Source organism: Misgurnus anguillicaudatus, chromosome 21, assembly GCF_027580225.2.
Source record: "Misgurnus anguillicaudatus chromosome 21, ASM2758022v2, whole genome shotgun sequence".
Taxonomy (NCBI): domain Eukaryota; kingdom Metazoa; phylum Chordata; class Actinopteri; order Cypriniformes; family Cobitidae; genus Misgurnus; species Misgurnus anguillicaudatus.
This window is the reverse complement of record NC_073357.2, coordinates 64,083,654-64,155,742: the sequence shown is the minus strand read 5'-3', so window position 1 is coordinate 64,155,742 and position 72,089 is coordinate 64,083,654. Positions and strand designations below refer to the sequence as shown.

Below are 72,089 nucleotides of genomic sequence, written 5' to 3'. Positions count from 1 at the left end.
AATATGCTATCAATAGTTTAACAAACTACAAATGCAATAAGAATGAGATTTACCGTATATGGATGTATAGTCCACTGTGACTTATATATGTTATTTCGTCTTAATGACACATTTTTGAATGATACGGCTTATACTCGGGTGCCGCTTATAGTTCAGAAAGTACGGTATAATCAACTTTAAGAAAGTACAAAAGTTAGATTCTTTTTTCCTTGGAACTACAACTTGTGTATGTAAAACGTGATTATTTAAGCAAAAGCAAACTAAACAAAAACTTCATCCTACATAATGTTAAGAGCATTATGGGAAAATATAATAATCCTGATATATGTTTAATTAATACTGACCAAGTATGGTCATGTCAAAAAAAATAAATCAATTTTATGTATACATAACTAACTGTACAAAACCTTAAAAAAATGGTACTCACTCAATAAAACCAATGATGTGTCCATACTCACTCTGTACACTGACTAACCTAGGTAAAGGTATGAATAGCGCTACTAGTCTTATGATCCTAGATGTATGAAGGTGTTTGCAAAATAAAAACTTAAGGAACGTTTACATACTATTTCAGTGTTGGTTATTTTATCTTTTGCTGACCTGTTGTAAGTAAATGTGGTAACACTTTACAATAAGGGTGCACTAATAATCATAAATTCATGCTTAAAGGATTAGTCAATTTTCTTAAAAGAAAAATCCAGATAATTTACTCACCACCATGTCATCCAAAATGTTGATGTCTTTCTTTGTTCAGTCGAGAAGAAATTATGTTTTTTGAGGAAAACATTGCAGGATCCCTCCCATTCCAATGGACTTCAACAGAGCCCAACATCCAATACCCAACTCAACACCCAACAGCCCTTCCAACAGAGTCTCAAAGGACTACAAACAATCCCAAACGAGGCACAAGGGTCTTATCTAGCGAAACAATTGTCATTTTTGGCAATAAAAATAAAAAATATCCACTTTTAAAGCACAACTTCTCGTCTAGATCCAGTCGTGATGCGCCAGCTGCCCCCACGCAATACGTCATCACGTCAAGAGGTCACAGAAAACGAACGTGAAACTCCGCTCCAGTGTTTACAAGTGTGGAGAAAGAGGACCGTTCCTACTAGGGCTGTGTATCGCCAACAATTCCCCGATACGATACGTATCCCGATACAAGGGCCCCGATACGATGCGCATCACGATACAAGGCTATTTTGAATTATATTTTTGATCAGAATTTAGTAACATTATTACCATTATTTTTGTTATTATTTGTTTATTGTACATTGAATTAGCAGTGTGGTAACAGTTGTGTTTTTGCCATTCATTTATTAGCTATTAGAAATACTTAAAATCCCAGAGTTAGTACTAACTTATGTTTTTTTTAAAAGCAGTTTTACAAAGATGGTGCCTTGTTAAATTTAAAGTATACCCCGCTACCTTTAACTCTACGTACTCCGCACGTTCTTTCCATATGAATCACGGATCAACAGCAATTCGTCACGTTACTTTTAAAAGTGCATCCGAATCGATACGGAAGGTGCTGTATCGATGCGCGCATCGTCAGGCGTCCATGACGATGTATCGTCGTGTCGATATTTTGAACACAGCACTAGTTCCTACATTGTTGTATGTCAACTGATACTAATTAATGTCTTTGTGGCAGTTTATTGTTTAAAATGGTCCGCAAATGTGCGTTTTATATATGTAACACGTGACCTCCCTACGTCACTACGCATTTGCATTAGGTCGCGCTGGACCGGACCAAGACGAGAAGTTGTGGTTTGAGGGTACATGTTTTTTATTTTTCTTGTCAAGAATGACAGTCGTTTCGCTGGATGGGACCCTTGTGCCTCGTTTGGGATTGTTTGTAGTCCTTTGAAACTTAAGTGTTGAGTTGAGTGTTGAGTGTTGGTGTCCATTAAAGTCCATTAAAATGAGAAAAATCCTGCAATGTTTTCCTCAAAAAACATAATTTCTTCTCGACTGAACATAGAAAGACATCAACATTTTGGATGACATGGTGGTGAGTAAATTATCTGGATTTTTCTTTTTAAAAAATGGACTAATCCTTTAACTAATGCACAGATAATACTGAATTAATGTATTACTAATGATTATCTAAGCTATTCATTAGCTATTCATTAATGATTGCCTCATTAGCAACTAGTGGAGAGTCTGTCTGATTGATGTGTTGGTTTATATATGAATTGTTATTGATTAAATGTGTGATTGTGGATTGATTCCATCATCACTTATTTTATGAAATAATAGTGTTAATTAATTTGTTAATTACCACAATGAGCCAAAGCCTTATAATACAGGTAAACTAATATGCATGAATACATTATTAATTACAGCACTAGTAGTGTGTTAATTAATACTATTACTAAATAATGAGTTAATATTGATGTGCCTCAACAAGTAAAGTCACAACATAATGATATATTTGCAAACCATTAGCTAACAGAGGCGCGGGAAGATATTTTCGGTAGGGGGTGCTGGGGTGCGGATGCGACGGGGGGGGGGGGGGGATTATAGTTATAGAATTCTAAAGTTGTTCACAAGCTTTTTATTCTGCAGACCACTCTACTCACTCGCAACTCCCATCTATGCATACATACAAACTATATAGCCTATTGCAACATAGTAGAGTTTAGATTCTCTGCCAGGGTCGTTATTTTCTGCTACTATCCTCTGGCAGGGCCAGACCGTTGATTAAGCATAATTTTTCATCATTACTTTATTAGCCTCATTGGGTGGGGAGAAAACTATGCCATATTATCAGAAATATTATATATAGACTATATTTAGGCCAAAGTAACAAATGTGTCCAAAAAGTTACACAAACTACTAAATGTAAATGATTTGTAAAATTTACAAAATGCAACGCGACTCATGCAGAGTCTCTTCTGGCACCCATCACGCACGGGTCTGCTTTTCTGTATGGTGTAGCTTAAGTGCAACATGGAGTTTGAAGATGTAAAGAAAAAATGAAAAACAGGAGGATTAACTTTAAAGGGCGTTTTGCAGGTTAAATTTTTCAACGAACTTGTGCAATTTGCTTGTTGATAATAAACATTGTATTTTATGTTGTTGGGTATCACAAAACCCGAAAAAATATGAAAAAGTACAGTGGTTTGCAATGATTCTCCTTTCCCCCACAACGCACTGTATGACGTCACGCTGGGGAGAGAATTTACCAAAGCCGCCTTGAGACCATTGAGAGACGAGTAAAGTACAGTTCTGATAGCGCAGATTATAGATAAATACATGCATAGATAGATAGATAGATAGATAGATAGATAGATAGATAGACAGACAGACAGACAGACAGACAGACAGACAGACAGACAGACAGACAGACAGACAGACAGATAGACAGACAGATAGACAGACAGACAGACAGACAGACAGACAGACAGACAGATAGATAGACAGACAGACAGACAGACAGATGGATAGGCTAGTGATAGGCAGACAGCCAGATAGCATAACGTTAGCATATCTTCGTGTAGAAAATAAACAAACAATTAACATACTCGTGCATGCTGGCTTGAGGGGGTCCATGATCCTGCCTGAAATGGGTGTAACTTTATGCGATCTTCAGCACAAACCGTTTTGGCAGTATGTCTCTAATCCTTGAAGGTGAGTGAAGCACGTCACGTCTGTTCGCGGGGACCAGCGACTCAAACGCACTCACTTCCTTACAGCCAGTAGCGGAATGGCAATCGGGAGAGACGGGACTTTCCCGGTGGGCCGATCAGATAATAGTTAATTTCGAGTTATATTAGCAACACCGTCTGGCGGCGTGATGTGCGGCCGGTTCCTGCAGCCCGCTGGTCAAACTGTGCAGCCTCTCTGATCAAAAGTGCTCAACCTGTTCGGCAGGTCCAAACATGTACAGGATTTATAAAAATACGGTGATCAATGAGCGGTTCCTCCTCAAATGGCTTAGCCTGTCGTGATGTAAAAAGCCGCCGAACGCCTGTTTATTACAGTATGTATGCGGTCGGATCCGAGTATGCTGCCGCTGCTGACTGCTGCTGCGTATAAAATGATCGTGTGATTCGTTATAATCGCATAAACAATATAACAAAGCATCCTTTTATTTCACAAAACAATATATTTGAGATATTATTTGATAGACTAGTAAGTGTGGATTAAGGATGTTTAAAAATCTCTAGCCTGGTGGTCAGGACATGAATGGATCAAATCAGCAGATTTGCGAAGTTTTATTTATCGCCACATATATCATAAATAATAATTAGCAAGGTAACTTTGCAGTATAACACATTATATATTTCCTACGATGTGTATATGATTTCCAAATTATATACGTAAGTATTAAACAGCAATAAATGTCTCATCTATCTCTATGGCTCTGGCTGAGTCTTTCTCCACTTCTCCCCAACGTGACGTCATCGCAGAATTGCGTTAAAAAAACCGTTAATACCAAAAACGTAAAAAAGTGGTCTTTAAGACCATTTTTAAGACATTTAAAAAATTATACACATATCTTGAGTGATTTATGTACCCATTAATCGACAGTGGTGGTTAACCTGCAACACGCCCTTTAAGCAAGTTTGGAGGAAAGTCGGAGGTATGGAACCAGTTATACATTCTCACTCGTGCCACTACGCCTTCTTTGTTTTCCTTTGCTTAAGTTTTTAATATTTATAAATTTTAACATGGAAACTTTATTGACATCACTTGAGTTAAGGCGATTAGTGGACCTTTCAATTCACGGGTTTCATTTAATTCTATTTTTTAAACGTAAATGTAATATTTTTGTCTTAAGTTTTGTTTCAGTTTGCCATGCCTCCTGCACGGCGGTGTAAAAATAAGATATTTTTAGACTTTAAAATTCAAACATCATATCCTAAATTGTTGGAATATATTCCATATGTATTAATTTGGATTTATAGATGTTTAACATTAAAATCGATGCATGGGAATAATTTATATAATTTTTTTAAATACTCACCACTCTTAAATGTGCATGTTCCTTATTGTACATCGAGGCTTTACAATTTAGTTCCTTTCATGTTGTTTTAATAATTTACTTCAATTTTTTTTTCTTTAAATGTTTACTTTAAATGTTCTATTACATTTACATGTGCGTTAAACACCGCGAAACAATTTGGCTATATTTTTAAATAGTTTTTGAAAAGATTACCTTTTTCTGATATGTCATTTGGACAAATAACGCTAGTCCTTGGGACTTTTGGGCTGTGTTATTGAAAAAAATCCAAAATTCTCTTCTGAGACATTGCGAAGCTGATAGATACAGATAGCCTAGTAATTCGTTCTATGTGGCTGTGAGTTTGCGTGCTTGTGTGTTATGCGTATACGCAGCTTATGGGCTGAATCGCATTCACGTTGTCAAAACAAATCTGATTGGCTAATACACACTGAAATAAATTAAATCATTTTAAAATTACTAAATAAATCATTCTCTCTTCATCACACAGCCCAAACATGATGACATACAAAATGTATTGGAACAGTAACAAACAACAATCAGAGACATTTATAAGCTATCATTTTATGGTCATTGCAGTTTTAAATCTTTGCCACCAGGGGGTGCTGCAGCACCCCACTTCCCCTGCCCATGTTAGCTAATAATTAATTAATAATTAATGACCATCACTAGAGTTTATAAAAGCTATTTATTAAACACTGTTTCCAAAAACATTGCCAAAAACACATTTCCATAACACACTACATTTAAACACAACATTAAAACATAAAAAATAATATAAAATGAAATAATACAAAAAGAACACAAAATTAGACAACACTTTCAGATACCTCACAGATATCTGTGCTAATACATAACACAAAGGTTTAAATCCAACCGTTTCAGTCTGTCATTCGTACAAGTGGATGGTAACAGACTCTGTGGTAGACAAAAAACATGCACACATGCACAGACAAATCCAAATTAAACCCTGCGGCTCGTGACGACACATCGATGTCCTAAGAAACGATCGGTTTGTGTGAAAGTTTTTTATAAATTGTTTTTACCTCTAATACAACACTAACCCCAGAGCAACACGTGCCTTCACGTCTCCGTTTTATTTATTTTCCACATCACCGTCTTATTCATCTAATGTTTAATGGCGGGTTGCGAAACAACTGCCACCTACTGTATCGGGAGCCCCGTATAGTTTATAAGCGCCCTCATGCCGTGCACCCAGTACAGTAGGGGGCGGCATGCACGTATGAAGCTGCTTCGCAACCCGCCATGAATAAGACGATGAAGTGAATGCATGTGTTGCTCTGGATAGTGTAAAAAATGGATAGAGGTAAAAAATAAATACTGTGGTTTTTCACACAAACCGATCGTGTCTTAGGACATCGATGTGTCGTCACGAGCCGCAGGATTTAATTTGGATTTGTCTGTGCATGTTTTTTTTTTTTTAGTTTGTTACCATCCACATGTACCACTGACAGACTGAAACGGCTGGACTTAAAAATGTACATTTGTGTTATGTATGAGCACGGGTTCCAGATTAATACAGATAACTGTGTTCTTTTTATATTATTTCATTTTATATTATTTTATTTTTTTAATGTAATGTTGTGTCTTTGGAAACCAGCGTTTAATAAATAGCTTTCATAAACTCTAGTGATGGTCTTTAATTATTCATTAATCATTAGCTAATGGTTTGCAAATATATCATTATGTTGTGACTTTGCTTGTTGAGGCACATTATTAACTCATTATTTAGTAATAGTATTAATTAACACACTACTAATGTAGGGGGCGGCAGTGGCTCAGTGGTTCATGTAGGTTGTCTACAAACCGGAAGGTTGGTGGTTCAATCCCTGGCTCCACCGGACCAAGTGTCGAGGTGTCCTTGAGCAAAACACCTAACACCAGCTGCACCCGACGAGCTGGATGGCGCCTTGCATGGCTGACACTGCCATCGGTGTATGAATGTGGGAGTGAATGGGTGAATGTAAGGCAAAAATTGTAAAGCGCTTTGGATGAAGCACCAATATGTTTTCTTGTAAATCAGCATTGTTACCAATCTGTTATGGTTAGTTTCAGTAATTTCACTTAAATGGCAATAAAAAAGTTATTAGTCAGTAACTGAAACACCTGATTTTATTTATATATTTAGGTTTATTAAGTTGCACTGATTGTAGTATAGTGATATCGCGAGAGCGAGAGGAGAACGAGAGAACGGAACGAGAACAGAAAGCATGAGTGTGTATGTAGTTTATGAGTGCTGAATAAAAACTTAAAAAGAACAACTAAAAGTCTGATTATTGGATTGACAACACAACATAAATGGCGACGAGGATGATCTTTTAAAGAACGAGTTGGATTAATGTTCAACCGTTGAAGGAAACGACTTTTCGATCGGAAAAAAACACAGACGGGTGTGACATGGATGGGCATCCTGAACCGCACACACCGCCGAAGCATGTTGCACAGGCACAGCTATCGCCACCTATTCCATTGAATCTTGGAGTTTCGGATTTGTATGCTAAATACAAAACTTGGAAAGACTCTTACAGTTTCTTCGAGTTGGCCAGCAGAACTATCAACGCTGCAGACGCGCTACTTTCTTACACTGCATTGGTGCTCCGGTACAGAGAATTTTCGCGAACCTCCCAGATCCTAAAGAGTCATACACAGAAATTGTAACCGCATTGGATGCTTACTTTACTCCAAGAAAAAATGTTGTGCTGGAGAGACACAAATTCAGATTGAGATCTCAACTACAAGAGGAAACGATTGATGCATTTGTCAATACGTTAAGGGAACTGGCCAAATCCTGCGAGTTCGGCGCTTTAGAATGTGATATGATACGAGAACAACTTGTAGAGAAATGTGCACACAGACGATTGAGAGACAAACTGCTACAAGAAGAAGCGCTTACATTGGAAAGAGCATGAACTCTTGCTAGAATCTTTGAATCGGCCCAAGCAGAGTCTAAAGTGCTTTCAGAAAATAATGTCAAAGAGAAAGACAGTAATGTTTATTACACAAAAGGTGTAAAAGCGCCCAACACTAAACTGAAACTGCAAAATACCGGCAGAGGACAACATGAAAAGAGTAACAGCGACATCAAGTGTTACAGATGTGGACTAACAACACACAAAGCAGATGACTGTGGGGCAATATCAACAACTTGCCTGTATTGTAAAAAGACTGGTCATTATGCACGTGTTTGTAGAAAGAAAAACAACTCACAGGAGCATAAAAGTGACAAATATAAGGGGAAAGACAAGTCACATCGCAAAGATAAACCAGTGAGAGCAGTAGAGGACAATTCTGATTCTGATGATTTTGGGTATTCAATAGATCCAGAAGGAAAAGAGACCATAAGGGTTAATGGACAGCAACTAAAGATGGTCATAGATACTGGCAGTGGCAGAAATTTCATTGGAGAAGAACTGTATCACAAATTGTTTGCACAAAGAGTTGAACTGAAACAAACAAAGAGAAAATTCTATGCTTATGCACAGACAAACCCCCTTCATTGTATGGGATTTTTTGAAGCTCAGTTCTAATGGAAGGATAGTTACACAAAAGATGACATCTTTGTAATTAAAGGAAATGTAGAGCCACTGTTCTTTTCTGGAAGGCATTAAACTTTTGTGAAAATCATGAAAAATGCTGGCGGTGAAAGAGTTAAAAGGATAGGTATAACATTTGTTTAAATTAACTTTTGTGAACTGACTGACCAAAATACGAGACTATTCACTGTATAATCACACACAGATTCTGGTTTCCATGTTTTGTGGGGACATTCCATAGACATAATGGTTTTTATTCTGTACAAACTGTATTTTCTATTCCCTTCCCCAAACCCCTACCATCACAGAAAACTTTATTGTACCTTAGATTTTCAATAAACATCATTCTGTTTGATTTATAAGCTTGTTTCCTCATGGGGACCTCAAGATGTCCCCACAAGGTCACAAATTTACTGGTATTCCTATCTTTATGGGGACAATTGGTCCCCACAACGTGATAATTACCAGGTACACACACACACACACAATCCCTGTACCTTTTACTGTTTACATTTCTGTGTTCAGGTACAATCCTCAGTCACAAAAATGTAACCAGACAACAACATAACCATACTACTAGAAATCTTGTACAATTGATAGAACTATGTGGGGTATGTGGATGGGAAAGCGTCTTGTTTTGCTCCAGCATCACATTACCTTCAGCCTGCATCACATTACATGAGCCTTTACATTATGACCACCCACATCCTAGAGCAATGAGCTCACCTGGCAACCAAACGATGGCATGGGTACAGTTCTTAGAGCTGTATAATATACCACCCAAGCACCAGCTGTCGGTCAGCAGACTGTTTGGTGTAAAAATATATATAGAGGATTTCAATAGAGGACAAATTGTGATGGCACTTCAATCTCAGACATGATGCGCACTTTAGTTGTGACAAATAACCAGCAGATCCAACGTTAATCCAGCCAGGTTTCCATTCTAACTGCATGTCATCACCAACAGTGCATGAAACGTGTTTAAGATCATTGGGCCTTGGATGAAAGGAAGAAAATGGCCTCGTCGGATGACTTAAGATTCCTGGTGCATCACGTTGATGATCGAGCGTAGACGCACCAATTACCAACACAAGCTATGTGGCACCTTGTTAAACTGTTGGATAGACAGGCTGGGCAATGTTTTCTTGGGCCACTTTAGGCCCCATTATCACAACTGTACCATCCATGAGAGTGGTCAGGTATCTGAACATCTTCATGGACCAAGTGAACCCACAACAATGGCAACCAAACAGTGGCAACTGTTTTTACTGCTGGTGATGGCCATTACCAATAAGACAAGCCATGTCACACAGCCCAAATCATCAAGTAGTCATACGAGAAACATGATGGTGAATTTCTGTTAATCCCCTGGCCTTTAAATTCATCTGACATGAACCAAATTGAACATTTGTGGACGGGTTTGCATTACATCACCACCATCCCAAACTACATGGAGGACCTGCTGTTGACATTATGGTACCAGATACCCCAGAAGACCTATTGCCACCTTGTCAAATCAATGGTTTGCCTCTAGCTGCTGTTTTACAGGCCTACGTACAGGATATTGGGCAGATAGGATATAAAAGGTTGACACATCCCTGTTAAAATTACAGGTTTTGTGATGTAAATAATGATGATGAATCATGTCAGAACCTGTTTCAACTTTAGTGTGAAATTGCAACCTCTTTATTAAGTGTGCTTGCAAAAGCACACTTATTGTTCTTCTTAAGTTTTATTATTATTTTTCCCGGGTAGATTTTTTTGGCCAGCTCTAGCGATTAGACCGTTTGACACAGAGACACCGTTCAAACTTTAAAATGTTCGGGCAGTACCGGTGTAAGTTGCTTGAGAAGATAAGGTCACAGATCAATGTCGTTCTTCCACCATATTGGATAGAACACAAAACCTTAAAAAAGTTTCACAGGTCACAAATTTTGTCCAAACTTCACGAAAATCCACGTACACGATCCTTGGACCAAGCCTCACAAAAGTTACTAGAAGGATTTTTGATTTTCGGAAGCGTTTGCCCGTCACAGCTCAAACTAAATGTGCGTCGACGCCGCCAAAACAGGAAGTAGTTTATATCTTAGGAACGCTTTCACGTATTGAAACTAAACTTTGTACATGAATTTGGGTCTCAAATGTGAGGATGCACAACATCAAAATAAAAAATAAAAATTCTAAAATTTTACGCCGCCAAACAGGAAGTAGTTTATATCTCAGGAACGCTTTCATGTATTGAAACCAAACTTTGTACATGAATTTGGGTCTCCAATGAGAGGATGCACAACATGAAAATACAATTTTTTTTTCTAAAATTTTACGCCGCCAAACAGGAAGTAGTTTATATCTCAGGAACGCTTTCATGTATTGAAACCAAACTTTGTACATGAATTTGGGTCTCCAATGTGAGGATGCACAACATCAAAAGAACAATTTTTTTTCTAAAATTTTACGCCACCAAACAGGAAGTAGTTTATATCTCAGGAACGCTTTCACATATTGAAACCAAACTTTGTGCATGAATTTGGGTCTCCAATGTGAGGATGCACAACATCAAAAGAACAATTTTTTTCTAAAATTTTACGCCGCCAAACAGGAAGTAGTTTATATCTCAGGAACGCTTTCACGTATTGAAACCAAACTTTGTGCATGAATTTGGGTCTCCAATGTGAGGATGCACAACATCAAAAGAACATTTTGTTTTCTAAAAATTTTACGCCGCCAAACAGGAAGTAGTTTATATCTCAGGAACGCTTTCACGTATTGAAACCAAACTTCGTACATGAACTTGGGACTCCAATATGAGGATGCACAAACTAAATCTGCGGCACCAGAGCAAGCACACTTTTGCAGTTCCTCCGGAAATGCATTTTCTAGTTATCATTGCCTGCCTATACTGCCCTACAAAGCCAAAGCGCAGTAACTACTCATTTGGTCAAAATTGAGTTAAGGGTTGAAATAAGCTTTGTGAGATTTGTTGTGTCTTTTGATGAAATCTCCTGGTTTAATTTTGTCACATTTCAGAGAAACGTGTGTGCCAAAATTGTAGTAACGTGTACACACACACACACACACACACACACACACACACACACACACACACACACACACACACACACACACACACAGGTTTGACTGCCACAGAGAGAATTTGTGTGGAATCTGGCCAATAAAATCAGTCAAAAATGCATAAAATAACACATAAAGGGGTGTGACCTAATGCATGCACATGTAAACACACACACTTACACTCAGTCAAATTTCTATGGCATTTTGTAAAAAAAGACATTTCAAAATGCATCAAAAACTATAAAAAAAATGACTATTTGAAATAATATTTGTTTTTAATATCCTTTCTTGTGTTTATATAAACATACATTTACAAAATGTATCACAAAAGTAATGATTTGAGCAGTTGTCCATATCCAGGTAAATGAATGGGTCTCTATGGGAATCTGTCGGTCTAAATGATTTAATTCCTACACTGTAATTCTTTTATGTTTTTTTCTAAACACAGATGCCTGAATTCAATATCTCACACCTATATCAATATCTAAAAACAATTTAATTCAAATTTAGATCATAATTTATGTGATTTTTTTTTCAGGCAAGCAAATTGTGTAGTTGAGGAATTTAGTGGTAAACAGTTACAAAATGTATTGTATAAAGTAAACAAAAAAATGATATATTATTTGTATTATTGAAAATGTATATTTTTCTTACAATTATGCTTACAATTTTGGGGTCATATAGACCCCAAGGGCCAGAAGTGTAAACAGAAAACGGGGAACGTTTGAGGGTTAAGGGCATTTTTTTCAGTTTCAGTGTTTGTGTAGTTACTGCACTTAACCTTTGTAGGGCAGTATAGTATAGTTGCTTCTGGCTGCTTACAGAAGCCCAAAAGATAAAAAGCATGAGGTCTTTCAATGTCAGAAATACTGTACGTAATGAGTTCTAATTGTGTAGTTTGTTTAGTGTTGTGATTGGACAGCAGCTTAGTTTAGCAGAGCCGTTTGACCTTAGCTGGTGACTGACGTATTCCTGTGGGCAAGAGTTTATTCAAATACTCTTATATTGACGCCATACAATCGGGAAGTAGAGGGCTGTAGTCCAAACCAGCCGTTTGCTGTAGTAGGCTTTAAAAGAAAAATTGTTAAAGAAAATATATCGCCGGACAGTGAACTTTGAACTTTATCATTTTGCAGGTATTATTTATGCTATAACAGCAACATTACACACTAACTAAAGTTTGAAAAAAGGATCAGGGAAAACATACGCTCATGCTTTGTAGAAAATATTTTAAAATGCTTGTTGTCCTTTAGTGTCAGACAAAAACTTTGACAAGTAAAAAGCTTGTTGTTTCCTACGTTGTAAAAAACCTGTAGAACAGCCTAGACGAAGTTGTCAGACACAACACATCACAAACCTGACCTTAAACTCTCTGGGGTAAGATAATGTGACAGTCTTAGACATGGGCGTTGGAAACAAAAAAATGCGGGTGGGCCCAAAACATTTACTGGATGCAATTTTCTGGTATTCCGAGCTTGGTGTTTGTGGGAGTGCAGGAGGCGAAAGTTGTGACAACATGAAATGGAGTTTATGTATATTGACTATAAATGAGCCAAGTGGATTGGATTTGAGGAAGCGCTGCTCTAGTGGAAATGGATTTGACTGATGGCACTCTTGACAAGTGTACAGACATATGAGATTAGAGAAAAATTTAGTGGGTCCAAAATAATTGGTCTTAAAAAGTGGGTGGGTCTTGACATATAATGGTACCAACACCGGTGGACTTAGACATTTAAATTATCCCATCAAGTTTGGTATCTTTACGATTTTGGGACTTGAAGCATGCTAAAGCATTGTCTGCGAAACTGTGTACAAGAAGGAATGGACAGTCAACGGAAAGTCATCAGCAATAAAACACACAGCTAATGGTGATCACCACAACACACACACAGGTTTCCATGTGTTGTGGAGACATTCCATAGACGTAATGTTTTTTTGTGTACGGTTCCTTGATTAGTAGTAAATTGCCATCACCTGCATTCAGATGGAGCCGCATTTACTACACAAAGCCGTAGTTCACTAACAAGCTGAGCATAGATTATCCCAGGGCCTATTATAAGTAAACTACGGCTTTATGCAGTAAATGCGCTCCAGCTAAAAGCAGGTGATGGCGATTTACTACTAATCAAGGAACCGGCTTCACAAACCCTAATCATCCCTGCTGAAAAACAGCATACCAGCAAGACCAGCATATGTTGTGTTTTGGTGCTGGTTTGCTGGTGACCACCAGCTAAACCAGCATAGACCAGCATAATTCCCATGCTGGTCCATGCTGGTGTGATGCTGTTTTTTCAGCAGGGATAACACTCACAGAAAACATTCTCCTACTTTAGATTTTCAAGAAAGATCATTCTGTTTGATATAAGCTTGTTTCCTCATGGAAATGTCCCCATAATGTAAAATATTTACTATTTTATCTCAAATGTCCCCACAACATGATGATTACCAGGTACACACACACACACACACACACACACACACACACACACACACACACACAGAGAGAGAGAGAGATGTTCGTGTTCAAATTAACTTAAAAATGCACTAACCATCCACATAAAATATTAAAATTGATTTCATGAATATCTCAGTCTAGAATTACAGGCAATAGAGTGTCACTATTGCACTACAGATAATTGACAGATAATTTACACTACAGATAAATAAGAGTGCAGGAACTGTATGCACATAATACAACAGCACCACCTACTGACTGATATACAGCTTCTGTTATCTTGGTCTGTTGTCATCATTTCTGTTGTCTTTTGGTTTTTATACTATAATAACACATTTCATGAAACAGGAATGCCCAGTTGATTTAATGGTTAGTCCAGTTAAAAATGGAATGCATAAAAAATGCTGCCTGTTACCACTGAGAATGAATGAAAAGAATGTATACAGATGAGCCAATGACTGACGATCTTTATCCTTTTGTAGTATTGCTTTACCTTGGAAAAAACAATATGGTTCAGTGATACTGATCATGTGACTTTAAACAGCAAATAAATTATGAAATATGACAGAAGCTTTTAAACATCGTTATCATGGGACTTTCAGTCTGAGATTTTAGTTTGAGCTCAACCATCAATCTAGCAGGTCATAATCAACAGGTCTGGGTAAGTAAAAATGACTGAAAAATTCAGTATCTTTCTTATTTTTATCTTGTCCGTAGAACAGATTTATTTAATAAAAAGAATCATATATATATTAGTATTATATAAGTGTTTTTATTTACTATTTATTTAGTTATGTCTTTGGATAAAACTACATTTTTGTTTCATTCTGTAAACTATTGTTAACATTCTCCCAACTATAATTATTGTTTTTTATTTGCAGAAAACAGTAAAAGGTTATTAAAAATGTTCTTTCAGACCTCCAATGCTGCAATAAAGACATGGTAACACTTTACAATAAGGTTCATTAGTTAACATTAGTTAATGTATTAACTAACACAAGCAATACATTTGTTACAGTATTCATTAATCTTTGTTAATGTTAGTTAATAGAAATAAAGCTTTTAACAACATTTTAATAAAGTATTAGTAATTGTTAAAATTAAAATTAACTAAGATTATTAAATGCTGTATATGTGCAGTTCATTATTAGTTCATTTAAACTAATGTAGTTAACAAATGTTAACTAATGAACCTTATTGTAAAGTGTTACCAAAGACATTTATATTAAATTTCAAACAACACCATACTAATGTTTTTACGTGCCGTTAAGAGAAGATGTTTTTTACATTGTTGTTGAGTGACTTGTTGATGTCATGTTATGATGAGCTTTATATTTATCTCATCAACAAATTTGCTGTTAAGACACATTTATATTGCTAGAGTATGGGAGTGCAGTATACAATATATCAAATGTAGTCTGCCTTAAAAATGTTTTATTCATATTTTATTAAATACAAATGCAATTGTTTTATTACTACATGGTCACATTCAAATTTTCACCATACCTTTTCTACCAGTTTTTTTTTTAAATTCCATTATACTTTTATATTAGTTAATTGTGTTGGGTGTAACCAAGTAATTAGTTACAGTAATTAATGACTTTTCCTTGATAAAGTAAAGTAAGGGATTACTCAGTAATTTAATGACAATAAATTCTGATGTAATGGAAGTAAATATTGTGTACAAAAGGGGATTTAACATCAACATTTAAAGTCTAAGGTTAAAATGCATACTTTGATGTATCCTTCTCACTTTAAATACTTTGGTGAGTTAATAAGAATAATGGTAACACTCTAGTGTAGTTTACAGTTACAATATTTACAGAAATATTGGCTGTTTATTAATACTTAAAAAGCACATATTAATGCAAAACCTTATTCTACATCCTTAATCCTATGCAATTCCTACCAATAATTCAACTTAACAACTACTTTACTAAGTATTAATAAGCAGTAATTCGGTGTATATTGAGGCAAAAGTAGTTAATAGTTAGTTTATAGTAAGTGAGAATTGGAACCTTAAACAGTGTGACCAGAATTACTGATAAACTTTTATATGATTTACTCCAGCTGTTTCAAGCCTATTTATTTATTATTTTACTAAAGACTTACTTAAAAAAGTAATAAATAATTAAATACTTCATGGAGAGAGTCATTTGTACAGTAATGTTATAACATGATTGAAGATGTAACTAGTAATGAATTACTTTTTTGAGTAACTTACACAGCACTAATTATGATTACATAAAAATAGGGATGCTCTGATCGATCGGTCTGCAGGTGAAAAAAGTGCACTTAAATAAAATACACTTTTTAAGTACACTTAGTAAATGTACTATTTTCGTGTACTCATTTTGTGGCTTATATATCACATTTGTTTTTGGAACTTCTTAAAATTAAGTTAAGAACATCTATGTGTTATCTTGAGACATCATTTACTTTTATAAAAATCTAGTTGGTACTGGTATTCTTACTTTTTCAGGTAAACTGAAGTACTGCTCAAGTAGAACTTTACTTTTAATAAGTATATTTGTAGCATAACTTTACATAACTTACAAATGTACTTGCTAGTATTTAAGTGGTTTAAGTAGATTGAAGCATACTTTATTTTTACCTGGGATCTAAAATGTTCTGTCTTAACCTTTTTACACTTTGGGTACACACTATGTTTTGGGGGATGGACTGGGATTGCTGGATTATTTATTCCTTTTTAATGCAACAATTTTTATTTTTGTAATCATTTTAATATTTTATATAATATTTTATAAAATAAAAACGTTACAAGATTTTAAATTTTAAGAACTTGTTTAGTGCTCTTATTGTTTTCAGCATGACTTTGTTAAAGGTTAACTTTTAAATTCAATGAAATAACAGAATTCTTATGTTTTGTGGAGATTAGCTTTACCGTTTTACGCTACGTCTTTTAACATATTTGGCATATTTTATTTAAACCCAGTTCTTCTACATCTTTGTACCAGAGTTATTTTCTGTTTTCGATAGTGTTGTTGATACTGTTAATACTATACAGACACAATTATGATGATTACTGCTTTTATCTTACCAAATGTAGTATCAGCAATAACCTGCTCGCGCTAAATGATGTGTCTTATTTGATAACTTTCAGTTCCCTTTCAGTCGGTCACTACGACGTCACATCGTGACCGACGAATTGGGAACTCGCTTAGAGAGACCAATCTGCTTCGAATACTACTAAAACGCCAATGAACTTGGCATTGAGATATTTGCATAATGCTGGCGCCGCCCCGCCAGGTGCGTATATAAGGGCACGTGCAAATAGGGAAATCAGCTTTTTATCGCTTCGAAAGCCGGCAGTATCTGCTACTGAGAAGCTACTTTACTCTGTTGGGATCGATTGCGGAAGTTGGTTGGACTGGCAGTACCACAGCGGACGCTTCGCAGTATTCCACAGGCTCTACATCTTTTTTGTTTTGAGTTTAGTGTGTGCGTTGCCTTTCCCTGTGCGCATCATCAACTGAGCATCTGAGTGAATTTCCCTAAAAGAGTGATACGAGAGAGCTTTGTGCCTTGTTAAAGGCAGCCACTCTCTCGTATATCCGGAGATTAGCGTCCTTTTCAGGATGGCTTTTCGTCCGTGCGATCTTGGATGCGGGAAATATATGGGTCCGAAGGACGGTCACGAGCGTTGTCTTTCGTGCTTGGGCATCGAGCACGCAGAGGCAGCGTTTGCTGGGGGTAAGTGTTCTCACTGCGAGAACATGTCCCTTGTGGATTTGCGGAGACGGTTGTCTTTCCTCGGGGAAAAACGCAACCCACATCCAGCGAGTTCTGAACGCTGCCACGGAGCGGCCGTGAAGCTCTCGAAGGACGATCTCCGCATCACTGTGCTGAGCCGGTCGGGGGATTCGTCCTCCGGCTCTCAGCCTCCTCATCCACAGCCGGTTGATGTGCTGATGGAGACTTCAGAGTCGTGTTCTACGATGTCTGTAGGATCTGTCGTGCCTCCCTCCGGGTCCACGGAGACCGCAGCATCCGAGGGTGGGCCCTCTCCCTCTGATGACCCTGACGTCCTTCCCCCTTCCGGACGGAGTTTGATCTCGCCCTCCGGCGCCGGCGGCCCCGTCTGCCCCGATAGAACGTCTTCTAGACCACGGAGGGGGAACAGCCGTCGGCAACCCGATTTATCGGCGCGTTTGACAGAAGAGCGCGTCCAATCAATTCTGACTTGCCTCGGTTCATTCCGAGGGAAGAATGCGGTCCCTCTGAAACAATTTCGGAGACTCCTGGGGCGTATGGCAGCAGCAGCGGGCGTGACACCGCTCGGACTGCTCCATATGAGACCGCTTCAGCGTTGGCTTCACGATCGAGTCCCGAGGAGAGCGTGGCGCGCCGGCATCCATCGTGTAACCATTACACCTGCGTGTCGCCTAACATTCCCCCCGTGGTCAGACCCCGCGTTTCTCAGGGCCGGCGTGTCCATGAGACAGGTCTCCCGGCATGCTGTTGTCCACACAGATGCCTCCGACACGGGCTGGGGAGCCACGTACGACGAGCTCACGGCTTCGGGGGTGTGGACAGCACCCCAGTTGCATTGGCATATCAATTGCCGCGAGTTATGGGCAGTATATCTGGGACTCGTACGCTTCGCTACGGAGCTGCGAGGTAAGGATGTACTAGTGCGCTCAGACAACACTGCGACTGTAGCGTATATCAACCGTCAAGGCGGTTTGCGCTCTCGTCACCTGTCGCATCTTGCTCGTAATCTCCTCCTTTGGAGTCAGAAGCATCTGAGGTCCCTTCGTGCCATTTACATCCCGGGCTCGCTCAATACAGCGGCAGACGCGCTTTCCCGAGCGGCGCGCCCCGGCGAATGGCGACTCCACCCCCAGACGGTCCAGCTGATTTGGAGGAAGTTCGGTCGTGCGCAGATAGACCTATTTGCGTCACCGGACGATACCCATTGTCGCCTGTTTTATTCACTAACCGAGGGCAGCCTCGGCGTGGATGCGTTGGCACACAGCTGGCCGCGGGGCATGCCCAAATACGCGTTCCCCCCAGTGAGTCTAATAGCACAGACTCTGTGCAAAGTCAGGCAGGACGAGGAGAGCCTTTTAATGATCGCCCCATATTGGACGACCAGGAATTGGTTTCCGGAACTAATGCTCCTCGCGACAGCCCCTCCCTGGCGGATTCCCCTGAGGTAGGACCTTCTTTCTCAAGGAGGGGGCACATTATGGCACCCGCGCCCCGACCTGTGGAATCTCCACGTTTGGTCATTGAGCGTGCGCAAGGTTTAAGTGATTTACCCCAGGCGGTATCTAACACAATCGACGCAGCACGAGCTCCGTCTACGAGACGGGCTTACGCGTTTAAATGGAACCTTTGAGACCCAGACCAGGCTACGTGCCCAAAGTTCCCACCACTCCCTTCAGAGATCAGGTGGTGAGCTTGCAAGCATTGCCTTTGGAGCAGGCAAACCCAACCGAGGCTTTGTTGTGCCCCGTACGCGCACTGCGATTCTACGTGGACCGCACGCAAAGCTTCAGGACCTCGGACCAGCTCTTTGTTTGTTATGGTGGTCAGCAGTTGATACTATCGCCCTGGCTTATAATTTGCAGGGCATTCCTTGCCCCTTTAATTTGAGAGCGCACTCCACACGGAGTGTTGCCTCATCTTGGGCTTTAGCTCGTGGTTCCTCGCTAACAGACATCTGTAGAGCTGCTGGTTGGGCGACACCTAATACGTTCATTAGATTTTACAATGTTCATATCGAGCCTGTATCCTCTCGTGTTCTTTCCTCTCCAGGGAGGGCACGGAGAGCAGACTCGCAAGTCGGCTTGCAGCCTCCAACTGAGGCTCCAAATTGAGTTTCAGTATGGAAGGCTAACAGAGCAAAAATGCGTAATGGTTTGATTTGCTCTCTCCACTGCCTTGACAACCTTTGTTGCGGAGCATTGGCTGTCAGCCTTTCACTAGTTGTATTCTTACGAACCTACGTGTTTGGCCAGGGCCCCACATTGTGTCCCATCGGGTTCCTTTGTGAGTATTTTCCGTGGGGTTAATCCTACCAGCCCACGTTTCCCTTAGCAGAGCACTGCTTTGCTGACACAGCCACGGCTGTCATTTACACCTCAACTACGGTTGACTTTCGCCCACCATTACCCCTTAAGAGGAGCGGTGGCTTCCGCAGCGTTCCTATCCCGCTCTGGTAGGGCGCTTCCCAGTCGCTGGCACTACTGTGGGGTTAAAGGAACATCTAGTGCCCGGCCTTCTGCCTTATCTTTCTCCATTTCCCGAGGGAATTTGGAGGGTTTTTGCAGACACTGGAAGAGGTCAGCCCCTAGTGGCGTTTTGGTAGGGATTCCCAATTCGTCGGTCACGACGTGACGTCGTAGTGACCAACTGAAAGGGAACGTCTCGGTTACGGATGTAACCCTCGTTCCCTGAAGGAGGGAACGGAGACGTCACGTCCCGTCGCCACAGGTGCTGCCACCTGCTGTTTAGGCCGGTCACCTTCCGGCTTTCTCAGCGAACAGAAGCTGATTTCCCTATTTGCACGTGCTCCTTATATACGCACCTGGCGGGGCGGCGCCAGCATTATGCAAATATCTCAATGCCAAGTTCATTGGCGTTTTAGTAGTATTCGAAGCAGATTGGTCTCTCTAAGCGAGTTCCCAATTCGTCGGTCACGACGTGACGTCTCCGTTCCCTCCTTCAGGGAACGAGGGTTACATCCGTAACCGAGACGTTTCCATGTTGCCAGATATTAGTACGAAAAACAAGCAAAAATAATTGGCCTTAAAAAAACTAAGTTCGTCCAAACCTTGTATTTCAGAAATAAATCAGAGAAATCGTTAATACTAACCTACACCTAACAATCACTTTATAGATAATGTCAAAGTGTCACATTAATTGCTAAAACACTACTTCTAAAGAGGATTTTTAACAATGGGATCTGGCAACACTGCAAATTCTGTACCGCGTAGTTGCAGCTGAAGCCAATCTTCATCACTTTACACTAAACTATACAGTAAACTGTCCAAGTTTAATTATATATGCGGATTCGTTTTGAAAAACGAATTAGTCATTCAGAGAACTTCAATTTTTATTTTTCAATATGAAAAAATTACCGAGGTCCGGACCTCGGTGACCTCATAGCTAGCTATGGCCCTTTGACTTTGATTTCTCTCTTTGCCTTTACAGAGATATGTGTTTTCTATGAGGACGCACTTTGGTCCTATAAATAATAGGTGACTAATAGGCTGTGTACATTCCCACGCACATTATGCGCTTACTGCACGTGGTGGTGTGTATGGGATTTTTGTAACTGTGCATGGCTCCGCATCCAAAATGACCAAAGTCCATGAAGTATAATCAGGCTTAAGTACAATTCTCTCTCACTTACCCATTAAAAACATTTACTTGTCCTGGACAAGTGTTAATGTTGAGCACTGATGATAGAATCTTTATTTGAGACATTTATGTTGATAAGCAATATTACTGTTAAATGTGTTAATTGCACTTTTATGTATCTCACATTGTGTTTAAAGGAGATATTTTTTGAAAACTATCAACATGCTTAGAACTTCACTAATGATCATCATTTTTCAATCGGGTCAGTGAAATCTCATCTTTACATATTCTTCATATTTTAACCCATTCTTTGAATAGTTGAATTAACATTTGCTTATTTTCCTGAACAGTTCTGATAACTGTAATCATGACCACTACAGCCCAAACCAGTGTTACAAATACTGGCTGTGTTACATATACAACAACTAGACTGACATCAGATCCATCTAAAATTGTCACTTCTACAGAATCGGATTTGACTGATGCATCAACAACTGCAGCTGAATCAACAACTATTGAAACTACTCAACAAACAGGTACATCCATAACATCAGAGTTAAATAATGAAGTTACAGCTGGATCCACATTGCAAAAATCAAGTACAGATTTGACTGATGCATCAACAACTGCAGCTGAATCAACAACTATTGAAACTACTCAACAAACAGGTACATCCATAACAACAGAAACCACCAATCAAGTTACTGCTGGATCAACCTTAGAAGAATCAACCACAGATTTGACTGATGCATCAACAACTGCAGCTGAATCAACAACTATTGAAACTACTCAACAAACAGGTACATCCATAACAACAGAGTTAAATAATGAAGTTACAGCTGGATCCACATTGCAAAAATCAAGTACAGATTTGACTGATGCATCAACAATTACAGTTGGAACGGAATTGACAACTGAATTAACATCAGTAGCATGTCCCAGTGTTACGTCTAAAGAATCAACAACAGAATTTGCAGGGACAACAGTGCACCATTCAACAGTACAAACTGAATCAACAACTATTGGAGCTACTGAACAGTCAGTTACATCATCCATAACAACAGAATCCACCACTCAATTTACAGCTGCATCAAAATTAGAAGATTCAACAACATATTTGACAGATACACCAACAACTGCAGCTGAATCAACAACTATTGGAACTACTGAACAGTCTGTTACATCATCCATCACAACAGAATCCAACACTCAAGTTACAGCTGGATCAACCTTAGAAGTGTCAACAACTGATTTGATGAATGCACCAACAACTGCAGCTGAATCAACAACTATTGGAACTACTGAACAGTCTGTTACATCATCCATCACAACAGAATCCACCACTCAAGTTACTGTTGGATCAACCTTAGAAGAATCAACCACAGATTTGACAGATACACCAACAACTGCAGCTGAATCAACAACTATTGGAACTACTGAACAGTCTGTTACATCATCCATCACAACAGAATCCACCACTCAATTTACAGCTGACTCAAGTTACAGCTGGATCAACCTTAGAAGTGTCAACAACTGATTTGATGAATGCACCAACAACTGCAGCTGAATCCACAACTACTGGAGATACTTAACAGTCTTTTACATCATCCATCACAACAGAATCCACCACTCAAGTTACAGCTGGATCAACCTTAGAAGAATCAACCACAGATTTGACTGATGCACCAACAACTGCAGCTGAATCAACAACTACTGGAACTACTCAACAGTCAGTTACATCATCCATCACAACAGAATCCAACACTCAAGTTACAGCTGGATCAACCGTAGAAGAATCAACCACAGATTTGACTGATGCACCAACAACTGCAGCTGAATCAACAACTACTGGAACTACTCAACAGTCTGTTACATCATCAATCACAACAGAATCCACCACTCAAGTTACTGTTGGATCAACTGTAGAAGAATCAACAACAGATTTAACGAATACACCAACAACTGCAGCTGAATCAACAACTATTGGAACTACTGAACAGTCTGTTACATCATCCATCACAACAGAATCCAACACTCAAGTTACAGCTGGATCAACCTTAGAAGAATCAACCACAGATTTGACTGATGCACCAACAACTGCAGCTGAATCCACAACTACTGGAGCTACTGAACAGTCAGTTACATCATCCATCACAACAGAACCCAACACTCAAGTTACTGTTGGATCAACTGTAGAAGAATCAACAACAGATTTAACGAATACACCAACAACTGCAGCTGAATCAACAACTATTGGAACTACTGAACAGTCTGTTACATCATCCATCACAACAGAATCCAACACTCAAGTTACAGCTGGATCAACCTTAGAAGAATCAACCACAGATTTGACTGATGCACCAACAATTGCAGCTGAATCAACAACTATTGGAACTACTGAACAGTCTGTTACATCATCAATCACAACAGAATCCACCACTCAAGTTACTGTTGGATCAACTGTAGAAGAATCAACAACAGATTTAACGAATACACCAACAACTGCAGCTGAATCAACAACTATTGGAACTACTGAACAGTCTGTTACATCATCCGTCACAACAGAATCCACCACTCAAGTTACTGTTGGATCAACCTTAGAAGAATCAACCACAGATTTGACTGATGCACCAACAATTGCAGCTGAATCAACAACTATTGGAACTACTGAACAGTCTGTTACATCATCAATCACAACAGAATCCACCACTCAAGTTACTGTTGGATCAACTGTAGAAGAATCAACAACAGATTTAACGAATACACCAACAACTGCAGCTGAATCAACAACTATTGGAACTACTGAACAGTCTGTTACATCATCCGTCACAACAGAATCCACCACTCAAGTTACAGCTGGATCAACCGTAGAAGAATCAACAACAGATTTGACTGATGCACCAACAACTGCAGCTGAATCAACAACTATTGGAACTACTGAACAGTCTGTTACATCATCCATCACAACAGAATCCACCACTCAAGTTACAGCTGGATCAACCTTAGAAGAATCAACCACAGATCTGACAGGTACACCAACAACTGCAGCTGAATCAACAACTATTGGAACCACTCAACAGTCAGTTACATCATCCATCACAACAGAATCCACCACTCAAGTTACAGCTGGATCAACCTTAGAAGAATCAACAACAGATCTGACTGATGCACCAACAACTGCAGCTGAATCAACAACTACTGGAACTACTCAACAGTCAGTTACATCATCCATCACAACAGAATCCAACACTCAAGTTACAGCTGGATCAACCGTAGAAGAATCAACCACAGATTTGACTGATGCACCAACAACTGCAGCTGAATCAACAACTATTGAAACTACTCAACAGTCTGTTACATCATCAATCACAACAGAAACGACCAATCAAGTTACAACTGGATCAACCGTAGAAGAATCAACCACAGATCTGACAAATGCACCAACAACTGCAGCTGAATCAACAACTATTGGAACTACTGAACAGTCTGTTACATCATCCGTCACAACAGAATCCACCACTCAAGTTACTGTTGGATCAACTGTAGAAGAATCAACAACAGATTTAACGAATACACCAACAACTGTAGCTGAATCAACAACTATTGGAACTACTGAACAGTCTGTTACATCATCCGTCACAACAGAATCCACCACTCAAGTTACTGTTGGATCAACCTTAGAAGAATCAACCACAGATTTGACTGATGCACCAACAATTGCAGCTGAATCAACAACTATTGGAACTACTGAACAGTCTGTTACATCATCCATCACAACAGAATCCAACACTCAAGTTACTGTTGGATCAACCTTAGAAGAATCAACCACAGATTTGACTGATGCACCAACAATTGCAGCTGAATCAACAACTATTGGAACTACTGAACAGTCTGTTACATCATCAATCACAACAGAATCCACCACTCAAGTTACAGCTGGATCAACCTTAGAAGAATCAACAACAGATCTGACTGATGCATCAACAACTGCAGCTGAATCAACAACTATTGGAACTACTCAACAGTCAGTTACATCGTCCATCACAACAGAATCCAACACTCAAGTTACAGCTGGATCAACCTTAGAAGAATCAACCACAGATTTGACTGATGCACCAACAACTGCAGCTGAATCAACAACTATTGGAACTACTGAACAGTCAGTTACATCATCCATCACAACAGAATCCAACACTCAAGTTACAGCTGGATCAACCTTAGAAGAATCAACCACAGATTTGACTGATGCACCAACAACTGCAGCTGAATCAACAACTATTGGAACTACTGAACAGTCTGTTACATCATCCATCACAACAGAATCCACCACTCAAGTTACTGTTGGATCAACTGTAGAAGAATCAACAACAGATTTAACGAATACACCAACAACTGCAGCTGAATCAACAACTATTGGAACTACTGAACAGTCTGTTACATCATCCGTCACAACAGAATCCACCACTCAAGTTACTATTGGATCAACCTTAGAAGAATCAACCACAGATTTGACTGATGCACCAACAATTGCAGCTGAATCAACAACTATTGGAACTACTGAACAGTCTGTTACATCATCCATCACAACAGAATCCAACACTCAAGTTACTGTTGGATCAACCTTAGAAGAATCAACCACAGATTTGACTGATGCACCAACAACTGCAGCTGAATCAACAACTTTTGGAACTACTGAACAGTCTGTTACATCATCCATCACAACAGAATCCACCACTCAAGTTACAGCTGGATCAACCTTAGAAGAATCAACAACAGATCTGACTGATGCACCAACAACTGCAGCTGAATCAACAACTATTGGAACTACTCAACAGTCAGTTACATCATCCATCACAACAGAATCCAACACTCAAGTTACAGCTGGATCAACCTTAGAAGAATCAACAACAGATTTGACTGATGCACCAACAACTGCAGCTGAATCAACAACTTTTGGAACTACTGAACAGTCAGTTACATCGTCCATCATAACAGAATCCACCACTCAAGTTACAGCTGGATCAACCGTAGAAGAATCAACAACAGATTTGACTGATGCACCAACAACTGCAGCTGAATCAACAACTATTGGAACTACTCAACAGTCAGTTACATCATCCATCACAACAGAATCCACCACTCAAGTTACAGCTGGATCAACCTTAGAAGAATCAACCACAGATTTGACTGATGCACCAACAACTGCAGCTGAATCAACAACTATTGGAACTACTGAACAGTCTGTTACATCATCCATCACAACAGAATCCACCACTCAAGTTACAGCTGGATCAACAGTAGAAGAATCAACAACAGATTTGACTGATGCACCAACTGCAGCTGAATCAACAACTACTGGAACTACTCAACAGTCAGGTACATCATCCATAACAACAGAAACCACCACTCAAGTTACAGCTGGATCAACCTTAGAAGAATCAACAACAGATTTAACGAATACACCAACAACTGCAGCTGAATCAACAACTATTGGAACTACTGAACAGTCTGTTACATCATCCGTCACAACAGAATCCACCACTCAAGTTACAGCTGGATCAACCTTAGAAGATTCAACAACTGATTTGACGACTGCACCAACAACTGCAGCTGAATCAACAACTATTGGAACTACTGAACAGTCAGTTACATCGTCCATCATAACAGAATCCACCACTCAAGTTACTGCTGGATCAACCTTAGAAGAATCAACCACAGATTTGACAGATAAACCAACAACTGCAGCTGAATCAACAACTTTTGGAACTACTGAACAGTCAGTTACATCATCCATCACAACAGAATCCACCACTCAAGTTACAGCTGGATCAACCTTAGAAGAATCAACCACAGATCTGATGAATATACCAACAACTGCAGCTGAATCAACAACTACTGGAACTACTCAACAGTCAGTTACATCATCCATCACAACAGAATCCAACACTCAAGTTACAGCTGGATCAACCGTAGAAGAATCAACCACAGATTTGACTGATGCACCAACAACTGCAGCTGAATCAACAACTACTGGAACTACTCAACAGTCAGTTACATCATCCAATCCAACAGAACCCAACACTCAAGTTACAGCTGGATCAACCTTAGAAGAATCAACCACAGATTTGACGAATGAACCAACAACTGCAGCTGAATCAACAACTATTGGAACTACTCAACAGTCAGTTACATCATCCATAACAACAGAAACCACCAATCAAGTTACTGCTGGATCAACCTTAGAAGAATCAACCACAGATTTGACTGATGCACCAACAACTGCAGCTGAATCAACAACTACTGGAACTACTCAACAGTCAGTTACATCATCCATCACAACAGAATCCAACACTCAAGTTACAGCTGGATCAACCGTAGAAGAATCAACCACAGATTTGACGAATGCACCAACAACTGCAGCTGAATCAACAACTATTGGAACTACTCAACAGTCAGTTACATCATCCATAACAGAAACCACCAATCAAGTTACTGCTGGATCAACCTTAGAAGAATTAACCACAGATTTGACTGATGCACCAACAACTGCAGCTGAATCAACAACTATTGGAACTACTCAACAGTCAGTTACATCATCCATAACAACAGAATCCAACACTCAAGTTACAACTGGATCAACCTTAGAAGAATCAACCACAGATCTGACAGGTACACCAACAACTGCAGCTGAATCAACAACTATTGGAACTACTCAACAGTCATTTACATCATCCATAACAACAGAATCCACCACTCAAGTTACAGCTGGATCAACCTTAGAAGAATCAACAACAGATTTGACTGATGCACCAACAACTGCAGCTGAATCAACAACTATTGGAACTACTGAACAGTCAGTTACATCATCCATCACAACAGAATCCACCACTCAAGTTACAGCTGGATCAACCTTAGAAGAATCAACCACAGATTTGACGAATGCACCAACAACTGCAGCTGAATCAACAACTATTGGAACTACTCAACAGTCAGTTACATCATCCATAACAACAGAAACCACCACTCAAGTTACAGCTGGATCAACCTTAGAAGAATCAACCACAGATTTGACGAATGCACCAACAACTGCAGCTGAATCAACAACTATTGGAACTACTCAACAGTCAGTTACATCATCCATCACAACAGAATCCAACACTCAAGTTACAGCTGGATCAACCGTAGAAGAATCAACCACAGATTTGACTGATGCACCAACAACTGCAGCTGAATCAACAACTACTGGAACTACTCAACAGTCAGTTACATCATCCATCACAACAGAATCCAACACTCAAGTTACAGCTGGATCAACCGTAGAAGAATCAACCACAGATTTGACAAATGCACCAACAACTGCAGCTGAATCAACAACTACTGGAACTACTCAACAGTCAGTTACATCATCCATCACAACAGAATCCACCACTCAAGTTACAGCTGGATCAACCTTAGAAGAATCAACCACAGATTTCAGGAATGCACCAACAACTGTGGCTGAATCAACAACTACTGGAACTACTCAACAGTCTGTTACATCATCCATCACAACAGAAACCACCACTCAAGTTACAGCTGGATCTACTTTAGAAGAATCAACCACAGATTTGACGAATGCACCAACAACTGCAGCTGAATCAACAACTATTGGAACTACTCAACAGTCAGTTACATCATCCATAACAACAGAATCCACCACTCAAGTTACAGCTGGATCAACTGTAGAAGAATCAACCACAGATTTGACGAATACACCAACAACTGCAGCTGAATCAACAACTATTGGAACTACTCAACAGTCAGTTACATCATCCATCACAACAGAAACCACCAATCAAGTTACTGCTGGATCAACCTTAGAAGAATCAACCACAGATTTGACGAATGCACCAACAACTGCAGCTGAATCAACAACTATTGGAACTACTCAACAGTCAGTTACATCATCCCTTACAACAGAACCCAACACTCAAGTTACAACTGGATCAACCTTAGAAGAATCAACCACAGATTTGACGAATGCACCAACAACTGCAGCTGAATCAACAACTATTGGAACTACTCAACAGTCAGTTACATCATCCATAACAACAGAAACCACCACTCAAGTTACAGCTGGATCAACCTTAGAAGAATCAACCACAGATTTGACGAATGCACCAACAACTGCAGCTGAATCAACAACTATTGGAACTACTCAACAGTCAGTTACATCATCCATAACAACAGAAACCACCAATCAAGTTACTGCTGGATCAACCTTAGAAGAATCAACCACAGATTTGACGAATGCACCAACAACTGCAGCTGAATCAACAACTATTGGAACTACTCAACAGTCAGTTACATCATCCATAACAACAGAAACCACCACTCAAGTTACAGCTGGATCAACCTTAGAAGAATCAACCACAGATCTGACAAATGCACCAACAACTGCAGCTGAATCAACAACTATTGGAACTACTCAACAGTCATTTACATCATCCATCACAACAGAAACCACCAATCAAGTTACTGCTGGATCAACCTTAGAAGAATCAACCACAGATTTGACGAATGCACCAACAACTGCAGCTGAATCAACAACTATTGGAACTACTCAACAGTCAGTTACATCATCCATAACAACAGAAACCACCAATCAAGTTACTGCTGGATCAACCTTAGAAGAATCTACCACAGATTTGACGAATGCACCAACAACTGCAGCTGAATCAACAACTATTGGAACTACTCAACAGTCAGTTACATCATCCCTTACAACAGAACCCAACACTCAAGTTACAACTGGATCAACCTTAGAAGAATCAACCACAGATTTGACGAATGCACCAACAACTGCAGCTGAATCAACAACTATTGGAACTACTCAACAGTCAGTTACATCATCCATAACAACAGAAACCACCAATCAAGTTACTGCTGGATCAACCTTAGAAGAATCTACCACAGATTTGACGAATGCACCAACAACTGCAGCTGAATCAACAACTATTGGAACTACTCAACAGTCAGTTACATCATCCATAACAACAGAAACCACCACTCAAGTTACAGCTGGATCAACCTTAGAAGAATCAACCACAGATTTGACGAATGCACCAACAACTGCAGCTGAATCAACAACTATTGGAACTACTCAACAGTCAGTTACATCATCCATAACAACAGAAACCACCAATCAAGTTACTGCTGGATCAACCTTAGAAGAATCTACCACAGATTTGACGAATGCACCAACAACTGCAGCTGAATCAACAACTATTGGAACTACTCAACAGTCAGTTACATCATCCCTTACAACAGAACCCAACACTCAAGTTACAACTGGATCAACCTTAGAAGAATCAACCACAGATCTGACTGATGCACCAACAACTGCAGCTGAATCAACAACTATTGGAACTACTCAACAGTCAGTTACATCATCCATAACAACAGAAACCACCAATCAAGTTACAACTGGATCAACAACATCACTAAGTAAAATCACATATCATATATCAGTATTTCTGTAGTTTCTCAGATATATTAAAATAAGGAATGTCCTGATCAAGTTTTTAGGGAAGTCCCCAATTGAAGTCACATTCATCAAACTGTGACGTATTTACAGCGACAGTTTTGTACAAATACCAATCCAAAACATGTATTTTCCATATTGAGTCCATGTTTTTCCCTTCAGGATTTTTTTTACAAAACAACAAACATACAAATGAAATATATTTAATATAATTGTATTAAATGTTAAAAATAAAAATATACCTAATATAACTATATTAAATGTAAAACTTAATTTTCTTTTATCATTTAATTATACATTTTTAAGGATGCACCAAAACGACGAGAATCATTTCAGTATCTGGCTGCAGACCAGAGTCCTGCACGGGTCCATTTTTGGAGACCCGTGTCCGTCCGTACCCGCAAAGTTCAGCACCAGATCCGACCCGTCACCCGTGATAATATCAAAATTAAATCCGCACCCGCCCGGACCCGTTAATATTTGGCCCGTTACCCGACCCGTACCCGCATACATCACACACGCTAAAATCATTCCAATTAAAGTGCTTTATTTTTTATCTCGTACCTCTCTCAACATCACAACAGCGTCATGAATAGGCTAATGAAACAGGCTAATGAAACAGGCTAAAGTGCGCTCTGTTTTGTGCCATTTAAGTAGCCTATCGGCACAAATGGAACCTGATAACTATACAGAAATAGACATATTAATAAAAAAACAAGAAAAAGAACAACCTACCTACACAACCCCTGCTGTGCTCCTAAGTCTCGTCTCGAAATGCTTTCTAAGAGAAGACGTTCAGCTTCCGGCTATCAACAGCAAAACTTTATGCCAGAGTCCTGCAACGCTCGCTCCAACTAGGCTACGAGAAGAATCAACAAACTGGTTGCGCACTGTTGTAGTGGTGGTGACATGATGGGTCAAATGTCATATGTTCCGCGTGTAATGGTAATTAAGCCGGCGGTCAGCGTTTTTTCCGCGCTCGGCACTGAACGTCGAGAGTTAAAAAAGATAAAAGTTTGGGTGAAATGCTCCGCTCGTCAATGTCAGTTGTCAGTTGTCACACGGCCGTCCAATCACAGTGGAGGAAGGGCGGGACAAGTATCACAACAACCAACCGGCTCACAGCTTAAGTATCACAGCTAAAAAGCGCTTGGCTGAAAAAACAGCCGTGTTTCAAAGTTTGGTGTGCACATCCTTAGACATACAAATTTTGCACATATTTTCATTTGCACTACTACCCGCCCGCGCTGAGTTAATTATCCGCCCGCGGCCCCGCCCGTGAATTTTAGGAATGTCACAATCCACCTGTTGGAGACACTTTTATGCGGGTACCCGCGGGTACCCGCAGGTACCCGACCCGTTGCAGGACTCTGCTGCAGACACACACCAAATATTATTGCTGGTAGGCCAGTTTTGGCCCGCCGGCCACCTGTTTTCCAATAACAGCGTGTTCAGTTTGTGCTATTTAGTTATCAATACTTGCTGTTTTTGTATTCGACACTGCAGACAGTTTAGCCATGTATTCACTGGGGCTTTACAACATTAAAAAAAAATTTCTAAGGCAGCTTTGAAGCAATGTATTGTGTAAAACTTAGGGCTGCAACTAACAAATATTTTCATAATCGATAACCCCCCCCCCTCGATTAATCGACTAATCGGATAAAATGTACATATTTTAATATATATATATATATATATATTTATGATTTGAAAGTGGTGATATACATGTGTTGTTACAGTAAGAAAAACCTGGAATTCCCCACTAATTATAAGCGCACAGCTCCCACACAGCTCGGCTGAAGAAAAAGTGAACTTGCGCTGTATAGAGGGTATGCACATGACGTCACCTTCGGCGACAATGACTGCAGTTACGTCCACTGAGTGGCAGAAGATAGAGCGGCAGAATTTGAGTTCAGTGTGAAATCAGCAAAAACACAGGGAAAACGCTGCTGTGCGATACAATGTACTAACAGATTTAACAAGAATTCAGAGAATCGTTTTACAGACTGCCATAAAACATTAAAAGGAGAAGTAAATGGATCGTCCATGCCAACGTCCACTGACCACAGGTTGGTTGACAAGTTGCTAGGGTCACTATCAAATCCAACTAAATTGAATTTTAGCTGATAATTGTCAGTTATATTGACATTTTAACTTCTTTTGCTAAATGTTTCGCCAGTCAACAGGCAGCTCGCTCGCGCTGTATGAAGAAACAGCACCTGACACTTGTGACGTCACAGATCAACTAATTGATAATGACATCGTTGACAATCTGATATAATCTGAATTATAGCCAGAAAAAAACTTGTGTTCTCTGTTTTTGATACCAGTGTAATGGCTAACATAAAATAACGGCAACACTAATCAGTTTAAAAATGCCTTGATAGGCATTAATACTCATCTTTGCAATCAGCCTGGGACATTCCTAATTAAAATGCTAATGAATTATACTTAAATTAAATTATTCCTGTAGATGATCTCTGTTTAACAATCTTTGTAAATAGTTTCACACTTTAGAGAAATATTTCACATTGTCTTAAACTGTGTTAAAGTGATTTATTTGTTCAGATTTTTGTTTTGATCAGTTTATATTATATATATATTTTATTGTTTTGATACAGGAATACAATCTGAAACACAGCCACTAACAAGTGTACTGGAATTCACTACAACTCTTTCTACATTGCAAACTACAACACCTGAAACAATTACAACTGGCCAGTCTACAAATACAGCCCAGCCAACAGCAACAACAACATCAACCAGAAGATCTACATCCCAACCATTAACCACTGCAACCCATTCTACAACATCATCTACGTCCCCAGCTTCAAAAATTACAACTCAGTCTACAACAACTGCAGACAAAACTTTAGCTCACACTACACTTACCAGTGGAGCACAGTCTGTAGTTACATCACAACTTACAGCATCTGCAATCCAAACAACAAAAATTACAACTCAGTTTACAGCTCACACTACATTTACAAATGGAGCACAGTCTCTAGCTACATCACAACCTACAACAACTGAAATCCAACCAACAATATCAACCACAACATCCACAACAACTACAACTCAGCCTTATGCCTCAACCCAGCCAACAATAACAACATCACCACCCAAAAGATCTTCACCCCAACCATTAAGTACAACTACAACTACTGCAACCCAGCCTAAAACATCATCTACATCCACAGTTTCAAAAAGTACACCTCACTTTGCAACAACAACTATACACCAATCTCTATCCCACACTACACCTACACATGGAGCACAGTCGCTGGCTACATCACAACCTACAGCAACTGGAATCCAAACAACAATATCAACCACAAGCCCATCCACAACAACTACAACTCAGCCTAATGCCTCAACCCAGCCAACAGTAACAACATCACCACCCAAAAGTTCTTTATCCCAACCATTAAGTACAACCACTGCAACCCAGTCTAGAACAGCCACTACAATTCCACAGAAAACTACCAAACAACTCTTTACAACTACAACCAGTCCAGCACTTCAAACCAGCACACCCTTAACCACCATTATACCAGTCAGGATTATCAGCAACCAAACTTTTGATTCTGCACTGTTGGACTCCAATTCAACTACCTTTACAGATCGAGTACAAAGAGTCAAAGATGAGGTACAGTATGTAGTGTAACAAACATTGAAATAATTCTGTAGCAACAGATGTTGCATTATTAAAGTTTGATTTCACCCACTGATTATACTTTAGTTTTGGGCTTTGATATGAACTTACTTAGTCAATAATAAAGTTATATTATTATATATTATATATATTTTCACCATTTTCTTTACATTATCTAGGGTGATTGTATGTAGAAAACAGTAAATCGTAAAAAAATGACTATAGCTGGGTTTTCATAATATTGGAGTGTTAAGTATGTGATATGCTTAAAATAATGTCTAACTTAACTGCATGCATTGTGACTTTTCTACAGTTTTCGGTTATCTTAAGAAAAGCCTTCCCATCCTTCTTCAAACTGAAAGACATTCGCTTCCAGTGAGTTACCTTTTCATAATAAGAATGACATTTTTCTTTGTTATACATAGTAGTTGTGCCTTCCTTACCTGACGGGCTTTAATATTGCAGGAAAAACAAATAGACAACATTTATGGAAGCAGTTATTTTTTAAATGCAATTTAACATTAATTACAAGACTAATTTGGAAATAAGCCATACTTTTAACATATGACCTTTTATTTTCATTTCATGTATTTAGACCCGGATCAATTATCAATGACATGAATGTAGAATTCAGGATGGATGGCACATTGCCCACTAATGAAGAAATCAAAAATATCTTTATCAATAGCACCACTACATTTAATATCATAGCAGTAGAGGGTAAGTAATTTAGTTTATACAAAGAAAAGGTTGCATTAAACAGTCAATGATGAAAAACGTTTATTGAATGCAACCTTTAATAGTGGTACATAACATTGTATTCATATTCTTTTGTATGTATAATAATTCTGCTTGATGATTAATTTGGAAGTTTTGGTTTAAAAATGATATAATACCTATAATAATGGTGACTTCTCATTTGTTATGTTGTTAACTACAATTCAACCACCATAAACAACAGTCAGGACAACAGATACAGTTTCAACCACAGTCAAACCTACAACACACAAATCAAGTACCAAATCGAATGCAGTCAAACCCATCACCACAACAACCCCCAGGACAACCACCACCAGAAAAACCACCACACCAGCCCCAAAGTCAACCACTGCCAGAAAAACCACCAGAACCATCCCAAGGACCACCACCGCCAGAAAAAACACCACACCAACCCCAAGGACAACCACAACCAGAAAAATCACCACACCAACCCCAAAGACAACCACTGCCAGAAAAACCACCAGAACCATCCCAAGGACCACCACCACCAGAAAAGCCACCACCAAAACAACCAGAAAAACCACCACAACAACCCCAAAGACAACCACAGCAACCACTACAACTGCAGCTCCAAAACGTCCTCCACCAGTCGTAGCAATAGACATGATCATTGTAGTATTATTTGTTCCAGCGCTTGAAAACTCACAAAGTGTGGAATTTAAAAACCTAGCAGAAAAGGTTCAAACTGAGTGTGAGTTTCAACATATAGAAATGTTTATGGTGATGGTAGTAGAAGTGAGTGGAAACAGTTGGACATAAAAGGGATTGTAGGGTGGTTCGAAAAATCGAAATAGAATTCCCCAATCCTGGTTACCATAGTTACATATTCATTGCTATAAAGGAATCATTGCATATGTACAGTATTAAGTATTTTTAAGCATTTCTGAAACTCTCTACAGTGTGACAAAGTCTATCGAAAGAAGTATGGACCTCTGTTTATCAGGACCATTGTGATTGCTTTCAGGTGGGTCAGTGGTTTTGTTGCATTGCTTTTAGTCTTTGCAAAATCTCTTTCAGGAATTCATCCTTCAGGGGTCAGAGTGGTTTAATTTTCTGGCTAAGAGCTAATTTACAAATGATTGTTTTCCTGTGACATTTCTTTAAAGAAAGCAATACAAATAAACATTGATGCGTTTACTTTCAGAGGTGTTGCCAGAACTCGAGCAGAACAAAATGTGCAGGCGGAGCTTGAATTAGTGTTCAATGAAACTTCCAGTGAACCGATCCCAGCCAACAGTGAGATTGTAGAAACCCTAAAAGTCGCAGCTACAGCTCCAAACTCTGGCTTTAACCTTACTGTTGTAGTTTCTTCTATAAGTGTTATCAGTAAGTAAAAAAAAAAACATGAGTTCGTATTAACTATATGAGCATATCTTGAAAATTCTGACCAATTTATGATATTATTTTAGGAGCACTACAGATAATTCCAGTAACAATTTTGACCAATGGCAGTTTTGTGGCTTCTCTTACAAATTCAAGTTCAACTGAGTACCGTAACAGGGCATCAATGATTAAAATCGGAGTAAGTATGATGCTTCACTGTCCTAAAATATGTGCACAGCTTTTACCTTTAACTTGGCAATAGATTTAATGCATTTATTATCCTAAAGTCTATAGCTATGTTTGGAAATTTGCCTTTTTGAAAGACAATTGTCTATAATTGACTTTCTCTTGCTTTCTGTAGCTTGAACCCTTTTTCACTGAGGATTATCCAACATCCTTCAATGTTTTATCTTTAACAAACATCAGGTATGTACATGGACAATGGTGTTTCTTTTCTTGAAAACAGCTTTAATTCAAGAAAACATTTATTCTGATTATTGACTCTTGTTCTCCAGTGATGCCAGTGTAAAATCAATCAGTGAGGCTACGATTCGAAACACAATGGATCTTACTTTTGCAGCGAACAGCACTTTACCCAATAGCACCCAGATCGTGAACACTATAGTCCGAGCTGCCAACAACAACACGCTGCCCTTCAAAATCTTCACATATTCAATCGTGATAAATGGAACAGGTATGTTGTGCACAGCAGCGATACATGGTTAACTTAGATTAGCATTTTCTTTCAGTAATGTTAATAATTTGTTTCTTTTTCTGTAAATCAGAATATTCATCAGCTGAAGTCGGCAGCAGGATAAGCGTGCTGAGTGCATTAGTCTGGGTTGCTGTGACAGTGCCGTTTATGTGGCTTGACTAACTATAACCGTGCATCACGTCCGTTTACCAGCTGTGTGACAGGTATGAATGTTGCATTTCATGCTTACTAGTGTAAAGAAAACACATATCAACCTGTTCTCCAACCTATACAATTGCTTTGGTCGTTTGTCCATTTCACAAAATATGACCAATAGATGCATTGACTAAATTAGCGCCTCTAGCAGCAGGTGAAACTTGATATATTAGGGTATCAAATTATATTTTGGGTAATGATGACACACTGGGATAAGATTTTCAATTTGAACCGCCAGGATTTTATTACACATTACACTATTCAGGCATTCAGGGCAAATAACGTACACATTTATTTATTATATGATATGAAGACAGCACACAAAACAGTCACAACTTTTTCAAAACTGCCGCCAGAAGAAGCGATGATCCGTCATCTATGATTGTGAAAAGGCATTGGCTCTCGTATGTCTTGTGACCCATTGCATCATTACTTTAGCTAAGAATGTGAAGTGCTATTGGCTTTTGTGTTTGAATTAGACCTCACTGCAGCTGTGTCTCATTTCATTTAATTTCGAAAGTTGTATCCTCACTGAAGGATGTGGTCTACAGAGAGTCCTTAACCATAATTAAACGAGACGTCCTTCAGGACACACGGGCAGAAAAGGAAACAGGAAGAATTGCGTTGCTATGCCCACATGTTAATGGCAGTGTCGTTGCGCTGTAAATTAATGAGTGATTTTTTTTGTGATAAATTTGGAAAATGTGTTTGCTTGTTTTATTTGGGATAATGCTTGAAGAGTTGAGGTGAATACAACTTTTTCAAACAACAAAAGCAAGCTTTAAAACTACTTACATTTAAACACCACATCTTCGTTTGTATGTAGGCTACATCTGCTGCTGCCACCATTTCTTTTTTTTAAATAAATGATTGTTGACGTCAATGCAAATAATTGTGGGCAATCTGCAGCAGCAAAGGACACACCTCATGTATCCTACGAATTCCTGTGAAAGAAGAGTACATTTGAAGGTCGCCTTCACAGAGTCCTACTTTTTGAAATGAGACAGCCTCAATGACGTATGCAACCTAAGAATGCGACCTGTAAAGGATGCGACCTGTGAAACGAGACACAGCTTGCGTTTTGATCACAGACAAATGTTTTGTATAAGACAAAAACCTTAAAACGTAGCTGCTGCTGCTGCTAGAGGACACTAATCCCTTAATAAGTCACTTTACGTCGTAATAAGGTGCTTGCGTAAACAACCTATGAAGTCGTTATTTTAGAGGACAGTCTCACATATATACACTGTACTGACAGACCATAGTACCATAGTAGTGGCATACAAAAACATGTCTCCAGTTACTTACGGTCTCGGTAGGTAGAAGGTAACACGCTGCACTGCATGTGCAGAAAGTGAATAACTTTTCATTTAGAAAGTGCATAACTTTGCAATCAATCTTAACACACTATGGCCAGATTTACTAACAGCTTACGTCAGAGCAAACTATCATTTTGGCGTTAAATAACGACTGTCGGGATTTACTAAAGACATGCAGTGGATCATTAGCACTAAAAAGTTGTGGTCTAATTATTTTTGTGACAGACTTTATTGCATATGCAGTTGTAGGAGTTTTCCTTTCAGATGCAAGATTTATGCGATGATTTTATTTAAATAATTTGCTCAACATGATTTACTTATGTTTGCCTGTGTGATATTACTGGTATTTGCGCCATTATTTAACGCAGGAAAAATCGTCTTAAATCACTTTGTACTTTAAATGGCTGCAATTGTTGCTGACAGGAGAGGCACCGCAGAGATCAGACAGTACAAGGCAGAGGAGTTTTAGCAAGTAACAGTTTATTTGGAATGCCAGAGGAACATATTATTATTTAAAAATACGTTTTGCCAAGCCATGTTATTGGCTTGGAGAAGTCACAATAGCAGGTGTTTTAAAACTTCTTGTAAAGCTTCATTTTTGTCCTCCAGTTCTTTTAACAAAATAATAGCAAGATTTGTATTAAAATATGTTAAAAAAATTATGCACCTGTGTTATTTAACTTGCATCTTTTTGGTAAATAACCCACAGATGTTATGCTCTCACGTTAATTTCTCATGTTTAGTAAATCTGGCACAAATGTAGTGTTTTTCACATTACACATTTTAGAATGTCCCTGAGATAAGGGATTGTTGCTTTATATTTCTATAACTAAAAAAAGAATGAAATAAAGTGATATGAATCAGGGATGATGCTGTTAACAGACCTGCATAGTTACTGCAAAAAGGCTACGCATTCTTTTCATTTATACTTCTGCATTTTTGTTACACATGACACTAAAATATACAATGGATTCAATTTTATTCCTTGAGACGTCTGCATGTTTGCACTAATGTTTATTGTTCATCCTATCAATATTCCATTATTATTATTACAGGAAAGGACACGTGAAACACCTGAGAATCAGACTTGGAGCAAGTGGACGCTGTGTTTATCCTACTGTACACGAACTGGCCTTAATATTATCATACAAGTATATTCTGTAATGACTTATTTACTATTATTTATTCAGAAGAAAATAGCAATCATGTTGTTATTAAACTCTATCTAAAGTATTTATTCATAAAATTTTAGAGTATTTCTTAAAATGTATCATATATAGTTTCTTTATAATGTTCACACAAGTAAGAACAATGTTGTGGGAACTTTTGGGTTTAAAAAATAATTTTTACTCATCAGCTTCAACATTAAAGGTGTTGTAAGCAATATTAGCTATTTTGTAACCACTGAATGAGACACCAGCCTGCTTATCAACCCTCTGTAGATCTTTGTAAACGCATGATCTCACACAACAAATTCACACTCTTGCTTCCTGTATATAGGCACTGCCCTTGAGCACGCAAATGATAAAACAGAAAGCATTCTGATTGAAGTAACGTCACGGGGATACCAGCGATATTTACTGGTATCTGTCTAATATAACTAAGCCGTGATTTTTCTGGTGTAACAGCTTATTAGTAACTGCTTACTGTATACATGTACAAAGATATATCTGTAAATATATTTCCAAATATCAAAAAATAAAAAGTGCAATACACCTTTACATGTTGTCGTTTTCTGTACGTTAGAATGTCTGTTAAAGTTTCATTTTCGGAACAAAAAATGACATTTTTATCACAAATTACAAAAGACGTCTACAAAAATGCCATTCAGCACAACAGCAGTACAACAAAATGAACTTGTCGGGCATATTTTAAACAGCAATCACTTGATGAGAAAGACTCTGTAAGACAGAGAACCATCATTTCTGTCCTGTACCATCTGCATTCCTGTGCTCACTGATCGTAATCAAAGACTATTAGTTTTACACTTCGTGGACTATTGGGAGTTGTTTCTCAAGGACCGTAGTGGTCTTCTGATTTGTCAGTTTAAAGGTATTATGTTGGGTTTGGTCACATGGTCAAGAAAGAAATAAAATGGGCCTTATTTTAACGATCTGAAACGCAAGTGCGAAGCGCAAAGTGCAAGTGACTTTGTGGGCAGATCTTGGGCGCTGTTGCTATTTTCCCGGCGGGAGAAATAAGTCTTGCGCCGGGCGCAAATCAATAAGGGGTTTGTCTGAAGTAGGTTCATTATTCATAAGTGTGGTTTGGGCGTAACGTCAAATAAACCAATCAGAACGCTATCCAACATTCCCTTTAAACGCAAGGGCGCAAGTTCCATGGCGGGTTGCTATTATTATTATTATTATTATTATTCACAGCCGAGGAGACAGACGTTCTTGTAAGAGCAGTCAAAGACAGAGAAGTTGTTTTGTATGGGGATGGGAGAAACCTGCCCAAATCAGCGTTGGTTAAACAGGCGTGAGAGGAAATAGCCACAATTGTCTCATAAGCTGGCATCCCCATCGTTGCGCCAAGCGCTACAATGATGTCAGGAGACGGGGGAATCCCAAGCTTGCCAGCATAAACCGGGCACGCCGTGTAACGGGAGGTGGATCTGCCTCTACACATGACCTGACGCCAGCAGATGACATCGCTGCGTCCACTCTCACCACTGAAAGGGGGCTTTGAAATCGGAACCAAGAAACGCAAGCAAGGTCCAACTCCAAAGTACACTTACAAATCAAGTTCACATACATTAAGGTTTCTTATGAAAACATTTTAATTATTATTTACATAAAATAAACGTAAAACAGCCACACAACAAACTTATGAAAATATTTTAATTGTTATTTGTATGATAATTTTTTAACGCAGCTACACAATAAATAAAAGCTATCACCACAATGCTCACCACCATGATTTCCCTTATCTCATGTGTTAATATTTTTTATTGTAACAATTTATGATTTGCAAAAATAACTGTTGCATCTGTGTAGATTAGATAAGCAAAGTGTGTGCGTGTTGTGCACGCTATACATTATGGTCAAGCATGTGCTCTTAAAATAGCATAATGAACCACGCGCAACGCGCCACTGACTTTAGACTTTTTTTTTGGTCAGTGGCGCAATTGTTTTTGGATGGTTTGCACCGGAACACGCCTCCATTTTTGCGCTGAACCGCGCAAGTTCATTCCCTATTTTGCCGACGTGCGTCTGTGGAGGGAAAAACCCCGCTGTGCGTTGGAGCAAAATACGAATGATACATGCGTCACTGACAAAGTCAATTGCGCTGGGTGCAAGATAGGGCCCAATGTCTGTTTCTCAAATGAAAGGCTGCATCCTCAGGAGGTCGCATTTGTAGGCTGCATATCTTGTAGTCTTATTTTAGAATATTAATAACAATTATAAAGTTGACTATTATTGTTATTTAATGGCAAATTGTTGTAATATGCTTATGACTTGCAAATGTAATCCTTAGTTGTATTGTAACACAGCCTTTGCATTGAGAAATGGCCAATCTTGTGGATGCTCTTTTTCTTTCCCTAATCCTCCTTTGTGTTGATCTCCATGAGCTTTGCTCATTTTCTATGCTTCTCTTCTTTCCCCGAGCTTTGGGGTTCAGGCCAAGATTCCAGTTCTTATTGATTTCTCTCTTTCTTCTAAATGTTTTTTCTTTCTCTGTTCTCTGTCATATCAAGTAATATCTCATATACATTGGAAACAGTTCATTGCACTATGTATATTTTACCATTTCATGCATTTATACTGTAGCCATGTCAATTGTAACTTTAAGTAAGTACTAAATGCTAAATGCTAGCTTTTGCATTAGACTATTTTAGGGTGTTTTCAAATGTAATTTAAAAGAACCAAACCCGGTTCACTTAGTTCACAAAAGTAACTAGCCAAATATGACCTCAGTCCTTTTGGTGTTCACAATATAATGGACTCTTTTTTGGTCCTCTACAGAGCTTAAGGGATCTCAGACTCTTCCTTGTTCACATCACAAGCTTTTTGTGCAGCAGTTGACTTTGATACGTCAAAACGTCACACTAAGCGGACCTGGACCTCATTGCTTTCAAATGTCAAAAAGAAATCAATCCAAAAGAGAACCCAAAAGCGAACTGTACTCAGACCACCTCCAGAGTCCTTTTAAGGGGTCTGAGATCACTTGGTTTGTTTACATACACACTAAACAGCTCCGAGAGCATTTGGAGGGCTTAAACTAAGCATAAAAACTAGGGCTGCATAACGATTAATAGCAGTTAATTGTTTGCGGAATAAATGTTTTTTTGTTTACATAATATATGTTTGGGTGCAGTGTATAATAGTTATGTATATATAAATATACAAAAATGTATTTAAATATTAATTATAATTAAATATAAATATAAAATGTATATACACATGTAAATATTTCTTGAACATATACTTGCATGTGTGTATTTATATATACATAATTAATAAACACTATACAAAACATAGAAATGATGTAAACAAAAACTTTTATTCTGCAAACGATTAATCACAATTATTACACGGCTCTCTGGTATACTTGATTCTGATTGGTCAGTTGAGACATTTGCAGGTTCGGTCTTTTCAAATAATAACCACTCCAAAGTAATAACGCATAGCCGGCACTACTTGTATGATTTAAATCGCTCCGCGCCAATAAAGATTACTGTTTGGCACCATCTTGTGACAAACACTGGACAACCACAATTAAGAATGGATAATTTTGACATTCATTTTGCAACATGTACGGAAAAAAACATGTTTTGAATGTCAAAATTAAACAGTGGATAGAAGAACGAACAACGACAAGACACAGAGAGCTTATTGAACTTGACAAAATAGAGCATGACAGCTACGAAGCCAACACTAAAAAAAATACAGAATGGGCATTAAAACTTCTCAAAGACTGACTAAAAGAGAAACAAATGGAGACAGACAAGTATGAAGCAGAGGATCTTAATAAGGTATTAAGATCATTTTGTGCATCTGTGCAAAGTTTCGCGTCGCGTCCTGATCACACTGTCGGGGCTTATTTCCCGATAACTACCGGCTGCCTCTACATTATCCCTTACTTAATCGTTATGCAGCCCTAGTAAAAACAGTGCTCTCACACATATTTTGTTAATATAACTGTGCTTATTTCTGCCATTGTCACAGAAGGGTGTTCATTTTTTATCAGTTTTACCTACCCAGTCTCCTGAGGATGCGTATAAATAGCACGAAGTGTAAAACTCGTGCAATACATACGCCAAATTCCACTTTGGCGTGCATATGATATGCAAGTCCTTACCATTCACTTAAACGGTGCATCTTTTTTTGTCATTTTATTTATTGGTTTTCTGTTTTTTAAACCATTTTCACTTGGGTTTAGGGTTAGATTTTAGATTTGCTTAATGAGGTTATTTAATATACAGGTTTCTCCATGTTTTTGTCCATATTTAAGCCATGATCGCTTGGAGTTGGGGTTAAGATGTCATTTTTATATAACAAAAAGTTGTTCTAACCCTAAACCCAAGCAAAAATGGTAAAAAAAGCAAAAAAATTGAGAAACCAATAAATAAAACGACAAAAAAGATGCACCGTTTAAGTGAATGGGAAGGACTTGCGTATCATATGCACGCCAAAGTGGAATTTGGCGCATGTATTGCACGAGTTTTACACTTCATGCTATTTATACGCATCTTCAGGAGACTGGGCTGGTTTTACAAGTCATTTTGGCGTTCCTACAGCCTGAACCACCTTTACATTTAATCCACCCTTACAGCTCTTTATACAGATTACAATGCAGCACCCAAAAACTTGTTAATTAAAATGTCAAATCTTAACTTTGCCAATATCCCTCAAACCAATAGGTTGTACACGTGTGGCAGCAAGAAATAAAGTCCAATTGGTTCAAAATATATTATTCCATGGTCTGTCACACTAAACATCAATTTTATCTGAAAGAGTTTGAAAGACAATTTGACGCAGGCAAACAACTGCACATGGAGGATTCTTCGATGAACTGAGATAAAAAGCCTTTATTTAAAATGGAAATCTCTTATCTAGATCAATTCCGTGCATACTTTCTGAATAAAGGTATCATTATTTTCAATGTAATATACATTTATTTATAAGTTTAATTGGTAGAATAAAGTATACGTTTGTGTGGTTTAAACTAAGCATTGAATTAAGCTAAAATTAAATTACATTTCCTTGATTTTTTGATGATGATCAGACCAGTTATTCCCCTTCTAACTTTCTTGTTATTTTTTCAGCTATCAAATTCCATATCACATTTTGCAAGTTCCCCGACACAAAGAGAAAGAAAACCAGGGAGATGTTTGTGTCATTGTTTTTGATATAGTACAGAAAAAAACCTGATTAAAATGAGCTCATTGACCATCTAATCGTGTACAGAGATTCAGCTGCTAAACACAGATACATAAAAACATACAGGTTATACCTTAACCAAAACTATGTCACATAAATGTTTATGAGCACAATAGTTTTTCTTGTAAGCCATGTCATGGGATCAATTTCAACAATGCACAGACAGTAATGAAACAAATACCTTCAAAACCAAATAAACAGGGTTTGAAAAGAATGTCCTTAAGAATAATCTTTAGTTCATATCTATCAGATAAACACACTGAAACATTGTGAAATATCAGTTTTGGTTGATAGTGCTATAAGAGGCGGGACATTTTAACTAGTTGACAAGAGCAAAATCATTTCGGTTTGGATTTCAAATTGTGTAAATTGTCCTTAGACATTTATGCATTTAGCAGACGTTTTTGTCCAAAGCGACTTACAAAGATTAGGAAACAATAACAGTGATAGTGTCATAGGGAGGCATTAGTACAAAAGCTGCCTAACAAGATAAAACAAGTTATCGCTATTTCTAAACAATACATGTTGAGTTAGTTTACGTCAGCGCACTGAATCCCGTACAAGAACCTTAGTTACGACCCTTAGAAACAAAATACTGGAAATGATCAAATTTTGTTTTTTATGCATCTTGTTTTTCATGGTGTCACTTCATAGCAACAAGCTTTAAAGATGAGAGGGATGGCCTTAAGTTAAATCTACTTAAAAACTTTAATTATAAAACAGGCAGTTCTGGTTCTTCATTCTGATTGGTTGAAACGCGTTCTAAGCCGTGATAAAATACACCGGTAACCTCACGGTTCAGACCACATTACATAAGTATCACTGCGCCACTGTTGCTGCGTACTGATTTATGAGAATAAACACCACAGTCTTTAATCATATTTTTAATTTGTCTACAATTGCACAATTAATGGCGATATCCAGATGAATGTCAATAAATATTGTTGAGTCATCTCGTCGATAAAGAGAAAACGTTGTCTGAGGATTTTATAACTCAAGTTCATACGTCCGCTATTATCCACTGGGTGGCGATCTTTCCCAACTTAAACACTGACGCATTCACTGAAAACACCGTGTAGTAGCTGTTCATGGCTCCGTCTGAATCTGATCTCTTACTAAAGTTCTTCACAAAAATGGAATTATCTCCGCTTTTAATAAAAAAATTTGAAAGGTAATAAGAGATCAAATGAAGGTAGGATGAAATGTTTTTTTGTTTGTTTTTGTTTCAAAGCGGATGGTCTGCTCTTTCATTTGATATTTTATGTTTATATAAAGAATATAATTTTTCTGTAAGGCATTAAACTAAAACTGGGTGGCAACTTAAAAAAAAAAACGCTGATGGGGAAAGAGTTCAGCATGCTTCCAAGCATATTTGATCATCACTTCAACAGTTGCACGATATAAATGTCAATGTATAAATTAGATGAATGGTGATTTATAAAATAAACACCACAGTCTTAAATCATATTTTCATTGTGTCTTTGCTGTGTCTGTGTTGGTTGGGAACTGCGCTCTGTTTCAGTCACACTTGATTCTGAGGAACTACTTTGTTTGGCGGAAGAGCAATATTTGTACTAAAATAATTACAACTTATTTGGGTTTTATTTGATAAAATCCCGCTAACGTTATGCATATGAAGTAACCGTTTTATAAACGCAATAAACCCCTCGAAGCGTTGGGTTACCAGTGCATTTTATAACAGCTAAGGGGGTTTAGGCACTCCGCTTCGCGTCGTGCCTAACAACGCCCCTTAGCTGTTATAAGATGCACTGGTAACCCACTGCTTCTCGGGGTTTATTGCTTTATTAGCAACACCTCAAATATTTATCAACTTAAAGGCCAAGTTCGGTATTTTACACTTAAAGCCCTGTTTTCAGATTGTTTATGATGAAATAGAACGGTTTTGACTGAAATTTGGACATATGATGCTGGCCCGAGAAGTTTCGGGTGTTTCTTGTATCACCTCCCACCTTTAAAATGGGTGTGTATGTGCACAGGAACAGTCCTTCCTAAAATGCATTAAACTTTCATTTACAAAGACGTGAAACTCACCGAGTGGTCAGGGGTGTTCACTGGTATGCTCAGACAAAAATCGCTGCAAAATACGCATTCCAACAGCTGTTTTATCGTAGTTTTTGCCAACTCCATTGACTTGTATTAGATGTGCTGTGAGGAACGTTACTACTCCGCGCCGGGAACGTTGTTTGTATTCTTGCAATTAGAAAAGGCAGATTATCGCCACCAACTGGGCTGGAGTGTCTATTATTCAAGATCTAAACGGAAGAATATACGGGTGTCAGGTGTTTGGAAAAATAGGTCCACAAGTTTACAACGAATGCTAAAACAGCTGTTGGAAAGCATCGTTTGCAGCGATTTTTGTGTGAGCATATCATTGAACACCCCTGACCACTCGTTGAGTTTCACATCTTTGTAAACGAAGACTGAAGACTAAAGTGCTTGAGTTCTTTATGCTTTAACATGGCTTGTATTTTTGAAATGGCATGACTTACAATGACGTGCAAATGCCAGCTCGGTCAACTGCCCGAAACGTGTGCTAAAGTCTTGCAGTATGTAACCCCAAGGTTTAAAAATAGAAGAAAAAAAATGATAAAAACAATACAAAAAGACATTTGTGCTCATGTCTATGAACAAATAAATCAATCAAATATTTTGTGACTAAACCACAAAATGCCTTGAGGTAGGGTGGAAACTTAGTTCATTAACCACAGCACAAAAAGTCAATCTTTCTTAACCGGAAAGACAGAACAAAATTATCAACAAACATCTGACTCATTGGAAAAAGCACAGGTGAAATCTAAGTTAGTTCCTTTAACAGGGTCTTGTTGTCATTCCTTAACTTTACAAGCTCAACACATTCCAGTACTATAATCAATCACAACTGTCATATTGTGAAACAGTCATGTTGGTATTCTTAAAACACAGTTAATAACAGAGTAACCATACTTCTTGTTTATCCTTGTATCATTTCAATGTGTAGATATACAGTATGTATACACTAGAGGTGGGAGTAAGTCACACATATGCAAGTCTCAAGTATGTCTCAAGTCTTAACCTTCAAGTCTCAAGCAAGTCCAAGTCAATTTTTGTGAGAGTCAAGTCGCTGGTTTATGTTAAGCAATTCAAGTCAATTCGCAGCGTGGGTCAATCAGGTCACTGGCAAGTCATACAAATGTTTGATGATTTAACTAAATTTATATATTAAACAAAGTTAAATCTAGTTATGGACTATGAGAGTTTAATTTGTAACAAAAAAAATGATTATATGCATTTCTATTTCAAAGGTGTCCACATACAGGTGAGTTGTACATACAATAAAAATCTAAAAATAAAGTAGTATATTAATATTGAATAATAAATGAAAAAGTTAGTATATATATATATATATATATATATATATATATATATATATATATATATATATATATATATATATATATATATATATATATATATATATATATATATATATATATATATATATATACACATATATATATACACATATATATACATATATATACATATATATATATACATATATATACATATATATACATACATATATATATATATATATATATATATATATATATATATATATATATATATATATATATATATATATATATATATATATATATATATATATATATATATATATATATATATATATATATATATTCGACGTGGTATTTGGTCAAGAGTTCAGTTTAGCAACTAGTCAGACTGAAAAAACCTGAAAACTGAACCGGAAGTAAAATTTTGACCAGATGCATAACCGCCACAACGCACGTGCGTCCGATAGGTTTTTCATTCAAAGTCTAACTCTAAAGCGCCACCTACTGCATATGACTGTTATGTTTATTTTATTAATGTGTGTTCTCTCTCTGTTTGCCTGATGTGTTATGTTGCGCCCTCAAATTTGCGACTTAAGTCTGACTCGAGTCAAGTCATATGACTCGAGTCGCCCATCTCTGATATACACACAGTCTGCAACAATATTTGAAGAGTTTGGTTCAAAATGCGATAACTTTTTTTGGTAGCAGTTTACAATAAGATTCATTAGTTAACATTAGTTAACTACATCAGTTAACATAAACTAATAATGAACTGCACTTATACAACATTTATTAATCTTTGTTAATGTTAATTTCAACAATTACTAATACTTTATTAAAATCTTGTTAACATTAGGTAATGCACCGTGAACTAACATGAACAAACAGGAAACTATGTATACTTTATCTTCCTTATTTGTACTATTGTACAGAGGTGTGGGGCAATACCTATAAAACCACTCTAAAGACAATATGCACTATGCAGAAAAAGGTAATGAGAATAGTTTGCAATGTTGGCTATTATGCACACAAATGATTTATTTTTAAAATTACAAACATTAAAATTTAAAGACATAGTGGATCTTAAGACTACACAAATTATATATAAAGCTAAGAATAAAGTACTCCCTAACAATATTCAAAAATGGTTTAAGGAAAGAGATAGTAGATATAATTTAAGAAGGAGAGGAAATCTCTCTCAATCAATGGCACGTACTACACTCAAAAGCATGTGCATATCTGTCAACGGGGTGAAGCTGTGGAATAATTTATCTGCAACAATTAAGGAAAGCAAACATATTGTGCAATTCAAAAGAAGGTTTAAAATGTCTGTATTAGAAAAGTATATAAATTAAGGTGAATATGGGACAAATATTTCATTTCCTCTTTAAGTGGTTGATCTGAACATCATATAGTTTGTTTCTTGCCATTATGTATATATTTAAATTATTATTTTTATATATTATATTGTGAGTTATTTTCAGATAAATTATGATATTTTGCAAGATTAAATAGTAGCTGTTTCAAAGCTAGTTGTGTAAAAGGGGAAGGTAAATATAAGCTATGCTTCTTCCTTCTCCTTTCTTGTTTTTTTTTTTCATTTCTGTTGAACATGCTGAGACTTTTTATTTGTTCAATTTCTGTTATAATATGTTTGGTTACTAATGATCATGTTCTGAAGAAGAAAAAAGAAAGAATAAAATTCATTCATTCATTCATTCATTCAATTAAAAGCTTTATTTGTATTAACTAACATTAACAAAGATTAATAAATACTGTAACAAATGTATTGCTCATGGTTTGTTCATGTTAGTTAATACATTAACTAATGTTAACTAATGAACCTTATGTAAAGTGTTACCCTTGTTTTTTATTTTTTTCAAAAATCTTTTTTTTTTTTTGATTGTGCATTCCAATTAATTTCAATCAAACTGCAGTTGGTTTGTTTTGATTAAAACTTCATAACTAACAAATACAGCTAAGTAGCACAATTTAAACATGATAAAATAATAATAAACATGTTTTTTTTACAAAAAAAAAAAACTAAAAACTGCATCATCTCTTTTTGGAGCCAAACTCTTCATGAGATTATTTAATAAATTCACATTTTATTCTCTCATGATCTTCTCCTCTCATTTCTGACTCATGTTTGAGTAGAAGTGTTAACTCGTGAATATCGTTGAGTAAAGTTATTTAATGTATGTCATTGCCTTATCTGTACTTGTAAAGACAATACAGCACCAATATAAGATTAAAAAAGAGTAGAAAAAACTACTGAAGAATTATAATAAAGGACAAAATGAATAGATATATAAATTAAAATTTAGAGATGTAACGATTACAGGTTTAATGGTGATAAAAAGGTCCAACGGTAAGTATTACCGCATCTTTTTTTACCATCTAACTGTGCCACTGTCATCGGTTAAAAACCCTGTCCAGCATCAACCAATTTAAGCAATAATGTTAGACAAACACGTTCATTCACGTCTGCTCACTTGTGTTTGTGATGACAGTGCTTCATTGACTGAATTTAAATAAAAAAAAATCACATTTAGGGAAATCTAATTGTACTGACACTTAATATTTCTTTAGACGTATCCATCTTTTCTATTCATTTTCCATTATGATGTGATCTGATGAGTTAAAAGCTCTCTGTTTCTTCTGTGATTGCTGTAAGCGCAGGTGTCGTGGGTCATAAAGTTCAACTGGTTTCTCAGATGACTTGCTGATTTGTTCTGTGTTTATATGAAAATCTGATTTACTTACTTTTGTTTAATCACTAGAAGAACATTTATCTCACCACCCCAAATGTGCCATGATTAATGTTAATGTTATTTATTTGATGTTTATGAGAACAAAAGTGCACTTACATTTAAAATCAATTTTAACTTTGGTTTGCATCAGTACTTTTATTTAAATTTTTAGAAATTGTTCACAAAACTATGATTATAACCGTGGTGATTTTGTTCACTATAACTGATGCCAATTTTCGTACAATTTCATCGCTATTAAAATCAGTACATAAAATGAGTGAAAATAGTAAATGCACATCGCGCAAAATGTAAAAAATAAACCACAACACACTGTATGTTTGTACTCTGGAGTTGGAGTCATACAAGTTCATACATGCTATAAACAATTCACACACTGCCTGTCTTGTATTGGCTGTTTCTTCAGTGACACCCTCAAATTATTTCACATGCTTTTTACATTTTAATCAAATAGATCTGAAAATGTCAGGGAGTGCACACAGACCCTATCTGAGATTTCTGTTTATTTTTTGTCCTCCTGACCTCCTTAAGCAAAAAAGACAAACTAGAAAAACAAGACTGCATTGACATTTTAGAAACATCATGAGTTTTATTTTGTACATTAGATTTCTCTATTTATTTATTTCTCTGCATGTATCACCATCATATTGGTGAATTTTTATTTGTTTGTGTTTTTTCAGATTTTGAGAAATGTTAAGATACACAAAACAATGTTGCTTAGCAATAACCATGTCAATTATTTAGCTGGCACAAAAACGACATTCCATGAAAGCGTCTTTGGCCTTAAAGCCAAAGGAACAAGGAAATACATATAAAGATATAATCTCCCCATTTTATTCAATGACGCATAAATGAGTTATTTTTAAAGATGAAAGTTATGCACGGCATGGGTGTGAATCTTTTTATTCCTCATGCTTCTTAAAGCTAAAAAATAACAGAAAAACCGTCCGTGTTTCAAATTCTGGTAAGATTAAAGTCTGGATTGTATCTTTTTTCCACCTGTCTAAGCGGTCAGGCCTGACTGAAGCAGAAACAATACATGATGAAATGATTTTTGTCTTGGCTTGGTGTGCTTTATGTGTACTAAAAGTCTATCCAGATTTCTTCATAGTCTCATTCACTATGAATACCATCTGTCATCAGAGGTGACTGAAGGCAATGTAACAAGTGATCTTTATCAGCTTTTGCGTAAAACACCATTCTTTATTATTTGATGGGTGTTCGTAGTTTCAGCTGACAGAAAACAGGCTGGTAGATAGGAGGTTAGATTAAAGATTCAGATAACAGAGATGAGAAAAATATTTCTCCCTCTCATAGTGAAACAAATGCTGAGAAATATTTTCTATCTGACATTTCAGGTCTTCCAACTTTAAATAAAGCAGCATTTTATAAATAAAGCTTTAATGATAAGCAATGTGCTAGATTAAGGTTTGAGATAACATAGATGAGTGCTGATCATGTGCTCGTGGATAAAAAATATTTTTCGTATGCTTTTAAAACACGTCACAGTGACTAGTACTACACTGTAAAAAGTGAAAAGTTGGATCAACTTGAAAAATTACTTCAATTGGTTTCACTTTAGGTGAACATTTTAAGTTGAATAAATATACATTTTCAGCATTTGAATGGATTTTTCAAGTTAATCCAAATGTTCACCTGTTACAGTGTAAAATAAGGGTTAAGGACCGAAAGGAACCTAATATTCTGTAAACTTTATACAAGGTCGCCATCTACTGGCAGATAAGTGCTGCGTATTACTTTTATATTTTGAACTGCAATGCTTACAGTCATGACCAATAGTAGGGGATAGCGGGGCACAACCTAATGCTTTTTGGGTTTGTCTCTATCATCATTCAAAAAATATTTGTTAGATAAATATTTTTACACAATCAAAACACACATCTCTGTTACAAATGAACACTTAAAGTTTGTGGGTCCAAAAGTGACAGGTGTGCAAATGTTACCCCATAGGTGGGGTTCATTGTAACAAACACAGGGTTTGTTTAAACACAAATAATTCGATCAAATATTGTTTATATATCTGCCTATAATACGATAGATATCCACAATTGACGCACGTGCGTGGTCGCGGTTACACGTCTGCTCGGACCTTTACTTCCGGTTTCTGTTTGTTTAATGGTCTGACTAGTGGCTATAATGAACTCTGGAACAAATACCTCGTCAAAAATAACAAATGTTTTGGTTTCCTAAAGACGAGTGGAGACGGCGATCACGAATCAGCGCTATGTGAAGCGCGGTTTGGCAGCCGATCTGTAGTTAGCACTGTATTATATAGTACACATTTTACACAGTAATGTTGTTAGCTCTTTATACTTTTAGATACACTTTAAGTAAGATCTACTTGTTATTGATTTTGCTTGTTATCAAAAATAAACTACTCTAAAAGGACTCTGTTGTTATTGATTCTTTACGGTGTTTACAGCAAGTTACGTGTGTTCCACGAAAGTCGTTTGTTTATGTTGTTAGTGCTATATTATCTTTAAGTAATGATGACTTTAATTATTCTAATTCATACAGGTTGCAGTTAGATGGCTCCAGGTAGTGCAGCTGAGAAACAAAGGCAATGTCGGGCACAACTAAGGCTTGAGAGAAAGGAAAAACATTTTCAGAAATTGTATATTGAAATAAAATGAAATTAAAATTATGAACGAATTAAAAAGATGATTGGAATATAATTTGTCAGTGATATTTTAATGAATAAGGTCCTTATTATATGTCCTATTTACAATATAACAAGTCTAATATTACGTTACCATTAAAATAATTATTTAAAATAGGAATGCTTATTTTTTTTAGCAAAACTTAAATAAAGAACAAAAAATATCACTTTTTCTTCAACATCAAAATCCATAAAGTCAGCCACGCAGTAAATTATAATATAAAAATGTGTTATTTTGGAAAATATTGATAATCTCTGTAACTTTGTAGATGAAGTTGGGGAAAATATATCCCACTATTACATTATTGTAAAAAAAAAAATTACAATGAGTGCCTGGCAGGTATTTTGTCCCAGACAGCACACGTACGTCTGGCCGATGTCGGCACGATATTCAAAGTTCCATCGGCAAGATGTCGCTCAGAGAGCGTTTGCTAATTGGGAATATGTCGCCGAGACGTCGGCAACTGATCGCAAAAGCTCTTCGGCCGATGTTTGAGCGATGCAATAATGTAAATACCAGCTGGTCTGCATGCAGTTATTTATGGCCTTTATTTATTTAGGCCGAACGTTATTTCACTCTACAATCAAATTTTTGTGTATGCACGCATTATAAATGAGACCCATAAACACACACGCACACAGAGAGATCGTGCTATTTTTCTGTGAACAGTAAACCCGCCCCCTGTCTCCGATATAAAGAACAGACACAACTCAAGTTCAAACACTTTAAATAGCCTACTTTATTAACAACACACTCCAGGAGAAGAAGGGCGACAAAGGAACTGCGACAATGTAGCCCCACAGTAGAGATGGCAGAGACAGATTCTTTCTGGCAGCCTGTAACAGAGTAAAAACATGGAGAAAATGCAGTTAGGAAAAAAATAGTTTTCAGTAGTTTCAGTTTGCTTTAACCAGATCAGGGGCTTCAGTTTTTTTAACGCCTGCATCACTACTCTCCCCTGTCATCCATAAGTCGTCACAATTTGCCTACCCACCGGGTCCGTTTATTTTGCAGAGGACAAGATGCTGTAAAGCCTATATAAATGTGACTCGGTCTGTAAAAACATAATTATAGCCATTTTTTGTGATTTACTGTTTTCTACATAAGAGCATCCAACATAAAAGAACATCGTGTGAACATATATCCTTGTAAGACCAAGTAATATCTGCATAAACCGGACGACGACGCACACAGGGACGGGCAGTAGCACATAAACATTTCTAACATTTTAATCCTTTAATTTTTCATGTTTAGAGTATAATTGTGTCTCTTGGACATACATGAGGACAGATTACAGGACATGAAACTGAGTGAAACTGAGATCAACTGGCAGAAGTGCTGTTTAACCTGTAGACATTAAGCTATTGTTTGCCTTTAACAAGTGCAAACATTGAATTTATCTTGATTTTTTAAATGCTACCCCATGGATTTTTTTGTATATAATGACTTCGCATTATTTTGTAAATTATTCTTGTAAAATAATTTTGAGATTACACTGGTCATGTAGGCTATCCGTACTTTTTTCAGCATTTAAAACCGTGCTGATTTTACTTCCATGACTTGAAAAAAAAAACAATTTCGAAAAGAACCAAATATTTTATTACGAAAAATAACAATTTCAATACATATAAAACAACGCACTTTTTAAATAAAAAAAATCTAACGTGTCTTCTTTCTCCACTTACAGTTCTCTCACATAAATTCTCCCGTGAAGTTACAACGACAAGGGCTGCGTTTCCCAAAAACATCGTAAGGCTAAGTTGATGCAAGGTTAGACAATCGTCAAATTACACCTAAACTTTACTCCTGTGCAATGATGATAATGTAATGTTTTAAATGTATTTTTATTTATTAGGTTCTTCTTTGTTCATTGGTTTAATATAAAAAATAAAGAAATAAAAATAAAAACATTTCAACCACGTGTAAGTTTTTCAGCCCGTGATAATGTTGACATGTGTGTCTTTCATCTTTTCTAGTAAATTTAGAAGGCAATACTTCAAAAGACCAAAGTTTTGCAGAGGAATTGTATTATTGAGCTCTTACCTTAATTATTATCTGATTGTGAGGTAATTTTGCTTATTATCCCACGGCAAAAATATATTTTTAAATATATTTCAAAATATAAAAAATGGCCAAAGAATGTTGCTAAAATATTTTTTTTGTAATATGTTTACAAAAATATATATTTTCACCACAATTTTTGGCCAGTTTTTTTGTATATTTAGAAATATATTTTAAAAGTAAATACATTTTAAAGCATTACAAAGTATATTTAGCCCTTCATATATTTCAATCTAAGGAAATATATTCACGTCGTATTTGAAGAAATACCTCGTGTTACGAACCTGTAAACATAACAGTTTTAAAAAGGTAAAACTAAATATATTTTCAACTTCAAAAATATACTTCATAAAATATATTTAAAATATATTTTTGGCATTTCAGAAATGTATTTTTTGCCATATGGGATAATGTGTACAGTATGCATAGAATCAGTGCAGGTAAAGTAGGTGTACAATAATAATTTTGTGCATAGAAACGAGTAAGATATTAATATAAACAAATCCTACTAATAATATTAACTAATAATATAAACTGCAAATGCATTGCACAATGGGGTGAGTTCTTAGTAAATGGGAAAGGTTATTTTACACGGCACAAATTATTAAAACAATGAATTAGTCATGCGAACTAGACAGGCTTAAGAAACAATTTAAAGACAATGGGCTCTATCTTACACCCGGCGCAATGCAGCGCAATGCGCGACGCAAGTGTCTTTCGCTAGTTTCCACCCTAATTTTCACGTTAAGCGCCGCGTTGTTTAAATAGAAAAAGCATTTGCGCCCCCTTTTGCGCCCATGGGCGTTCCGGTCTAAAAACGAGGTGTGTTCGGGCGCATTGTTGGCGCGTTGCTATTTTGAGGCAACTAAAATAGACTACGCCATTGACCAACAAAAACCTGGTCTAAAGTCTAAAGTCAATGGCGCAATATGTTTTATGTTATTTAAAGAGCGCATTAGTAATATGCGCCTATAAATGGGAGGACAACGCGGGTTTGCTTATCACAAAGTAGCCTACATGAATGTGCAGCCGCACAAAAATGCTTTTAAATATGAAAGATTAAAGGATTGAATGTAAAATATTATTATTGAGTCTCTTGGACATAAATGAGGACTAATTATGAGACGTTAGAAGGCACAAAGAGCTATTTCACCTGTAGACTGGTAAGTAAATAAATGATTTGCTTTAAACAAATGCATCTGTTTTTAAATGTTTTTTTAAACGCTACCTCACGGATTTATTGTATATGATGACTCTGTACCTGTGGATATGATGAGATGAGAAACATTTTTAAGAAATGCTTAAAAAAACTCTTTGCTAAAATAACCGCTGTCCAAAGTGCTGAAACGTTTAATGCTTAAAAAAACTGATGCTGCAAGTGCTGAGACTTGCGGAGAGCCGTTTGTAAATTCGTTATCTCCTGTTTGTTACAAATAAAGTATTTTTAGAGTACAAACTTTTTCTTACATACTTGTAAATTATTTTTTGATTATATTGGATAGCCATACATTTAAAGCAATTAAAAGCCTGCTTTTTTACTTCCATGACTAAAAGAAGACGGGTTTTTAAGGTTTTAATGAAAAAATAACAATTTCAATACAAGTGGAAAAACAACACAATTATTTAACATTAATCTTAAACTGGGGATCTTCTTCCTCCGCTTAGTTTTTCAGTTTACAAAGTCCATAATCTAAATAGGGATTAGACATAGCGCCAGCGCAAACTGGCTGTTAAAGGATTTGAGAGCCGAGAGTCTCATTGGTTTATTGCACGTTACGCCCAAAATACTCCCATTAAGCATTAAAAAAATCGGACAAACCCTTTTCGACCGTGCACTCGGCGCACAAACCATTTTTCCCGTCGTTAAATTAGCAAAAGTGCATTCGGACACGCCCATTTAGACGTTGCGCTTAGATCGTTAAAATAGGGCCCAAATAGTGTCCAGGGACATGTTCAAGTTCAAAAAGGTGCGCAACGTTTTTGCTACGGTTTCCGGGTTGAACGACATGTTTTCTGGAAACGCTGTGCATCGGTGTGCAACAGGGTTTGAGATACGTTTCGTAATGAATAATTGACGACGGGCCATTGAATTATAAGAAAATAATGCACACCAAGGTGGTACTCCGTTACACCGCAAGTGTGCATTATGTTCAAATAATTCAAAGGACTGGAGTCAATTATTCCGCTTATACCACCGTTACCACAAACATTGATCTGGTGCCTATTTTTAAGACATTTGAAAAGTTAGGTGTGCGGTTTACAGAAAAATTATCAACACCCATAAAACATTTCTCAGCCAATCAGAATGCAGCATTCAACAGACCCGTGGTATAATGTTTAATAAACGTTGTGCAACGTTTTGTGCAGGCTGAACTCAGCCCAGTTTTCTTGACGTCCTAAGAATGTTTCTTGGTTCTCTGAACGTTAGAGCAATGTTACATTTTACTATTTTCAAACGTAATCAGCTAAGTTTCCATCCACTTGTCAATCGAATTATCTGAAGTTCGGTTAAAAAACTTATGCGAATAAAGCTGGTGAAAGTGTGTTTCCATCCAACGGCTTTAAAGCGAATAAAAACCTGTGCCTGTGCGTGATGACGTCACATGCTGGTTTGCGATCAAATTGGTATATCGAATTGATTTGAGACATTTGAAGGTGTTTCCATTCATTTTCGCACCGAATCGCACACTATTCAGGCAAACATTTGCGAACAAAGTTTTGCCAGACAAATTTGCGGCATTTCACAAGTTTTAAGTGCTTATGTGCCAGCTGAGCTGATAGCGACATATCAAGCTATAATAATAAGAAAATTACGTTAACATCAAATTGCTATGATGATGCAGATGCATGTAAATGCCCAACGACAACGGAGGCATTAACGTGAAATGATAGTCCGGATCAATTCTTAACGTAAATGAGAACGAAAAAATATCTTTAGAGTTGTTAATAAGCAAATAAAGCTACGAGGGTTCTTTGGCCGAGGATCCATCTCATCAAGGTCGAATTTGCTTTTATTTTCCCTCCGGCACCGTTGCGAGATAACTCTCTTTTTTGAAACACGTATAGTTTGAGCGCCTCATTTACTCCGGAGGACGTCTTGTCATAACCATTGTTGGACATTTCCTTCGCGAGTTCCTGATAAATTATGGCATTTCTTAGATTTTTGCTATCTAAAATAGAGCTGTAATCGAACCCGAAAGTATATTTAGATTGACAGCTTTTTAAAAGAACGAACCCGTTTACAGCCATACATTATTTAAATTTGCGCACGCAAACAGCTTTTATCAAGAATGAGTAATATACACAGGTTTTAACATTTATGAATGACTAACTGGGCTACACGTCACTTGGAAGTTGAAACAAAGAAAAAAAAATAAGTCATCTGTAACATCGTAACATCTCGCTCTAAATAGGCATATGCAATACATTATAGGCCAACATGCCAATAAAAACAATTATTTCTTAACGAATTAAATTAAGATAATACATTCTGAATAAGATGGTTATTTGGGAATAACGAAATTAGGATAAAGGTTCTGTGGTATTTGCTTCGGCACTTTCTTTACATTAATGCCAACATTAGTCTATATCCTCTGTCTAAATTATGTATTTAATACTAAGTAATATTTAGTTATAAATTAAAAAACCTTTACTCACCAAGATTAGCCATTTTTGTTGAGGAAATTATTAAATGGCTTCAGCGTGGTCAGCATTGAACTTGACAGCTCATTTACCGTGCAAAGGCGGAGCACGAGCCCGTGTAAAATGTTAGAAATGAAGCCCGAATCCGCCCGAACCTATCGGGTTCGGGCAAAGATCTTCAGCTCGTTATTTTCTCTGCTAAATTAAATTTAAAATGAATCTCGTCTCGTCGTTTGTCCACTTACATCTGACTTTGTTGACACACGCAATGTGTGCCACCAGAGCGGAAATGACCTAAAACTTTTTCTTCTTGTTTTGTGTGTGGGTTGCAACCATAAAAGGACCTAAACCTTAATCGCAAATCATTATTTATTCGGCAAATAACGTTTCCATCAGCGTTTATCGGATAAGCCATATATCGATCAAGATAAAATCCGATGAGATCGAACGTATTTCTCTTGAGTCGATATTCATGAAATTCAATCGAATTTTACTGTTTCCATAACGCATTTTTCATTCGATATCACTTAATTCGGATAAGAACATGTGGATGGAAACATGTCATGTTTTAATGTTGACAATGTTTAAAACAACAACTGTTTTTTATATTGATTTGTTTGCTTGTCATGTAAATGAGAGAGAAACATTGGATTTTATTATTTTAAAACTTTTTTAAAACCCTTTTTCTGAATGTTCTGTAAAAATATTGCTGTAGAAAACAAAAGTACTTATAAGGTTTAGATGTTGATGTTTTGATTCATTTGAAAGCAATATTATTGTGATTAGTGATTAGACTCTTGACTTTTTGTGTGTTAGTTTTTCCCTTGTTGCATTACTTTTTGTGTATAAAGCACATTTGTTATAGTAGTTACTTACCAGGGCCGGTTCCCCAAAACGTTCTTATCGCTAAGTAGTTCTTAACCTATTCCTTAACCTCTCTCTTAACTCTATGGCACGATTCCCAAAACGTTCGTACGCTAAGTATATCTTCTGTAAGTCACACTTTCGTAAGGTTGGTCTGTACCATTCGTAAGCTCTCTCTTAGCGTTGTTTGAGCGCAAAACGCTATCGCCACAGTCTTTAGAAATCAGCGCAGCGCAGTACAAGTCAAACTATGTTATGCTGACAATGATTTTATGTTATGGACATTTTAAGACTTATAATAAAATATGTTTGCAATGGACTTTATTTGGTATCAGAATGAATCAAAGATGGCGCCGGTGTTGAAGTTTGTTCCCCATCGAAGTCTGTTTCCTCTATGTTTATAGCGTTTACATTTATAATTTATTTAGAAATATTAAAGATTTGAATTTGTTATACTAAAAGCAATAATGTCATGTATTCTATTATACAATTTATTCAATATTTCTTATTTGACAGTTTTATATCTTTTAACCTGTCTTTTTTCAATTTTTTCTCTACTGTTTGTTTTAAAAATGTTATGTTTCCATACATAATAAATTGTACATATAATATGATTCATACTGTAATACTGTAAAAATAATTTACAATCAAGAACAATCAAGATACATTATATAAATGCACACACACACACATCTCAGTAGCCATTAAAACGTTCAATGTATATTAAAGAATAAATGTATAATGTGATAAAACGCTATAAAAACACTAAAGGGAAACACAGGGGGAACAGACTTCCACACAACACCGGTAACCCCGTAACCGTTTAGTCCATGCCAATTTTTTTTATTCTGTAACACTTAAAACCTTTTGACAATTTGCCTGACGTGGCTAAATAAAAAAAATCGCCTCCCAAGACAACTCATTATGGAGCTGCTAGATCTTCTCAGACCATATTCTCTATCTAACTCTCTCTGTTTATTGTAGATAGGTTGTTTTTTATTGAAAACATTTATGGCAAGCAATACCGCATTAAACAGAAGTACTACAGCTGCTTGCCAAGTAATTCTGATTGTTAAGTACCTTACCATTAGTGTAAAAGTGTATTATATAATTTTTTAAGTCGTTAAACCAATGTCAAGAAGCGGCACAAGTGGCACAACGGGATAAGGAGGGTGGATGATTAGCGAGGTTCATCTACCCGTATTACTGACAATTTGATAATTTAATTAATAGTCTATATTTTACGGATAACTTAAAATAAATGTTACTGGAATAATTTGAGTAATGTTCCATTTGTATAGAGCGTGTTGTCTTTCTTAACGCCTTAATGCACTTTCGCGTGAAGTGGAAAATCGATCCCTGAGCGATCGATCGCAAATAATTCAGCACCTTCACTTGGGACAGCGCCACTGTTACGTTGAACTTAGAGGCAGCGTGTTAAGAAGCTTCCTAAGAGACACTTTGGGGAACACACTTCGGAACATAAACAACTTTGGTAAGATATATCTTTTTGAGTCTTCTTAGCACGCTAAGAGTGAACGTTATCGGGGAACCGGGCCCAGATTATTTTTCTGTCAATAATGTATATGAGATCCAGCACTCTCACTATTTTTGTCCAAAGCTTCTAAAACTCCTTAATGACAAACTGAAAGTGCTGGATCTCATATACATTGTTGACAGAACAGAAACTTGATTGGTAAATCAATTAATTAGAATATGATCTTTACTACTATGTACCAACCACTACAGAAATTCACCAACTTTACATTACTGTGAAAAATGTGCTTTATAAACACAAAGTAATACAACCATGAAAAAACTAACAAACAAAAAGTCAAGGGTCAAGAGTCCCTTGAGAACTAAAACAAACACTAATCACAATAATGTTGACTTTAAATAAAACAAATCATTAACATCTAAACCTAATAAGTGAATTTTGTTTTTTACAGCAGTATTTTTATCGAACATTCAGAAATAATGTTTTATAACAGTTTTAAAATAATAAAATGCAATGTTTCTCTATCATTTACATAACAAACAAACAAGTCAATATAAAAAAAAGAGTTGTTTTAAACATTAAAACATGACATTGTCATTACGTTTGAAAATGGTAAAATGTGATATTCCTCTACGTTCAGACAACCCAGACGTTCTTAGAATGTCAAGAAAACTGGACACTTTTTACTTGGCAGAACATTCTTGGGAACATTCTTAGAACTTTTCTTTGTTAGCTGTTATACAGCGAATAGTCTCACTATTCAGTGTATGTGCATTTCATCCGTGAAACATTTAGTCTAACGACTAGTATTTTAGTTACAAATAAATAAATCAAGTAAAAATCACGTGCCACTGGGGCAAATTTAGCAGCCTTTGCAGAGTCAATTTCAATGGAGCAGCCCTGAAATTCATCTTGCGGCTTCTCTTTATTTCTTTATCTCTGCATAGTAGCTGTTGTAAAATATGTTTCACGTGTTGTGCCTTTACAGAGTAGGTATCCACCTGGGTCGTGGAGTAAATAAAGATAATATATTTGCCATAGTGTAATAAGGGGTGCTCAAACCTTTTTTAGTGCAGAACCCACCTACACAGGTCTATTCCACATAAGTTTTTGAAAAAGGAAAGTAAAGAAAACACATTCATTTTGTTGTAGTACTTTTGTCTATGTCTTGTCATAAGTTTTATTACACTTGTTCTAATATACCCGATTATTTCAAAATCATAATTGCATGGCATGAACAACAAAAACCTACCAAACACATAGACAGTTTAACAAAGTTTAATAAAGACAATGGGAATATATACAGAAAAGGAACCAATCAGAACATGACACATCAGTGAATAGTGAAACTAGAGAGAAACATGGCAATGAATATATCAAAATAAAAGACCTGAACATGAAAAAGAACTTTAAAATAAAAGACATAAATACGACAACACCAAACCCTTACACTTAAGCCTGTCTAATAGTTTGCGGCTGATGTACCTTTGAAAAATTTATAATTATGTGAATGTTTTATTCTTTAAATAAAAAAAGATTTGTCTAATTGAACACGGAGTGTATTGCAATGTTTTTTTTTTTTTAACAGATATTTAGATATTTAGACTGCCATGTACACAAGCTTTTATTACAGTGATGGCACCTAGTTAAGTCAAAAGGGATAAAGGCCGGGGTATACCTTTTTTCCGCGTGCAGCTTTTCGAGTATACTCCCCGCGGCTACACGCGGATGGCCGCGTTCGACACTATACGCAATACAAATGATTTCTTATTCAAATAATTATTACTCTACCAGGCCGTCAGGGCAGCACTGATTTGGTGACATTTACAGTACATTAAAACATTAGGATAGGTGAAGAAAAGTAACCGATCCACCATTGCAAGGTGGACCGAGGTGGTACTAAAAACGTATTGGGTATGAACTGAACTCAGTGGAAAAGCTCCCAAAAGTAAGCTGACCCGGCCCTTGCCAAACTGTGGGGTACGGATTAGCGCTATAAGCTACAGCTTAAAGGAAAACTAAACAGTTTTTCTATATTTTACTATGTTATTACCTTAACTTAGGTGAAATAATACATCACTGTCTTTTTTTAAATGCATGCACTTCATCTTTATAGACCTTTTGCGAGTCGACGTCACAGTTACGTCACGCGCGCATGTGGTGGCAGAAAAACAGTGGAAATGAATGAGACACGAGTGAAATGAACAATATAACTCACTAGAAAATGTTTTGTTGTGCTGTTGAGTGTCAGAATAGGAATGCCAAAATAGATGACCTTCATTTTTATAGTATACCGTCGTCGAAGACACCATTTGAAGATAAACGTAGGTGTTTATGGTTGCAATAAAAGCCCTCAACCGGACAGACTGGAGTGATGAAATCATCTGAAAATCTTTTAATAATTTGAATAGAAAATAATTAGAGAAGATGTCCGGTGTTCTGTCGAAGTCTGATCCCTCTATGTGTTTCTTATAGCGTTTTCATCACTTTACGTTTATAATTTATTTAGAAAGATTAAAGATTTGAATTAGTTCATAATATCAATAATATTACCATTTATAAGTTTTCGTATTTTTTTCTTTTCTATTTACCTTATATCTTAGCCTATGTCTTCTTCCTGTTTGTTCTAAATTATGAGGTTTACAAATAAATATATAACCATAGCACACACACACACACACACACACACACACACACACACACACACACACACACACACACACACACACACACATGATGTAAAGTGTTAATAATATATAAACAGGCCTATACAAATTAATTTGTATGTAAACATAATAGTTTTAGATCAAACACGTAGGCTAAAAATATAAGGAAGAAATTGAAAACAGGAAATGATGAAATATTTAATAAAGGATATTATACAGAATACATGATAGTATTGGTCTTACAAAGTACTTCCGCGATTCATACTGTAAAAATAATTGATTTACCAATAAAGACCAATACATATACATTACATACATGCACACAATTAGTAGCCAAGCCATTTAAACTTTTAATTTATTTAAAAAATAAACGTTAACTTGGGGAAAACGTTATAAGAAACATTACACTTAAGAGAAATATAGGGGAAACAGACTTCTACTGAACACCGGATCCTTAAAAATCACAGTTTAACGCTAAAACACTTCACACAGCTATTGAGAAGCATTCGTTTTCTGCCACCAGTTGGGCTCCGCCCACAAAAAACGTCATCTCTGTTTAATTGCAAACACGCAAAAGGTCTATACAGCATAATGTGAATGTATTAGCATTTAGCCTAGCCCCATTCATTCCTATGGCTCCAAACAGGGATGAATTTAGAAGCTACCAAACACTTCCATATTTTCCCTATTTAAAGACTGTTACATGAGTAGTTACATGAGTAAGTATGGTGGCACAAAATAAAATGTTGCAACTTTTTAAGTGGCTAAAAATTAGAACATATTGTATGGCGGAAGAACACTTAGTTTGCAGCATTTGACCTCTGGCGCAGTAACATGTGATGATGTTACTGCACCAGAGGTGTAGGTGCTGCAAACTAGTGCTCTTCTGCCATAAAAAATGGTTCTCGTTTTATTTTTATTTTGTATAATTTTACGTTTTATTTTGTGGCAAAAAACCACTCGGTGTCTCAAAATCTTCTCATAACATAAATATAACTTTCTACAAATTAATTCAACATTATCATCTACAGGATCCTCTATACATGACATTTTAGTCACTTAGACTGTCTCTGTACCCAAGTATATCATTATCTTTCCCATTTACTTAGAAATTGTGCAATGATTTTTGCAGTTTATAATATTAGTAGTATTTGTTTATATTAATATCTTATTCGTTTCTATATACAAAATTTAAGTTTATAAACTACATTTTATTGTACACTTACTTTAGATCAGTGCAATTCATTGCTTACTATGTACACATTATATTAGACACAACCTTTGGTCATTATTAAACTCGAATTAAGAGCTTAATAATGCAATGTCTCAAATGTCGCAAATATTTAGTCTTTTTAAGTATTGCCTTCTAAATTTAATAGAATATATGAAAGCCAGTGAGAGACATGTGAACATCACACATTTAAAATCATGCCAGTGGTTGATTTTATATTAAACCAATAAACATTGAAGAACCCACGCTGTATAAAAATCCTTTGCCCCTTTGTTTAATCAACTCAGATTTACAAGTAATTTCAATATACTATCGTTTATCTTAAGTTATTTTAACTTATATAGTATACATGAAATAGTCAGCTGGAATGCTTATCAATTAACATTATTAAACAAAAAGTAGCCAAATTGTCAACATGTATAGGAACTCTGTTGGCAAATCATTCTAAGTGTCTATGTTAAGGTGGTTCTTAAAATTAAGACTGAATTTCAGTCATCACCCTATTAACTGGCTAAATTTAGCTTTGTTTACAGTTTTGTTTACTACATGGATGTGCTGTTTTGAATTTCAACGTAGAAATAGTCAGGAAAAGAAAGACCCATAAATGAGTAGGTGTGTCCAGACTATTGACTGGCGAGGCTACTGGCTTATCTAGGCAAATTCAAGAGTAACCGCTGATATCATGTCACCTCTGAAACAAAAGACGATGAAAGCAGTAATGATTTCACCTAAAAATGCCACATGTTTGTAAAAATATATAGCTCCTTTCTTCCTATTGTTCTTGTGGAGGCACAAATCCAATATTAAGCAAAAACGTTTTCAGACATCTACTGGGCCCTGAATGATCTAGTTAAATAAAAGGGAAATTTAAGTCTAAATACAAAAAATTCCCTTGTTCATTAAAATGCACTTTATTCATTTTATAGCATTTTTATGTTTGTACAGTAGGCCATATTTAACAATGAAACGTAAACATCAGGGTGCATCTAAAGAAAACGTAGATAAATAGATATGCATATTGTTATACACCAGTTCTCAAATCTGATTGGCTAAGAGCCTTTCCCAGTCATGGAATATTCTACTACTATCATCACATTAACCACTTCACCGTTTGCATCATTCAATCACCTATTGGTCATTTTAGAATAAGCAAATGAGGCTTCTTTAAAGGCGGAGTCCATGATGTTTGAAAGCCAATGTTGATATTTGAAATCACCTAAACAAAACACGGCCCACCCCAGTAGAATCTGGACCTTCTGTTGATAGACCCGCCCCACACATACGCAACCCGGCAAGGATGTCGGTTAGTAGACACACTCCTTACTGCTGATTGGCTATAAGTGTGTTTTGGTAGTCGGCCCGTCTCCTTTTCCAAAGCGTTTTTCAAACATCGTGGACTCCGCCTTTAAACACTTGAGCCATACGTTCACATCACATAACTGTGACTGGAGAAAGCTGCCACCAGAGCGGATGGTCACACATCCATAGGCTCAAAAGTTGTTTTTAAACACTTTCTGTGTGTCTCAATAAGTTCCCTAGCTCATGAATCAGTCTGTGAGTCCAAATCGGAAGTGAAGTATATATTATTTAAAATGTTTTTATAAAATTGTGTCTATTATAAAGTATATCCCATAGAATCAGCTATGTTTGGCTCTCTTAAGGTGTTTTCCCTCCTAGGACTTCTTCCTCCTGACTAAAAAGTCAAGTTTAAACTGCTGAAGATTTTCAGTTTGATTTTAATTGCCTTAAATGCATTTCAATAAATATAATTTTAAAGCACTTCTTCATGTCTATTTTTAAGTACACTTGAAGCAAACTTCAGCTATTAGAGATCCTTTCTCTTTCTAAATATTTTAAATACATATTTCATTTAAATAAATGTAATATTATCACCCTACCTTATGTCTGCCTGTCTCGGATTTAAAGTAGGCAAATTTATTGTGACGTAACTGATCAAAAATTACTGTCATTTTTACTCATTCTTAAAATATTGATCTGCAATGAACAACACTAGTTTTAAATTGTCTATAAGTTGTCAAATGGCCATGGAATAAGAAGGATATTCAACAGTCTGCCATGCATTAAACAATTTTAAATGCACTTCGCAACTCACATCTTGCATTTAAAATCCTTAAATGAATGACAAGCCATTGATTATCCCTTATATATAACAAAGCAGCATCTGACAAAAAGATAAAAACACTGAAGCATCAGACTTTGTGAAAAAAAACATTTGTATCTTTTGCTACAGCTGTTGAGATGTAGTTTCATTGATTGGCTCACCTTTAACGCTCCGGTCTTTGCCTCCTCCGCCCTCCAAGTCTATCTTAGCTAAGCCTGAGCCAGTTTTGGATTGCCGTTTCAATCTCTGCCTCTGTGATGTGTGGCAGGGCACCATTCTTAGAAACCGACACTACAAGAGAAATTATGAAGGAAAAAACAAACACTATCAGTACAGGGAAGTACCAATTGTACCAACACTAATCCACATATCAGCTAAAATAATAATATGTGGTGGTGCAAGTCACTAAATACTAACATTACACCTGATATAATATACACAATACATTCTAACCGTTTACCTTCCATTCAAAAATATCACACATCACTCTCCCTTAAACTTGTAACCCTAAGCCTAGACTGACAGTAAAAAAAGAGTCTTGATGAGGTTTTGCTCATTAATGTAGAAAATAAGGTAATGTGAAATACAGTCAGTCAGGTGCAAAATGTAGTGCCATCACAAGTTAAATGGGTTATCATCTCATATTTAAAAATCAAATGTCAAGAGATTCCAGAGAGCCATACGAACATAACATCTTGACTGAACACAAGTGAGAGAAGACACAGCTAATCGCTAAAATGATAGCAAAAGACTTAAAGCTGCTTACTAATGTAATGAATCTTTGTACTTTGACTGGATGTGTTTTAGGTGCGCTGTTATGGTTATAGTGTGCATCCACCACAGGAGTTAAACTTTCTGTCCAGTGCATAACTTACCGGTAGTTTGAGTCTTGCATTTTGTGCAGATAGATGCACGTTGTATAAAACATTTATGTTTTATAAAGGTTTTTTGTTTTTCAGACCAATGCAATAATTAAAATGAAAAAATGACAAACAAGTACATCCTTACTTACTGCTGAGCTAGTTAAACTTACACTGTAGAATTTCATGCACTGGTCGCGACTTGATGCCAGTCTTCTGTCCTCTCCCGCACCAATTTAACTGGGTGGCAAGTTCTGGAGAAAATACTTTCCTGCACACTCGCCACACTGTTTTTATAACAGAGTTCCCCCCAGTTATGGACAGCTTTGCAATCTGTAATGAAAAACAGAATTAAAGCAAATGTTACTACAGACAATCAAAATGCTATTTTCTGTCACATGTCTATTTCGTTTGGAACACCTAAGTTCAACCCTCCTGCTTAGATTTGTGCAGGCCTACACAAACAATTGACTCAACTAATCAACTCCCCATTTTGATGTTTTAGATTTTCATGTTTGATGTATTAGAAGACATACCACATGTTTCTTAAAATCAATATCTTGCCGAAGTTTCTCATCAAAGCGGTTCAGCTCTTCCAAAGTGGAAATGGGAAGTAAGTGGTCATAGTCACTGCTTTGGGGTTGTTGATTTTGAGCCCTGTTTTGACAGAGTGACTGTACAGTTGCAGTTAAATGGTCCACCTTGAGGTGAAGTTCCCCAAGTTGCTCCAGGACAAGCCTTTCAACCGCTGTTAGAAATACAGTAAAATTTATTTTTTACACTTATCTTTAAAAGAGGAGGTTATCAACATCAAGGAGAAGATGTGACCAAACATACCAGTGCAATTAGTTGGGATGAGTTGGTGGGTATTAGGAAGGCGGTGTCTTGATTCTAGGATAAGAAGGATGTTTCAAATGTGTCACATGTAGTTAACATTCAGTGCAGTATGTAAAGGTAGCTAATTTTCTTATTAATATATAGACCCCTTCACTGTTCGTCACAGGCGGTTCCCACTACGCATGTAGGGGTCAGAAAAGTCATTACAGCAGCTGGAGTTGCGTATTATACGGTATCGTCAAAAATGCCTACTTGCGTTGTGGGCTTTGAAAATCGCACCAGGTCTGCCGTTAGGTTTTTCGAGATTCCTGCAGAATCTCAAAAACAAAAAATACAACATCTGTGGCTGCAAGCAATTAACGTGCAGACTGGGACAATGCAAATATCAAAGAGGCTTGTGTTTGTAGTGCTCACTTCATTTCAGGTAAGTCATCATTTTTCAGCCCTGTTAGATTAAACTAGAAAGCCTAAATGGTATGAACAGTTTGACCCCATGCTGCGCGCGCACCCGATAGTCATTCAATATTTACAAACCTTGAAGGGGTCTATTAAGATACGCTTACCATTGGCAAATCATTACAAGCTGTGTAGTTAAGTCTTTTGCATGCAGTAGATCTAGATGTTGTGAAACTTTTACGCTAAAGGGTGTTCACATTATAATGATAACTATAAAAAATATAGATTTTAAAGATCGTTTTATTTTAAAGAGAATGGCGGAGTTCACACAACAACTATAACAATGAAGATACAATGAACAATATCTTTGAGATCACTTTGAGCATTTTTTCCAACTGATGAAAGATAAACCATTGACAGCCAATCAAATCTATTTGAACTTCAAGTGAATGCAGATTTGAAATAACAGATGACTCTGTGGAGAAGGTCATTGCTGAGGTCTATAACATAAAATTACCTCAGAAATTCATCACTGTTGTAGTTGCTGTGAAATTGACTATATAAGGCTTTTTATTCTACTACATTGACATATATACTTAAAGAATAGGCTATAGTGAACCAACTACATGCCCCTATATGGTATTAATGTTATAGCTTCATGAAAACATTTGTGGTCTTTTCAACAACATACACAACAAAGCTATAAAGCAATTAAATATTTATGTATTATAATAAATGATTATATACCACAGGGCTGTTGAACACTTTATTCTGATTGGTTAAGAAATGTTCCATGGGTATTGATTATTTCTTCTGTAAACCACACACCTAACTTGTCAAATGTCTTAAAAATAGACACAAGCTCAATGTTTGTTATAAACGTGGTATAAGAGCAATAATTCACTCCAGTCCTATGAATTATTCAAAAATAATGCAAACCTGCAGGAACACTTTACCACCTTGGGCGTGCATTATTTTCTTATAATTCAATGCCCTGTCGTCAATTATTCCTTATAGTTTATAGGTGTTTCCTGCTTTTTTGTTATTATTAATATGAGTGTTATAATTAACATTTCTTAAGTCAAAATAAAAAAATTCAAAGCACTGACAGTTTTTGTCAGAGCCTGTGTCTTTGACATTAATTTTCATTTTACACCAGACATATTGGTTTGAAATATTGGTTATCGGTCTACTCGACCTGCAATACCCGATATCGACATCGGCCCTGAAAAACACATATCTGTCAACCTCTAGTAGCTTACACACCATTTATAGTGATGAATGCGGAGGGCCACAGAGCAGGAAGTAAAACAACAATACCAGTCACAACTAAAACAAGGATTTTAAAGACAATATAAGACAAGAAGATACTGAGTTATCTCTATCTGTAACTAAAACAACTCATAATGCACGGTTATCACAAGAGTATATTGTCAATAGATCTTACGCAACATATGGTATGCATAATGCATATTGGCCTCTAACGAAAGCTAATTATTTTAGTTTGTAAAGTGTTAAATATGGATATTTCTCTTACAAAATCACATCAGTAGAATCAAAAGGCGTTTATTTCCCCCCCAGAACAGTTTGGACTATTTTGGCCACCATCAAAAACTTTATCATACAGCATTGGTTAAAAATAAAACAATATAATAGGATAATTAATCTTGCTTACGCTCAGAAAAGTCCAGCCCTGCATCGGACAATGGAGTTGGATGCCGTGCCTCCACCTCGCCTGGCCTCCTTCTAACTGTTGTTACTTGGAATTTTAAAAATCATTACTTTATGTTATTATTTTTAAATGAACCCAACATAATCTA

The 72,089-nt window shown here is 36.9% G+C and overlaps 1 protein-coding gene across 1 annotated transcript; it reads left to right on the top strand.

Annotated features, from left to right (window-relative positions):
* Positions 1 to 14,537: 14,537 nt before the first annotated feature.
* LOC129440879 (uncharacterized) lies at positions 14,538 to 40,616 on the top strand. Its single transcript, XM_073858862.1, has 15 exons — positions 14,538 to 14,714; positions 21,583 to 21,647; positions 21,736 to 22,908; positions 23,006 to 30,871; positions 33,530 to 34,557; positions 34,877 to 34,938; positions 35,159 to 35,283; positions 35,525 to 36,038; positions 36,248 to 36,307; positions 36,488 to 36,669; positions 36,753 to 36,865; positions 37,028 to 37,092; positions 37,182 to 37,360; positions 37,452 to 37,584; positions 39,951 to 40,616. Exons 2-14 carry the CDS (start codon positions 21,608 to 21,610, stop codon positions 37,541 to 37,543), a joined length of 11,499 nt encoding a protein of 3,832 aa, XP_073714963.1. The 5' UTR covers positions 14,538 to 14,714; positions 21,583 to 21,607; the 3' UTR covers positions 37,544 to 37,584; positions 39,951 to 40,616.
* Positions 40,617 to 72,089: the final 31,473 nt, after the last annotated feature.

What these genes read in the sequence shown, in the direction of transcription:
- LOC129440879 (XM_073858862.1), top strand. Translation starts at nt 21,608, where the DNA reads ATGCTTAGAACTTCACTAATGATCATCATTTTTCAATCGG. An exon ending in CAGCTGGATCAACCTTAGAA is followed by an intron (nt 22,909 to 23,005) that starts GTGTCAACAACT and finishes CCATCACAACAG; the next exon opens with AATCCACCACTCAAGTTACA. An exon ending in TAATATCATAGCAGTAGAGG is followed by an intron (nt 35,284 to 35,524) that starts GTAAGTAATTTA and finishes CATAAACAACAG; the next exon opens with TCAGGACAACAGATACAGTT.